We start from the raw sequence: 72,089 nt of genomic DNA, 5'->3' as shown, positions 1-72,089 counted from the left end.
GCGGACATTAACACATTTTGGTCCACTGACTGTCACAAAAAGCTACACATCACATGTTGTAAACTATGCTGCTCCCACAATACACAGGATGGTTGAAATAAAAGAAAAAATGTAGAAGACATCGCAACATATGGAAACTGGAAGAATTTGGGGTATTGACAACTGTTTCCAAACAGCTGAGTGAAGGTGATGATCTCTACATCTTTCGCAGTGATGGGGTAGCAAATGTCTAGGTAGTCTGAAGAGCCCCCCTCTGGACCTTTTCTGTATCATGCGTCAATCCTATCTGATTTGGATCGCACAATACACAGCAATACTCCAGAAGAGGGCAGACAAGTGTAGTGCAAGCAGTCTCTTTAGTAAACCTATTACATTTCCTAAGAATTCTGCCAATAAATCGCACTCTTTGGTTTGTTTTCCCTACAGAATTACCTATTCATTCCAGTGTAAGTTATTCGTAACTGTAATCCATTTAAATTTTCGTAATTTGTCATGTAACTGAAATTTAACGGATTCTTTTTAGTATTCATGTGAATGACTTCACACTTTTTATTATTTAGAATCAATTGCCACTTTTATCACGACACAGATCACTAGTACAATCGTTCTGCAATCTGTTTTGGTTATCTGATGACTTTATAAGATGGTAAATAACAACATCATCTACAAACAGTCTATGAGTGCTATTCAGATTGTCTCCTAATTCGTTTCTGTAGATCAGGAACAGCAGAGGGCCTGTAAGACTTCCTTCGGGAACTTCTGTTTTACTTGATGACTTTCCGTCAGTTGTTACGAACTGTAACCTTTCTGACAGGATATCACAAATCCAGTCAAACAACTGAGACGATACTCAACACACACGCGATTTAATTAGGAGTCGCTTATGACGAATGGTGTTAAAAGTCTCCTCCAGATATAAAAACAGGAATCAATTTGACTTCTGCTGTCAACAGCACTCTTTACTTCGTGAGAGTAAAGAGCTAGTTGTGTTTCACAAGAATGATATTTACTGAATCCGTGTTGTCTATGTGTCAATACATCGTTTTCTTCAAGGTGATTCATAATGTTGAAACATATCATATGTTCCAAAATCCTATTTCACATCGACGTTAGTGATACAGGTCTGTAATTCAACGGATAACTCCTGTTTCCTTTCTAGCGTATTGGTGTGACTTGTGCAATTTTCCAGTCTCTGGGTATGCATCTTTCTACGAACTATCGGTTGTATTTGATTGCTAAGTGTGGAGCTATTGTATCAGCATACTCTGAAAGTAACCTGACTGGTATACAATCTGGACTGGAAGCCCTGTATTTCTTAAGGGTTTTGAACTGCTTCGTTACACCAAGGATATCTACTTCTAAGTTATTCACGCTGGCATTTGTTCTTAGTTCGAATTCTAGAATAATTACTTCGTCTTCTTTTGCGAAGGAATTTCGGAAAACCGTATTTAGCAACTCTGCTTTAGTGGCGCTGTCATCAATAATATCACCACTGTTATCGCTCAATGTAGGTGTTATTGCGTCTTACCACTAGTGTACTTTACATTCGACCAGAATCTCTTTAGGCTTTTTGCCAGATTCTGAGACAGACTTTCGTTGTGGAAACTGTAAAAAGATATCTCACATTAAAGTTCGCGCTAAATTTCGAGCTTCTGTAAAAATTCGCCAATCTTGGAGATTTTGATTGTTTTGAATTTTGGAATGTTTTTTTTTTTTTTTTTTTTTTTTCTTCTGCAACAGTGTTCTGAGCTGTTTTGCGAACCACGGGGGATCAGTACCATTTCTTATTGATTTACTTGGTATCTCTGAATTGCTGGTGATGCTATTTGTTTGAATTTCTACTCTTACGTGGTTAGATTGGAAGGAGTGGAGACAGTCTCTTAGGAAGATTGCAAGCGAATTTTTATCTGCTTTTTTTCGATGTTACGGTTTTCAGCCTAGCTACAAAAACCTCGTGGTCACTAATCCCTGTATCTGTTGTGATATTTCTTGACTGGTCAGGACTACTTGTTGAGAGGACCTCAAGTACGTTTTAGCAACCATTTACACCTCGAGTGGACTCCTGAATTAGTTGTTCAAAATAACTTTCAGAGAAGGCGTTCAGTACAATTTCGGACGGCGTTTTATTGTTACCACCGAGTTCAAACATATATTTTCGCCAACGTATCGAGGATCGAGTGGAGTTACCACCAACTATAATTGTATAAGTGTGGTACCTATTTGAAACGACACTCAAGTTTTCTTTGAACTGTTCAGCAACTGCATCATCTGAGTCAGTGCTTCGGCAAAAGGAACCAATTATTAATTTATTCCGGTTGTTAAGTATAGACTCTACTCATAGTAACTCAAAAGAACTATCTGCTTCAATTTCACAACAGGGTAGACTACTTCTGACACCAACTATATTTAATATATCCTTCATTGAACACGGTTAGGACACTTGTAAAATCTTTGGCTGAACTTATTAACAGCTTTAGCCAGCTCTCTGTTCATGTAACGTGTTGAGACTCAGTGCTTTCTATTCGTGCTTGGAGCCTTGGTTCTTTCCCAGCACAGCTGCGACAGTTAAAAACTACAGTACTAATTGTTCCTATGTATTTTCTCTTCCTGTGTTCGTCCTGCAGTTTTCGAATCTGAATCTCTTTCTACACGTTCCCGAGACCCTCTAACCTAAAGAAAAAGCCCAGTCCCCTCCACACAGCCCGTCTACTCGTGTCGGTTCCTGCGTGTAGTGGACTCCTGAGCTTTTAGCGGAACCCAGAAACCCACCACCGTATGGCGTAAGTCGAGGAATCTGCAACCTACACGGTCGCAGAACCGCCTGAGCCTTTGATTCAGACCTTCCACCCAGCTCTGCACCAAACGACCACAGTCAGTTCTATCGACGATGCTACAGATCGTGAGCTGCGCCATCATCAAGTCTTACAGTCTTTATTACTGTCTTCAGCTAGCCGCCTGAAACCAGAGAGAAGCTATTGTGATCCAAAGCGACAGACATCGTTAGTACCAACATGAGCCACCAGCTGCATTTGGTTGCACCCTGTGCGCTTCGTGGCACCTGGAAACACCCGGAAGCATCTGGAATGACTCCTCCCGGTACACACAAAGAGTGTATATTTCATTCCTCTCCGTCCTTCGCAGTCATACCCGCAAGTGGCCCCATTACACGCCTAACGTCGGAGTTGCCACCAACTACCCTCTGTGAATGCTCAGACCTCGCAGGCCTAGAGGCTTTCTCTGGAACAGGGTAAGTGACTTCATCTGGGTCAGGGACTTTGTCAGCCACACACGGCGCCCGAAATCTGTTCGTCAGATGAACACTACTTCAAAAATTAAAATCGCAGGAGAAATTTCTGAAGGTGTTCAGCAGGGCGATGGGCTCTCAGTAATTCTCTTCAGTCTGATCTTAGACAAGGTCACTAGAGAGTGGGATAAAAAAACTAGAAGAGAAAAACATTGAAGGACTTTATGGACAAGGAAGATGAAGACAGGAGGTGAAATGTCTCGCTTTTGCTGCCGATATTGCAGTAATTTCTAAGGACAGCTAAAACTGGATTACAAATATCGTACGAGAAAACGGAATACGTTGAACATACTGAGAAAAAAATATACAGAAACAACACGGAAAACAGCTCGTAAGTTTACGTACTTGGGATAATGGATACAATCAAATGGGTTAGATAATATCACAAATAAAGAATGATCGAAGAAAATGGAATTAGCATACAAGCTTATTCAAAACCATATAATAGAAGATCACTATCACTCCAAGCAAAAATTAAAGACTACGCTACAACAACTAAACCGGAAGCACTTTACGGGTCTGAATGCCTAAAGAGGTGAACAAGAAGAACTGGAAAAGAAAGAAAGGAAAATACTCAGAAAAATTTTAGGACCACAAAAGAACAAAGATAGCAACTGGACGAACAGAAGAAACTAAGATCTACACAGAAACATAGAAACAGTCCGATTAAAGTTTTGCGGCCATATTTACAGAACGAATGACAATAAGCTAACTAAGAAAATTTTTAATTTCATTTCCAAATTAAAAAATACCATGGTGTAGTTGGAAGAGACAAGAAGGAAGTTGAGAAAACTTAACATCACAAAGAGACCATAAATGACAGGGAAAATTTCAGTCTGTTAATTAGTAAAGCAAAAAGACCTGTAAAAAAAAGAAGGAAGATATAAAGAGAAAGATTGTATTTTACTTAGTCTTAGGTTCAGAGCGGTCTATAAGTGGCCACATTCTATTATAAAAAAAAAAAAATTCTCTCTTTGGAAGTATTTTGAAGCCCTTGGCAGTAACACGCCAAATGAAGGCAGTATATCACTGTACAGACATACACACCGAATGCAACCCAGAAATTGATTATTTCCGCTAGTACTGATAAGAGTTTATGATAACTATGGTGCTACGTTGGAAAGTCTGACTGAGTAAGGAATGAAACGCAGGCAGGCAGATTCTTCGTTTTTGGGGTTACGTGTTTCAGTTCGTAACAATGGAACACTTGTTGTCCTTCCGTCTGTCTCTCCATCTGACTGTTAAGAACACTTTTTCTCAGAAACGTTGGACGTATCAAGCTGAAATTTACGTCACATACTAAGGTCTGCGGTCCCTTGGCAATGTAAAAAATTGAAACATTTGAGTTAGTGCAATCAAAAAATACAGCCAAATATGCCGAAAATTTTGATACTCAAAAACTCACTCATCATAACCTATAAGGTACTCCCCAATGAAGTAGAATTATGAAATTCGGCAAGATGCAAGATTTCACAGTACAAGTGAAGGAAAAAATCTGAAAATTGTTAATTTGTAATTATGTTACTCTAAAAGGAATTTTTTGTCCTTTTTTTATAGGTCTGTAAGACCCATTTTTTTCCCAGTAACGGGTTGTCGTATCACATCTAAATTAATGCAATCAAAAGATACGGCCATTTATGTCACAGATTTTTGTACTCAAAAACTTACTCGACAAAACTTACAATGTACTTCCCATTAACTCAGAATAATGAAATTGGAAAGAAGTAAAGTTTCACAGTACAGGTAAATGAAAAAATCTGGCGATTCTTAATTTGTAGTCATATCACACGAAAAAAAAAACGGCAAAACTTACAATGTACTTCCCATTAACTCAGAATAATGAAATTTGGAAAGAAGTAAAGTTTCACAGTACAGGTAAATGAAAAAATCTGGCGATTATTAATTTGTAATCATATCACACGAAAAACTGTCAGTTTTTATGGGTCTGCCTGTCTCTCAGTTCTTAAGACCCCTTTTCGTCAGTAACGGGTTGCCCTATCTAGTTCAAATTTAGGTCACATTTAACCTTGTAACTCAATGAATGAAAAGATACGCCAGTTTGTCACAGAGTTTTATACTCAAAAACTCACTCGTCAAAACCTATAGGGGGACCTAAAAACGACGGAGAGGGTTCGTCCTCGCCGTAGCCCTCAGTGGCACACAACCCCAAAACAAGCTACAGCAGTCCACTCACCCCACCGCCACCCCACTCCGAGCGCAGTGTTATTGTGCTGCTCGGTCCCCAGTGGACCCCCCCCCCCCCCCCCCCCTCCCTCCTGGGAACGTCTCATTCCAGACGAGTGTAATCCAGATGTTTGCGTGGTAGAGAAATTATTGTGTTCGCATACGTGGGTACAGTGTTTGCGCAGCAATCGTCGACATAGCGTAACTGAGACGGCATAATGAGGAAACACCCAGTATTCGCCGAGGCAGATGAAAACCGCCTTAGAAACAATCCACAGGCTGGCCGGCACACCGGACCTCGACACTAATGCGCCAGTCGGATTCGTGCCGGGGACCTGCACGCCTTCCCGCTCGGGAAGCAGTGCGTTAGATAGCACGGCTAGAAGGGCGGGCACCTATACGGTACTTCCCATAGACCTAGATTCACGAAATTTGGTAAGAATCAAGGCTTATAAGTGCAAGTAAAGGAAAAGAAACTCAGAAGTTTGTAAATTTTTAATTATTCACACACAAAAACATTCTGTTGTCATTTATTATTCGACTTCAAATAATTCTTGATAATCTTGGAATTCAAAGCACCGATTTAAACACTTCCGTCAGTCAACTGACGCGATTTACAGACGAAGTGGCTGAAGTTGAAGCAGAAGTGCAGAGTCATAAATTTAGCTCCGGTGAACTAGCCACAATGTGTTAAGTAGTCACCTGCCTTTATTGGTCGTCTGTAAGTCTGCGGATCATTTCTGTAGCTCTGATGAATCATTCCTGTCGACTGTAGAGTCCGTAATGCACAATGAACTTTGATCAGACTTAGGGCGAAGCACGCTCCATCTAGGCAGCGGCTGGCGAACTTCACGAGCGCTGCAAGTGCTCTGCAGCGTTGTTGGAGGGCAGCACCAGTTGCTACGTGATGGAGGCCAAGGCTCCAGGCACCGCAAGGGATTCACAAGTTATTACAGTTTGTTACTGTGATGTCACGGGCGACCGAGATCAAGGACGTAGTAAAACCACCGGTTCCCGCTACCTGTGAATGATACAAGGCCGATCGCTGAGCAATAGAGACAAGATGCGGGGAGTCACCAGCTCTATCGTCACGTTGCGCGAATAACAGTTACAAAATACGAAAGGTTTCGAGATGAAACGACGTACGATGCAAGTTTCATAGAACCTGCCCCTAATATTCGAGGTATCGAGCACATTGTGACGTAGCTCACCGGTTTCCGAGACAGGTACGTGAGCCACACACGTACTGAAATGGCGGTTTTCTTGCAAAGACAATGTCGCGCTTGTTTCCTATCTGATTCCCAGGAACACACACATATTTTAAATACCAGTTAACAAAAAAATAAAGTTTACGCAATTCGCAGGCCGAATTGTACACTTATTTTCTTATTTAGGATAATTAACGTTTGTTGAGGCAAAAAGTGCTTCGTGCTGAAAATAAAAATAAAAGTAATTGCCGTACTGTGAATGAACGAATGCTCGCCGTTTTCCACACACTGTCGCAATTAGACTAATGCTCAATGAAAACAAAAGTTCTAACCTGTACCGCTCTGAATGGCCAGATATTTCCCCGTTGCCTGCCAAGAGCGTACCAACATCCCAGATACTGGTGGGAGCGGGGGCAACAGCCCATATTAGTTTACTGTTAGTGGCGAAATAGAGATTTTGCCTGTCTTCAGCTGACACTGACTTGGCACGTTTGTCTCTCTTCAGGTGCTTGTCTTGAAATCAATTTCAGAAAACTGGGTGGTTGGGTCGGGGAGGGGGGGGGGGGGGGGGGAGGAACAGCTGCCTCTTGCTCCATTTTAACCCCACCCGCAGTGGGTGTGCCTATGCTTCCTCTATTTATACTGAAGACAACAGAGACCAATTTCTAATTTCTTCTGTGCGAGGTTGCAAAAGGCCAGTGATGTTTGCGGCAATCGGCGCCTCACCTGTTGCCTACCATGCAACAACAATATTGGCTGCTAATGGCAACAGGGAATGGGACTGGAAGTATCCAGTGGTGTGCACAGCACGAGGCTACAGAGCGTAGTTGAATTGCTGAGTTGAGAGTAACTTACATCACTGCTATAGCGCTAGTGGTGTTGATACAGAGGAGAGCAATAGCAACGACAAACAAAGCGATCATTGCATTATATCTTCAACAACAGTTGCCGAAGTTGACATATCGACAGAAAGGAACCCATCAAAATGGTTCAAATGTCTCTGAGCACTATGGGACTTAACTTCTGAGGTCATCAGTCCCCTAGAACTACTTAAACCTAACTAACCTAAGGACATCACACACATCCATGCCCGAGGCAGGATTCGAACCTGCGACCGTAGCAGTCGCGTGGTTCCGGATTGAAGTGCCTAGAACCTCTCGGCCACACCGGCCATCTATAACAAGTGATTGGGCAACCAAATAAAGGCAAGATCACGCCACTTGAATAAGCGCTTACTGGAATGCAGGAAATAGTACGACAGATTAGCCTCACCTTGTTCGGACACCAAACAACCGTTTGCAGTTCTGTCGTTGAACACTGAGTAGACTCTGCCATGGGTCAGGCGGTAGTGTCAACCTGCTGATTCTGTCATTACTGTAAACTGCGCTCAAGGGTTAGTAGAGCATCTGAGGTGACCAAATGAATTATGGGGTTATTGTCAGACACAGATAAAGATGGAAGTGGGAACGGAAACATCTTAGACACAGTACTGTTTACTTGGACAAAGATGAGGGAGGAATTCGGCTGGAGACGCACTGAAGGTACTACCTCAGAAATCAGATTGAGCTGACAGCCGCACAGCAAATGCTGCTAGTTCTGTTAAGTCGTGATACGAGGTGTTCAGAAAGTCTCTCCGCAGTACCGTATGATAGCCGAAATAGAAGTTATTAATTTATTGAATATTCATTTTTACTTACAAATTTTAACATTAAATGTTGAAAGTGTCCACCCTGTTGTTGAATACACAATCCAATTTGTCTAATCATATTTCCAAACACAAGCTGCAACATTTCTTCTGTAACAGAAGCAGTGAAAGTGGAAATTGCTGTTTTCAATTCATCAATGGATTTTGGACGGTTTTCATAAACAGTTGCTTTCGCTGCACCAAAAACATGAGCAAGTAATGACATTGAAACGCGAGTTGCATGCGCGGTTGCACCATCTCGTTGAAAATAACCATTCACTTAACACAAGTTCTCCTATGTATGGGTACAGAATATCACTGCAGTATCGTTGTGCGTTTATTGTTCCGTTGAAAAATATGGGACCCACAATCCGACGTCTAGAAATTGCAATCCAAACTCCTATTTTCACAGTATGAAGTGGTTCCTCATGAATACGCAATGGATTTGCAGTATTCCACATATGAGAATTTTGCGAGTTCATGTACGCGGATACGTGAAACCACGTCTCATCAATGAAAAACGTTTAGTTAAGAATATCCCTTCCATTCTGTTGAACGAAATTGTTGAACCATTGACAATAATGCAGTCTCTTGCCATGATCAGTATTTTTCAGTTCTTGCACGACTGTCACTTTGTATGGGAAAAGTTCTAACTTTTTCCTTACAGCTGTGTGGGCCGTTCCGACACTAACATCGACTTCCCGGGCGAGTTTTCTTACTGACTTTTTCGGACTTATGGACATTTTTTCGGAAATATCTAGTAGTTTATTCTCAGACAAAACGCTACGATGTCTACTTCTCGGTGCATCTGTCACTGAACCTGTACTTCGAAATTTGTTAATCAAATCTCGCATAGTATCGCAATGTGGGAGTGTTGTCTCCGGGAAAACAGAATTAAATGTTTGACGAACTGGAACTGTGTATTTACCGCCAGCTTTGAACACTTGTTCGACCAAAAACACACGTTCTTCAATGGTTAGCATTTTAACAGTGACAAAAGCGAAACAAACGAACGAAGGAAGAGACCCGCCGGCATAAAAGGAGGCTGGGAGTTACTGTGTTGTAAGCAGAGAAGCACAAACAGTATAGCAGAAGCTCAGTGACTTCGAACGTGAACTAGTCATCGGACATCGAGTAACAGATCCGTCAACGACGTCCCAACCATTCGAAAGCTGCCCAAGTCGACTGCCGGTGATGTAACTGTGAAGTGGAAACATGAAGGAATAACCACAGCTGCACCAAGAGCGGGCATACCTCATGTACTGGCGGAGAGGGATCGTCGAGCATTGCGGAAAATGGTTCTAAAGAATCTCATTAAATCAGCTGAAGGAACCAGTCATGAATTCCAAAGTACTACCAGCATTCTAGTTAGCACAATGATTGTGTGATTGTGCGTAGCTCCTCACAAGTTACACGTATATCTAATCAATGTCAATTCCAGGCGACGCTTGTTGTGATGAAAAGAGCGACATCACTGCAGAATGGATGACTGCAAACGAGTGTTTTGGAGTAATGAATCACGCTATACCCCTTTTGTAATCCGACGCAAGTGTTTGAGATCTGCGAATCCCGAAGAAAGTTACGTGTCATCATGTGTAGTGCTTACAGTGAAATATGGAGGAGGTGGTCTTACAATAGAGGGATGTTTTTCTCGGTTAGGGTTGGTCACCTTAGGTAAACATTAAATGCAGAAGGATACGAACACATTTTACGCTATCGTGTACTGCGTACAGTAGGGTAACAATTCGGAGACGGTGACGGTTTGTATCAGCATGACAGTGAGCCCTGTCATAAAACAGCATCTGCGAGGCGAGGATTTCCTGAAATGGACTGGTCTACGGAGAGGCCCGATCTGAACTCTGTGGAACACCTTTGGGATGAGTTACACCGTCGACTTCACTCACGACCCCAACACTGCTGTCATCTCTTGTTTCGACTCTTGAGGAAGAATGGGCTGCTGTTCCTACACAGACATCCATAAACCTCAACGAAAGTGTTTCCTGCCGAGTTCAAGCCGTCATAATGGTTAAATGTGGGCACGCCCCACGTTAATGTCCAGTAATTGGTGTCCGTGCACTTGTGATCAGAAAGCTTATCTTGCCGCAATCAGAAGCGCTTACGATAAGAATCTATCACATCCGGCGCTCGACTGTAACGCCAACGGCTAGTTCATTGTCGGAAGACGTCCCAGTCCCGAGACGAGCCCACCTATTCCAGTCGCCGTTTCTTTATCTCCAACATAGCAGCTATCTCATACTCACTTGCTCCTGAGCGTATGAAGATACCTACGTCCCGTTCATTTTACATTAATTTATTCGCATTTCGAGGATCCCACTGGCAGTGGACTCCGGGATGTGCTAAGAAATCAAAGTTATTCATTTATTTTTATTTAAGTGGAGTGTTGTGAAATGACATAGTGTCTGTTGGCCGATGTTGGCCGAAGTTCCCGAGACAGAAGCCTCTCATCAAGTGATCAAGAAACCCTCGAAAATTTTGTGTTGTGAAACGACATTATATTGCTCTTTTTCAGTGCTAATTATAATAATAAACTAACCTAAAACGTTAAATTTGAGAGATTCTGTCGAGGTACTCTTCAGTCGAATAGAAAGAGTTCTCCAACAGCAAGATACTGAATTTAATCTTAAACTTCAGCACATTGCCTGCAGCACTTTTAATGTGCTCTGGTAGGTTGTTCAGTACATGTGTACCCTTGTATCGGCTCCTCTCGGCACTGTTTCGTTCATAATTTTCACTATTTTTTGTTAAAATACCTACTATATTGAAGAGGACTCTGCAGGATGTTCTAGAATTAACACCATATGTGATTCCTATAACATGATTCTTTATTTTGAAAATAGTATGCCTTCATCGATACGCAAATCACTCAGATTGTCGTCACCCGGAAAGCATCTCGGAGGCCAGAAGTTCCCCAGGTGGAGACTACAAACGATCAATAGCATACGATTATTTTTTTCACCTGAATTTCGCTAGGAAAGGATTACGTAGCTCATTAATGAGTGGCTATATGAAAAATAACTAGTCTCTTCTTTTTTAAATCGACTTTAGCAGTAATCCATACGTACTGCAAACATGGCTGAATCATGGCGCTTTATTAACTTTAGGTATTGAGTTTTGCAGTTTAGTTTGCCATACACCTGTGGCCCAAATAACGTAGCACATTCTACTTCTTGTATTTCGTTGTTTAAGAAACTTATTTTTATAGCTTGTGCACTCCTGTGATAACCCAGTTGGGCTGAACCATCCGTTGATGTTTTCGATTATTTCATTAGCTGCCTTTTGAGTAAGGGTACTGGTACTGGTACTGCAAAATTTAAATCTTCCACAGTTATTAGAAGATCATTTATGTGTAGCAGAAGCAATATAGTCCCCAAAATGGAACCTTGTGGTACACCACGCCAGATTGTATCGAACTGTGAGTGGCTATCGTTATGCAATTGACATGGAACTGATACATATTGAGTCCGTTATTCAGATAAGGTAAAAATGATAAGCTTGCTGTGTCTACTATGACATGGTATTTTAATGTTTCTAACGAGCGAGATGGTGCAGTGGGTCGCGCACTGGACACGCGTTCGTGAAGACGGCAGTTCCAACCCGTGTCCGGCGGCCATCCATCCTGATTTTCGTTTTCCGCGATTCCTCTCTAATGCTGGGATGGCCAGTTTCCTCCGCCGACTTGAATCAATCCAAGCTTGTGCTCCGTTTCTAATGACCTCGATGTCGACAGGACGTTAAATGCCAATCTTCCTCCCTTTAATGTTTCTATTAGGATATCAGGATTCACACAGTCAAAAGATCAGTCTGATGGCATTAGCTGGACTTCTGCCGATCCAACTATTCCCTTAGCTTATCAAGTTCTTGTCGGGTTTCCAGCCGGATCAAACTGCCATCTGAAACAATATTTCACCGGTCCACCTGGCCGCGGTCATCAGGTGAGAAGGAAAATTTACACTGGCTACACTCATCGTACCGTCAACGATAGATGTATTGAACATCATCGCCATATGCGATTATTACAACCAGATAAATCTGCGGTGGCTGAGCATTGCCTTACAGAGGGACACGGGATGCTATACAATGAGACGCAAGTAGTAGTTACAAATGCTTCGCGGTACTGGGATTGTGTTTTAAAAGAATCTGTTGAAAATCAGACTAGCACATAATATCATAAATCGTGATAATGGATACCCGCTAAGTGGAATCCTGTTTTATCAGATATGAAGAAACAACGGCATCTTAATCGGCCCACTATGAATAATCATTTGCAATGATATATCGTTTTCAACAGTATTCACCACCGGAGGCGTTGCAACTCTTTTTGCCCCATGGGGCAGCAGGAATGATTGAGCGCGTTCGCACCGTATTAAGCGCATGCGCTGTTGTACTTTCGATGTATATAATGGTACAGTCATTTGAAAATGGAATCAGTTATCGGCGAGAGCAGCGTAGCTTTTCTCACCTGATGATGGCGGCCAGTGGACCGCAGAAATATTGTGTTCAGATGACAGTTTGATCCAGCTGGAAACCGGACAAGAATCTGATATACTAATACGCCGGGAAAGCCTACATAGTCATTCCCTTAATTTCTTTCTTTGGCAATCGACTTATGATGGAGTCAAAGTAAATGAATTTGGCTATCTGTTTTAAATGGTTTTCTGTACATTTTGATGTTACATCTTTCTTCCCATCATGGCCTTAGTTTTTCCAGCATCGCCTCAATTCAGTGGCGTAAATAATGTAACTGGCTCCTAGGGCAAAGATCGCCTTTATGCCTCCCCCTGTGCCAAGAACCCATCCGATCTGCTTCCCTTTGTTTCCGCATGAAGACAGTCCAGCGTTCCTTTGTTCGCTTTTTCCATTTCTTGCTCAGCCATCTCTGTAAACCTCCCAAACACTGGCTTTTCTTCGTCTGACGCCCCTCGCGACGCCGTCACCCTACGGAAAGATTCATTCAAATTTTATTGTAATGCCTTCAGTTATTTGTCCACATACGTGACAGCTTGCGAAATCTGCTCACGAAGCACCTGGTCCAGAGTCAAACCGAACAAAACTCCGCATTATTTTGCTGATTGAACTCGAAGGTACAATGAATGCTATTACATCAATGTATTCCTTTTGAACAAGCGGAATAGCTAAGGTTGATTTTCCACGTGGGTGAGACGTTCTTTCGTGACAGGACTGAATTGGCAAGTAGGAATAGCTAAGGTTGATTTTCCACGTGGGTGAGACGTTCTTTCGTGACAGGGCTGAATTGGCAAGTAGCTTCAATAGGCCAAGATAGTCCGCTGCCTTAAAAGTGTCGTATTATCATTCAAGTCGCTCACTACGACTGCGAGAGCTGATGTACAGCATGATTCAGCTGCTCCAACCAATGTCGTTTTATGCAACCTGCAATATTGTACCTGACCTTCAAAAACCACAAGCGAGATTTTCATATTCTCTCGCTCGCTACGCGCAAACTACTAGTCCTACAGAAAAAATTAACAGGACTTTGTAACATTACGTGATTGCCCTACCATTTTAAATCATTCACTAACCGAGCAGACACTCAGCATCAGCTACAGTTAGCAAATAACGTCCTGTGACGTGACCTGATTGTAGTGGAATCGCCGTCAGAGATGCTGTGAGCTATTTTTCGAATCTGAACAACATAAAATAAAGTTACAACGTCGTTTTCATCTGATATTCTGCCTACAACACTAAAGTGCACGTAAGGTTAAAGTTCGGATAGAATTTCAACGTAATTAGTTTTAGCGTAAAGTGTACCAAAGTTGTTTTGTCTTTTATTACCGTCACTAGCAAGTTTGAATTAATAAGTTAACGAAATAGGCGACTATGCTGGTGGTGTAATAGCGCAATAAACAGAGACCGAAAAAGGTCGAATATCGGGAGTAGTTCATGTAGTTAGAAATTTTTGTGCAATGGTAGAAGGTATGGAAATTCTGACTGGCGTGGGATAAGTGGGGAAGAAGGGGGAGGGGGGGGGGGGGGGGCGGATGGAGGTTGCCGAAATGCGGACAAAAGAAGAACATTTTTACTCATTATTTTGATGTACGAGATATTCTCGATGAACAGTTACTCATTCTTCTGTCTCACGTAATTTGTGTCGGACGCGCATGTCTTGCCACCGCATTATTATTGTTTAAAAATATTATTTTAGTTTAATGTGGAAGTGCCATACTGCATAGCAGTAGATTTATGTGAGAAGCTATAGTGCGCGACGTATATCTGGAAATATTAAAAGATGTAAGTTCGTTATATATCGACTACCATAAATTGAAAGTTAAATGGAACTTGTGTATGGACTAATTATTTAGTATAGAACATATGTCTCACTACTTCATGACCATATGTATTTAATTTTCTTTTATGTTTCTGCAAATTTTGATGGTTCACACTCACAGATTGTTTCGTCGAAATCGGACGGAAGTTGCATACGGCGAAATAGTTTCTCCGCACCTTATTCTACTGGTAAATGCATAATAAACTTCGGTCCCTTATGAAATTCGCGTTGAGCTATCCAAAAACAATTATATTTTCAATAGTCATTTAGCCCTGACCAGTAAAGGTATTCAAAAGCACTACAATAACTAGTTATGTCTATTGGCCTAAAATACAATATATATCATTATGCGCTTTTTTCTGCAAATATATTTCCACCGCAAATTACAGTTGTATGTTAACGCACAAAATAAATATATTGTTATAACTTTTTGGAGAAAATTTAATGTATTTAAATTTTGTTCTGGGATGCGTTTTCGCTAGAGGCGTAGTTTTCGAGTTATTCAAGAAAGATACCTTCAAACGCACCCCCACTCCCACACTCAGCTCCCACCGGTCATGATTTGTAGTATATTGTCCATTGCACTCTCTTCTAACACTGTACGAAAATTGGTGACTACGCGAATTATTTCCCACATTCGACCTTTTTCGCTCTTCGTTGACTGGCCCTATTACACCACCGGTTTAGTCGAGGACTTACTAATTGTAAAACTGACGTTTTTGTAAGTTTTACCTAACAATTTTTCGAATCTGAACAACATAAAATAAACAGTTACAACGTCGTTTTCATCTGATATTCTGCCTACAACACTATAGTGCTCGTAAGTTTGAAGTTCGGATAGAATTTCAACGTAATTAGTTTTAGCGTAAAGTGTACCAAAGTTGTTTTGTCTTTTATTACCGTCACTAGCAAGTTTAAATTAATAAGTTAACGAAATAGGCGACTATGCTGGTGGTGTAATAGCGCAATCAACAGAAACCGAGGGGTCCGCAGCTCGTGGTCGTGCGGTAGCGTTCTCGCTTCCCACGCCCGGGTTCCCGGGTTCGGTTCCTGGAGGGATCAGGGATTTTCTCTGCCTCGTGATGACTGGGTGTCGTGTGCTGTCCTTAGGTTAGTTAGGTTTAAGTAGTTCTAAGTTCTAGGGGACTGATGACCATAGATGTTAAGTCCCATAGTGCTCAGAGCCATTTGAACCATTTGAAGAGAGACCGAAAAAGGTCGAATATCGGGAGTAGTTCATGTAGTTAGAAATTTTTGTGCAATGGTAGAAGGTATGGAAATTCTGACTGGCGAGGAATAAGTGGGGAAGAAGGGGGAGGGGGGGGGGGGGCGGATGGAGGTGCGTATGAAGTTCACTTTTGTATGTTTTTCTGGAGTAATTCGAAAACTACGGCCTCGTATCCCAGTACTACAGTAAATTTGCTACAAAAAGATCTTGTTCATTATTTCAGTAGGACTAATAGTTTGCGCTTAGCAAGCGGGAGGATACGAAAATCTCGCGCGTGGATGAAAATCTCGCGCGTGCATTTTGAAGGCCGGATATAACGTTGCGGGTTGCATAAAACGACATCGGTTTGGTTCAAATGGTTCAAATGGCTCTGAGCACTATGGGACTCAACATCTTAGGTCATAAGTCCCCTAGAACTTAGAACTACTTAAACCTAACTAACCTAAGGACATCACACACACCCATGCCCGAGGCAGGATTCGAACCTGCGACCGTAGCAGTCCCGCGGTTCCGGACTGCAGCGCCAGAACCTCACGGCCACCGCGGCCGGCGCCATCGGTTTAGCAGCTGAATTACCCAGTATACATTATATAGCAAATGACCCTTTCTAAGATGTTGGCCAACACGTCTTCGATCTCTTTCTGAAGGTCTCTGTCAGTCAGTCCTTTTTTTCAACAATATTTCTCTCAAACTCTTTCCATTTTGTGTAGCACACGCCTCTTCTCTGTGGATGGGTTTGCCTCGGCGTTTTCCGCTGTGCGGTCTGATTCTGCTGCAGCCACGAGGCGAGACAGCCGTGCTAAACGATCGTCGATGCACCGCCTGTTTATTCTTCTATGAAAGCAACATCGCTTTACAATAAAGAAAAAGGTACATCGTTTTTTTTGATCCTGTCGATTGATTGTTTCAGGTCCAGGAAAACGTTATGGAGCGCAGGATTGTGAATATGGGGCACTGAATGCCTCTATTCAGTGACAGTCAGTGTCCTTCTTCTAAGTTGAAAGAAATTGTCATTTCCAGTTTGGCTTTTAAATTCCTTCAGAACGGCCTTTTAATCACTTTCATTACAGTAATGCCCCTGTGAGTTCTAGATTCTTAAACACACGAATGTTTTACTGCGACTTTCGTGTCTATAAAGTTATGTGTCAACCTTGATGGTAAACAGCAAATCTTCGTGTTTCTGCTTTATATTTTGAATCATCTATGACGTAACATTATCCTAATCTTCAGATTTACCCTCTCTAAGCTATCTCCTAGCTATCTCCTTTCCGGCTGATTCCAGATCTCCTCAGCCTTTCCCCCTTCTTCTTTTAACCTATTATCCACTATTATCAACACACAACTTTTATCCGATTTTATTGGAAATATTTTCTCCATTATTACAATCTGTATTAAGATATTTTCGTTTCTTGTTTTTTTTTTGTGAGTTTCAAAGGGCATTTCTTTTCTATCTTCGTGTTTTTAGTACCTTATAGAATAACTTCCAGTTTTTCTTGTATTCCTTTTTATATCTTCACATTATTCCCGTGACTTAATTTTTTTGTCTCCTTAATAATATTTTTGCCTTTTTTTTCTTTGTTGCTTTTATCACTCATATGTTAATGACCAGTGGTCTTATCCTCAAATTTATCTTTCCTTCTCCTTCCTCGCATCCTGGATATTATCATTATACCCACTCCCAAACCCCCAGCACAGTTATTTCACACTTCCATACTCCATTTGTCCCTACCAGAATTATCGTCATAAATGTGTTCCATTTCTTCTCCAAGTCCGGTTCACTTATATTCTGTTTTTTTTCCGAACACATTTACTCTATAGCTTGCGAAACCCTTCTTCCATTTTCTGGTCCTCTCTGAGTTATGTTACTTCAGTTTTCCCGTCTTTATTCTTCCTTGGGTCTCTCTTGCCCTCCTTTTAGTTTATTTTGGTTGTACTTATCAATAGATAATGATAACACCCCATTTAAAAGCCTGAACAATCCATCATAAGCTTAAATGGTACTTCTCACGACTGTTTAGGTTGTTAACGCTGTTTGTTCCTGACTGGGTTTCTCCCTACTGTATTGATAAGGTCTCTTGAATGTAAACGTATTTGCTGCTGCTAGGCTGTCTACTTCACAGAAGTCAAGAATCCTCTCACCATTGTTCTTAACTGTATTCTCTCTTTATCTCCCACTTGTCAACCCTCTCCATTTACTGATGTCTGACTAGCATTAAAGACTCAAACATTATACTTTCTGCAGCAGTGACATTCATTCCATTCTTAAGCTCCACATACAACATACCCTTATACTGTTTCCTTTCGTAATAGATAATTCTGTGTTCCACAACCTACAATATTTGTTCTACATCTAGATCCACACATACGTGTTAAGTCAGCTCTTCAGTTCCATCTCTAATATTCGTGTAAACCGCCAGCATTTCTGTTTGAGAATTAGTACAGAGGCTATGATCTTTATTTTCTTGTGGAAGTGTATCGCATCGTAGCAACTGAACTCATATTAGGGAAGAGCAGGATTAAAGTTCTGATGTGGTCATCCCGCTTTATGTATCCCGTGGTTCGTCTAAATCATTTCCGGCGAATTTCGGGATGGTTGTTTTAAATACCGCTTCCCTTCTAGCCCCCTCGATGCCGATGGGATGCGGTAAACTCTAATATTCGTCCTTTCTTCCTTCGGTATTGCTTCCTCTTTGGTTTCTGGATGATGTAATATAATGAAATTAATTTTTTATTTGAAACCCGAAGTGAAAATTATGCCAAAAATGAGTAGTAACACAACTTAAGAATAAATAGATTAGTATAGTATTGTGGAAATTAATTGGAACAAGCTTATGTTTTACAAGTAACTGAAGTTGGTTAACTGTAGCCAGTTTGGATTCGAGGCGGACTTGACAAGTGTAGGTCCCCTTCAGTTCAGTTGCGTGCTGCACGTGCAGCAACGGCATGTGTGATTTCTGTACTCTCGACAGCAAAAATTTGTGTCACCTACGATACCTGTAAAAATAGTTGATCTTCATGGACACAGCATCTATGACTATAAATCTGGTGTTTCACGACTTAGTAGGGTATATAGGGTTACTGTATCATTGTCTCCATAAACAAAAGGCAAATATGGACGAAAACGGAAAACCATCCACAGGACTGACAAGACTCAACTTACAAGCAGTAAAATTCATCCTCACAAGACAAGGGAGGACCTTCAGAGATATTTATTGGCTACTGGGGTTCAAATTGACTCTGCAAGTTTCTTGATTGTGGGCGAAAGACACGAAAGATAGGTTGGCATGGGACAAAATATATAAATCTTGGGCCTTCAATGACTGGAAACGTGTAATTTTCACCGATGACTTAAATTTTGTTGTTCAAGTTTACTCAGAAAGGATTTTAAGGAGAGACACTAAAGAAGCAGTGAGAGCAGAGAATCTCGAACAGGTTACAAAATACCCTTCCAAGAAATGTTTTGGGGTTTCTTCGCTGCAATGGCTCTGGGGCGCTAGTTCCAGTTGATGACATGATGAAGTCAAGCAAATACATTGAACTCGCTAGGCACACGGTTGTGCCATTCCTACAGAGCTTTTCAGATGGTAGATGAACATTTCTACATGATTTGGCCCTGTGTCACATTTCTAGAGCAGTCAAGACGATCTTGGATGTCGGCCGCTGTGGCCGAGCGGTTCTAGGCGCTTCAGTACCGAACGACGCTACTGCTACGGTCGCAGATTCGAATCCTGCCTCGGGCATGGATGTGTGTGGTACCCTTAGGTTAGTTAGGTTTAAGTAGTTCTAAGTCTAGCTGACTGATGACCACAGATGTTTAAAGTCCCATAGGGCTTAGAGCCATTTGAACCATTTGATCTTGGATGAAAAATTAAATGTGTGAAATCTTATAGGACTCAACTGCTAAGGTCATCAGTCCCTAAGCTTACACACTACTTAACTTTAACTACCCTAAGGACAAACACACACACCCATGCTCGAGGGAAGACTCGAAACTTTTGGATGAAAACAACATTAATGCACTTCAGAGGCCTGGTAATTCGACTTAAACCCCATCGAAAATTATTTGTGGATTATCTTGAAAAGGCGTCTTGGTAAAATGAATTGCTCAACAAAAGAACGCATGTTAGTAACAGTGCTAAAAGAATGGTTTCATGACAACGAACAACGAAACACTTGTCCTAGCCTGGTCGAATCTATGCCACAACGTGTTCGGAAGCTCGTTAAAGTTAGTTTTGTGAATACCGTGCACACTTAAATTGTCCCAGTTAATTTTCATACTTCTTTAGTTCGGGTGTTGGAGCAGTAAATGTAATCCGTAAACAGTTCTAGTAACTAATTTTCTGCCCCTTCCCGTCGTATCGAAAGGAACCGGTACAGTTGGATTGGTCTGAAGCAGCTGCAACATTACTTATGTTGCTCTCCATGTCCTGCTTGGGCTAAATGTTCATCATTACGTATTATGCAGCCTTCCCGACGTTCTGCCACATTAAAGTCGTACCTCTCTGGTTCAAAACTTTGTAAGTTTTATTTGTGGACAGAGACGAAGGTGTTGTACCGTCAGCATTTGTACGCTCCATCACACGAAGTTCCTGAAAATTCTCTCCTAAGTTTATTAAATGTTTTTCATTTGGCCTATAGAAGATGACACGACAGTTGTCATTAGTTCTTGTGTGGTGAAGTCTTGATATTTTGATGTTGACTTCTTACAGAGTAGGAAAGTCTAACTCAAAATGGTTCAAATGGCTCTGAGCACTATGGGACTTAACTTCTGAGGTCATCAGTCCCCTAGAACTTAGAACTACTTAAACCTAACTAACCTAAGGACATCACACACATCCATGCCCGAGGCAGGATTCGAACCTGCGACCGTAGCAGTCGCGCGGTTCCGGACTGAGCGCCTTAACCGCGAGACCACCGCGGCCGGCTGGAAAGTCTAACTGCTGTGCGTGTTTGTACTTCTCTTGGAGCTGGATATCTGTGATTATTATAATATTTCTTATGTAGTATTATCTTATCATCGCCCTCAACTGTTGGTACATTCGTCAACTACTTTTTTACGTATGCAGTTTTCTATCGTCTTTAGCGATTTTGTTATTGCTGAAGTTATTAACGTAGAGCAGTCCTTATATCTCGCAAAAAGAGTCCTCATCTATCTAGCGCACAGAAACCTGCTGCGAAAATAGGAAGTTACGCTGTTCCCGAGCAACTGAAATAGTTTGCGAGTATTATAACTCTTAACTGCCGACTGAGCACTGGAGAAAACATAGTGTCCTTACAGATAGACGTGCCCTGTGTTTTAGATTACGAAGGAACTAGAGCATCGTTATATCTTTCCTGTATGTGCTAGTATGTGAGAAAGGTGAGCACTCCTGTACGCTACAGACGGGCTAGTAATTTATTTCATTATTTTCATTTTTCTGGGTGATTAGTTAACCAGAAGTAGCTGTTGTACTAATTTTGATGCATGTCCGATAATGTTTTGCATTTTTTTAAATAATTGGTTTATAATATCACGTTGAGCCAATGCTAAGAATAACTGTACACTGTTATCTTCGTGTGTTTTTAGAAGTTTAATGTTCCTTATGCCTAGTGTCTAAAACCGTCACCACATTCGCATCAGGGACTGAAATTATTTCTTTTGATATTGTTCTTTTTATCAAACGACGGCAATCTGCAGTACTATATTGTGTCAATTGCCTGTAGTAACATCGTGTATTCCATTAATTTGTTAATTGGTGATATTGTCATTAGGACGAGTCCATGTTCAGCTTTTCGCATATAATGTATGATAGCTGTTTATTTCCCTAAAATGGGTGCACATTACAGTAGAGTCGACTTCCGTTGGTATGTTGTAGGAAATGATTCACATTAATCGTATCAAATGGAGAAGAAACAGTTACAGCCTTTTGTTATAATTAAGGTTTTTTATTAACAAAATTTAATACTGATTTCATTAAGCACAACAAACGGAGGCCTTGAAGGGCCTCGACTTCATTTGATGTGTATATTTCTTAAACATATAAATATCTATGAAATACATAGGTAACAAATGACAACGAAATAAATAGCTACTCTTCTTCGCAGTAACAACATTTTCCTCGCCATCAGGTGTTTCGTTTAACATAAAGTTCTCTTGGCAAAGACACTAGTTGAAGCAGAGTAGGTGAAAGACGAAGTGCGAAGTATGCGAGTATTTTACTGTGGAAAATGTTGTACTGCTACACAAATGAAAAAACAAATATCACTTAATAAATACTGGCCTGTTTTTCGCCAATACTGTTTGCATCTAGATTTAACATTAGAGAGTGCTGCAGAAAGCACTCTCTGGTAGTATTTCCGACTAGACTGCCAAAAGCGATCTTTTACGAGAGGTTAGAGTGGTCAGGTGGTTAACAGGCGACCAACAAGGCGGTACGAATCCGCGATATGGCTGTCGCAGCGAACGGTGGCAAAACGATCCAGCAAGCGCAGCGCTTGCCTGAACGTTGCGTCAGCCAGTGTTCTCAGACCTGTCGGGAGCAGACGCGCCCATTTCTCTCCGAGTCGTAGCTGGTGACGTTAATGGAGAGTGTCGTTTGACCTCGAACCAATGCGCGGACTAAAGAAGGAACAGCACAACAGTTTCACAGCCTGTTTTCCACAAGGAATTGACTTATATTGCTATAAAAGTATGAATGAAAGACACTTATTCGACTTTTTCCCCTCAAAAGCATGTCGATCTTGCGGTTAAGAGACTGTCAAGATACGTCGGCGGTTAGTGCGACGTCATAGCCTGCGGTATCTCGAATGCTGAAGCGAAGGTCGTTTCGACGCATTATCAGTCGACGTCGAGGTTCGTGTAGCGGCGTCCCCGGCCGCAGGTCGTTGCCACGGAAACCGCTAACAGCTGGCCGGCGTGGACGAGGCGTCGACGCGCACCTCCGCGAGTCGACCGTCGCTGGGAGGGGCGGGGTGGGTCTCGGTCGCCTCCGACGCTGCCACTGTGGCGGCCTCCGTGTTCTCGAAGGCGGGATTGTCCTGCGGTTTGCCGGCCGCTTGCCCCAGCGTCGAAGGCGGTTGGATGCTAGACAGCACGGAAGCCGGCGGCGTCGCCGTGCCGGGCGACGCGGCGTTGGCCGGCGAGGGCTTGCTGTCTGTAAAGGTGCGACGGCAACTCGTAAGCTAAAGCGCAACAGTCCAGCTGTTCAGTATCTGTGTGTGTCTACTCCACTGAAGAATTTATCGCCAAAAACATTGCTTATTAAAGTTAACCCCGGGCGTTAATACTGTTAAAGCACCATATTCAAGTAGCATAGAACATTTCTTCGACAATAGCTAGGAATTTATCAGTAAGAGCTTCAGTAAATCTCTCCCCTGCTTTGTATAACTGCTTGCACCCAGTTTGACTAATTCAGTTTTTGGTAATTTCCAAGAATGATTGCCTATCGAAGTGGCGGGGTCCAAACGGTACATATCGAACTTGCGATTGTAAATCGATCATGCGACTGTGCTGTCAACGTTATGGTCAATTATTTGTGATCGTCACTTTTATCTATTTTCCGTCGTTCCCTCTTAGTTGCTCTAAGTTACATACCTCCGCGAATTGGGAATTGTTCCCGTAACGTACACATCACATGGCCTTTCACATGACGACGAGTAAGGTAAGTCATCTCCTTTGTAATTACAAATATTTTTGTAACGGATCACGCAACTTTTTTGGCGGGCGTTATGAGTATGTTCACGATGGTACTGTAGCAATGACAAAAGAAGACCGTTACAAAAATACTTGTAACTAAAAAGGAGATGACTTACCTTACTCGTCGTCGGTGTTGTCGTCATGTGAAAGGCCATATGATGTGTACGTTACGGGAACAGTTCCCTTTTTTCTATTAATTCGCGGAGGTATGTAACTTGGAGCAACTAAGAGGGAACGATGGGTAACAGATACAAATGACGATCACAAATAATTGATCACAACGCCGACAGCAGAGTCGCATGATCGATTTACAATCGCACGTTCGAGATGTATCGTTAGGACGCCGCCACTTCGATAGGCAATCATTCTTGGAAATTACCCAGTTTTTTATGGAAATTGAACGGGAATGGAAGGAAAGGACAGGAAACGAAAGGGAAGGAACTAACGATATCATCAGCCTCGGGACTTTGAGTGGAATCAGCGGCGACGACTGAAAACGTGTGCCGGACAGGGACACGAACCACGGATTTCCTGCCTACTAGGCAGGAAACGATATCAGTGATACGATGCTGATGACATTGCTATCCTCAGTCAAAGTGAAGAGGAATTACATGATTTGTCGAACGGAATGAACAGTCTAATGAGCGCAGAATATAGATTGAGAGTAAATCGAAGAAAGACGACAGTAATGAGAAGTGGCACAAATGAGAACATCGCGAACCTTAACATCAGGATTGATGGTTACGAAGTAGTTAAGGAATTCTGCTACCTAGGCAGTAAAATAACGAGCGACGGACAGAGCAAGGAGGACACCAAAAGCCGACTAGTACTGACGAAAGGGGTGTTCCTGGCCAACAGACGTCTTCTAATATCAAACATAGGCCGTAATTTGAGGAAGAAATTACTGAGAATATACGTCTGGAGCATAGCATTCTATGATAGTGAAACATGGACTGTGGGAAAACCGGTATAGAAGAGAATCGAAGCATTTGAGACTTAGTGCTTCAACTGAATAATGAAAATTAGATAGACTAATAGGTACGTAATGAGGAGGTTCTGTGCTGAATCGGAGAGGAAAAAGACATGGAAAACACTGACAAGGAGAAGGGTTAGGATGATAGGACATCTATTAAGACGTCAGGGAATGGCTTCCATGGTTCTAGATGGAGCTGTGGAGGCCAAAAACAGTAGAGGAAGACAGAGATTGGAAAACATTTAGCAAATAGTTGAGGACGTAGGTTTCAGGTGCTACTCTGAGATGAAGAGGTTGGCACAGGAGAGGAATTCGTGGCGGGCCACATCAAACCAGTCAGAAGACAGATGATACTAAAAAAAAAAAAAAATACTCGAACCATCTCGACGCGCTCCCTGATCATCATCCACACTGAAGGTTGTGGATACATTGCCCATCGAGACGAATCATTGATATGGATACGTGGTGTCTGTTCTTTGAGGCACACTTCCCTCCAATACTAAACTGGTGATCCGTTTATGGCGCAAAATGTGCCATACCAACCGATCCCTTCTTTTGGTCAAGCTGTGCCACAAATTTCTCGCCTCTCCATTTCTGTTCAGTGCCTCCTCTTTAGTTGCGCGATGTACTGATCTAATCCTCAACATTCTTCTGTAGCACCACATTTCAAAAGTCTCTATTCTCTTCTTGTTTTATCTGTTTATATCCATGGTTTACTTCCATAGATGGCTACACTCCAGCAAAATACCTTCAGGAAAGATCTCCTAACACTTTTCTCTATAGTCAATGTTAACAAATTTCTCTTCTTCAGAAACTCTTCCCTTAGCAGTAGCTATATCCTATTTCGACCATCATCATTTATTTTGCTGCCCAAATAGCAGCACTCATCTAACACTTTTAGTGTCTCCTTTCCTAATCTAATTTCCTCAGCATCACCTTATTTAATTCGACTGTTATTATACAACGCAATTTTTAACATTTATCAAACATAGCCCACACAAAATATAAAGACAGGAAAGAGCAGTTGGAACTAAATGTGTGAATTAGAAGTACAATAAGTGTAATATTGAAAGAAACTAGATTGCAGAGTGGTAAGTATGAGTAAGTTTTGTTACAGTGTAAAGGTTGTAAATTTTGAATATGTGGCCAAAATGGAGATGTGAAAAGGGTTCATGGATGGGAGCATGTAGACAGAGAGAGAGAGAGAGAGTAGGGGGAGAGAGGCAGAGAGAGAGAGAGAGAGAGAGAGAGAGAGAGAGAGAGAGAGAGAGAGAGAACAAACGTAGTTGGTGAAAGACACATACCAGGTTTTAGCCAAGCCTTGTCCAGGTTGAGAACGGGCAGCTCAAAAGTGAGGGCGAACACTGTGGATAACGTGAGCACAATGGCGACGTCACCCAGTGCGATGTGTACCTGCAAACAGAACAGACGGTCACTGCTAAGACAAAGTACAAGAGGTGGCACGTCTGAAAAGTCTCAAAAAATGTGTGTGAAATCTTAAGGGACTTAACTGCTAAGGTCATCAGTCCCTAAGCTTATACACTACTTAACCTAAACTATCCTAAGGACAAACACACACATCCATGCCCGAGGGAGGACTCGAACCTCCGCCGGGACCAGCCGTACAGTCCATGACTGCAGCGCCCCAGACCGCTCGGCTAATCCCGCGCGGCAGTGTAAAGTCTATGGTTATCAAAAAACGCACGGGACGAAAAATCTCTTTTTCACGTTCTTTGAGTATATCATTAAGGGTGCAGTTATCATCAAGTATGCACCATAGTAAGTGCGCCAAGCCACAGCACGTTTATATGAAGTCAGTTAAGACAGAGTGTTATGAAAATTATATGTCTTCTATATTTGGTTGGCACGTATATGACGAAAATGTATGTTTGATCCACTGATATACATTGTTTTTCTCCTGCGGATATGATTGTAATAATCTAAAACGGTAGAGAATAAACATACAATGATACGGCTGACGACGCAAACATGCTTTTCTCAACTTGTCTAACAGTTGTAGACAGCCACCTCTATTACGATCTTCAACCCCAATTCATTACATGGCAGTCACCGACTTAAGAACGAGCTTTAGGAGTAGGAATACTAACACTACAACTAATTTTCACCATGACCATGCAAGTGCTGTGATTGCATACTTACCACCGAGAAGTGATCGTAGCTGATCGGAGCCCTGAGGGCGCCTAGCTCGTAGTAGAAGACGAGGAAGTGGATGAGGTAGGCGCTGTAGCACAGCTTGGCCAGGGGCTGGAATCCCCACCAGCTCAGCAGTCTGCGGACGGGACCTGCCGCAGGACAATACCGCTACAGACTCGTCAACAACTCCAAACACATCGCTATAGAGATGAAATCTCACATAATAAACATAGAAGCGTGGCATTAATGTCCCTTCGACGACCAGGTCATTAGAGATCTAAATCTCGGGCTGGGAAGAAAGTCGCCGTGTCCCATCGTGGAATCTTTCCGGCATTTACCTTGGGCGGTTTTGGGAAAACACCGGGAACCTGAATCCGGATGGCCGGAGGAAAATTTAAATCACCGTCCTTCCGAAAACGAGTCTGATGTATTTCTGCTGCGCCACCTAGATCGGTACACGAAATTTAAGTAGTAAAATCAATTTTCAAATTTTAGGCAGCCATCTAGTATTTTCAGACAAAAGAGACGATTCATCCTCGTGCGAATTAGTGACGAGACGAGGAGGACGAAGGGAAAAGAGAGCTCTGCTCGAATTCAGGAACTGTTGCAGCATTCATATGAATTGATTTAATCCGTCCGAGCAGGCATCGGAAGGCCCACCGTTACCGACAGACCATCGTGTTATCCTCAGGCGATAGGCATGGTAGGCATGAAGGGGCCGTTGTTGGTTTTCGTGACGAGAACTGCTACTTCTCAACCAGATAGCTCCTCAGATGGCCTCGCAGGTTCGAATCCTGCCTCGGGCATGGATGTGTGTGATGTCCTTAGGTTAGTTAGGTTTAACTAGTTCTAAGTTCTAGGGGACTAAACCTCAGCAGTTGAGTCCCATAGTTCTCAGAGCCATTTGAACCATTAGATCCGGACGGTCAGCCATCCAAGGGCTAGCCAGGTCCAACGACGTTTAACTTCGGTGTTCTGACGGGAACCGTTTGAACTGATTTAGGGGGACGGTAATTCAAGAAGGCTGGGTTGGTGTATGAACCAAGTAAGTTGATGTGAAAACAAAACAAAAAAGCTTTCGTGTAAATTGGAGTGATTTTACCTAGGAGCAAACTGGTACCGCAGGATACCGTTGGGTAACCAAATGTGGACATATGTCATTCAATTGATGTAGAAGTATTAGGTTTTTCAGACGCAGCTGATGATAGAACGTATATTCCATAATCGATCATGAATAATCAGCATCAATGAGTACAGCCTAAGAAAGTGTCTAACACTTCACAACAAAATACATTGCGACTACAAGCCTCTGAGATGATATCTTTAATATCCCCACAAACGGCGGATACCATTAGCAGCTCAGAGGTGTTGCTTATTGAGATTGACTATCTCCGATAGGAGCCGTATGCAGTGCACCTCGTGGGTCTATCCACCGTCATGGGAAAGAGGACACGCAGACAGCCACTACTTTAAGTCTTGCAGAGTACATCACATGTGTTACTACCGGTCACGCCTTCCTACTACACAGATTACGATCCTGCTTTGAACGTGGACTTTCTGGCTCCCACTAGCGGTTTCTATTCAATGCGCTGCTCATGACGGCTTTGGCTTTGACATTTTCGTATCGGGAACGGGCAGAATACCGTTGTCAGCAACGACGGAGTGATTAGAAAACCAAAAATGTGAGACTAGGACTCGCGCTCTTTCTTACGTGCGTAGATAATGATAATAACTGCGTGTGGCTCAATGACCTGTTGCAAGTCTTGCTATTGGATACCACTTATCCTATTTACAAGTCGTTAACGTACCCCAGTTACGCAACCGGGGAAAGGCAACCTACATTTTAACGTGGAATCCGATCCACGTGTTGTTTCTGGCGATTCCTCACATCACTGGAATTTGCAGGCACGCGTTTTCTAGTAAGCCACCAAACCCTATAAGTGTACAGGTAGTTCATCTATAGGTTTTGAGGACTGGATTTGTGAGCATCGAAATATGTGACACATATGGCCCTATCAACTGATTGCATTGATTTATAAGTTTAAATTTCTTAAGCTGATTAGGGTCGTAAAATTCAGTATTTGACATAAATTTCACGTTGATACCTCTAACTGTTCCTGGCAAAAAGTGGTTTCAAGAGACGGACAGACAGATAGAAGGACAGAGAATGCTACAAATAAAAAAATGATGTAATTGCAAACTAACAACTTTCGTATTTTTTTCCGTTACTTGTAGTCTGGATCGTTGCTTCTTACCAGGTTTCATGATTCTAGGTCAATGGGCAGTACACTACAATTTTTTATGGGTGAGATTTCGAGTGTCAAAATATGTGATATACACTACTGGCCATTAAAATTGCTACACCAAGAAGAAATGCAGATGATAAACGGGTATTCATTGGACAAATATATTATACTATAACTAACATGTAATTACATTTTCACGCAATTTGCGTGCATACATCTTGAGAAATCAGTACCTAGAACAACTACCTCTGGCCGTAATAACGGCCTTGATACGCCTGAGCATTGAGACAAACAGAGCTTGGATGGCATGTACAGGTACAGCTGCCCGTGCAGCTTCAACACGATAGCTTCATCAAGAGTAGTGAATGGCTTATTGTGATGAGCCAGTTGCTCGGCCACCATTGACCAGACGTTTTCAATTGGTGAGAGATCTGGAGAATGTGCTGGCCAGGGCAGCAGTCTAACATTTTCTGTATCCAGAAAGGCCCGTACAGGACCTACAACATGCGGTCGTGCATTATCCTGCTGAAATGTAGGGTTTCACAGGGATCGAATGAAAGGTAGAGTCACGGGTCGTAACACATCTGAAATGTAACGTCCACTGTTCAGAGTGCCTTCAATGCGAACAAGAGGTGACCGAGATGTGTAACCAATGGCACCCCATACCATCACGCCGGGTGATAGGCCAGTATGGCGATGACGAACACACGCTTCCAACGTGCTAGTGATACGAGGCCGTTGGGATCCTGCACGGCGTTCCGTATTCCCCTCCTGAACCCACCGATTCCATATTCTGCTTACAGTCATTGGATCTCGACCAACGCGACCAGGAATATCGCGATACGATAAACCGCAATCGCGATAGGCTACAATCCGACCTTTATCAAAGTCGGAAACATGATGGTACGCATTTCTCCTCCTTACACGACGCATAAAAACAACGTTTCGCCAGGCATCGCCGGTCAACTGCTGTATGTGTATGAGAAATCGGTTGGAACTTTCCTCATGTCAACACGTTGTAGGTGTCGCCAGCGGCGCCAACCTTGTGTGAATGCCCTGAAAAGCTAATCATTTGCATATCAAAGCATCTTCTTCCTGTTGGTTAAATTTCGCGTCTGTAGCACGTTATCCTCGTGGTGTAGCAATTTTAATGGCCAGTAGTGTAAATGGTCATATCTTTTAATTACTCTGACTTAGAAGCGTCAGCTTTTACAGCGCCAACAAAAACAAAACTTCAACTTCGTGCCTCAGCTGGTTCCTAAGAAAAATTCGTCTCAACAATCCGACAGACAGACAGGCGGACAATAAAGTTATCGTGTAAGAGTTTCGTTTTTATCGATTGAGGTACGGATCCATAAAAATGGTGTCCAATGTTTCGAATCCATAGCTATCCCATATAAAAAAAGTACCTGTGTTGTTTCGGGCAAAAATCCATTACAGACACCTTTAGTGTAAAAGGAGTAACTCGTCTGGAGCGTGAATGAATATTGTATTGTAGGAACAACAAGGCGTTTGAGTAATAAAAGTTACTTATACACTCTTTTCTTGAACCTCTATCACAGTTTCAGTATCCCTTTGGGAAACGGAATGTTGGTACATCTCTTGTCGGTGGAATTGTACAGCCACCTCAAGACAGTAGGTGCATTAGTGTGCCAGTTGATGGACGTGGCCTCTGGCAAGGAAGCGACGCCTGCGGTATCAGAGGAGGAGGCAGGCTAGGGGTCTGGCAGGTGCCTACCTGCGTATCCTCGCTCGCAGGCGAAGATGGTCCAGGCGACGACGAGGGCCCAGGCCAGCGGGTGCAGCGCGCTGAAGAAGGCGGCCTCCAGGGGGTTGTACGGCTTGACGTAGTAGGCGTGCAGCGAGTACACCACGGCCAGGGCGCACGCCGTCGACGCCGCCCAGCACACGCACACCGTCGCCTGCGGGGACAGAGCAACGGCGCTGCATAACAGACTCGGCGCACACACGAAGCTACAGTGTTGCCTCACATTACTCTTCCACTTCTTCTCCGAGACTCGACGTTTCGAACTTCTATTGGGATATATCCCTCAGGAGTCTTCTAACTGTCAAACACTGTAAAATGCCAGTGTCGCATTTGCTTACAACATGCAGTTTTCCCGCACTTTTTGTTTAAACCGATGAATGACGAATTTTACCCATTACTCCACTTCCTAAGAAAAAAAAAAAATCTTCTGAAGAAGGTTCCTGTAGAGGAGTCGACACGTCGAGTTTGCAAAAGAAGGGAGTATGATGCAGACTAACGACCCAGAAGATTTTATCTACAGTGGCAACAGTCACGAAAGAATGCAGACTGACACTGTTAACGTGCTGGGTCTACGGACGTGGACACACTTATCTCATCAGCACCCTCTTCTACGCCTTAGGGATAAATTTATAGACCAGACGAGTCTGAGTTGATTTGCGTGAGGTTTAAGAAATGCAGCTGTATGAAAAAGAGCCGTGAAAACAACTGTTACCAACAAATGAAGTCATTTTATAAATTCTTCCTCGGCCTTTTTTTTATTTTATTTTATTTTTTTGCTGCATGGGCGTGGACGATCATTTGAAACACACATATTTTCTGATTATCTAGTCTGTATACCGGTAGCTCCAAGTATTTAAATTCTACCAAATCAGAGAGTGTCAACTTCGTGTAACAGAGTCGGTTATACCTAAACTGCCCAGAAAAATCAGGTGCATCCACTTCTCCAGGAAATTTGCATCGGGATGCTTCTGTTCCGTTATTTATCACCTCAACTGTCATTTCAAGCTTTTATCAAACATCCAGAGGAATTTTTATTACTATTCGACAGATAGATATTACTTTGCGTGTTGGCATATGCAATTTTCTCTTCTTTAAAAAAAACTTTCGCTCGATGTGGTATCACCATTTTCATAACCTTTTTCAGTTTGAATAGACATAAACTCCAATGTGAACAATGACGCTAGATACAGCTATTAGCTCAATGAAGGGCTTATTTCAATAGTGGTACATGTCCTTTTTTGTTCATATCAAGATACAGAGTCCTAAAGTTAAATGAGCGCTGAAAAATCTGCAGTTGAGATACGAGAAATATTCAAGCATATGGCTTCTTGCTAGAGATTAACCTTTACTTCTGTTTGTTTGGCTCATTAATTTCAGAAGCGTTATCGACAGAAAGGTGGAAGTAATGGACTTGTACCACTATTGAAATAAGCACTTCAAATAATGCCGAGGAAAGATTTTTATACTCAATCTAACTCGAGTGATGTTTCTGTAGGAAAACGAAGACAGGCTTATCACAAATGAAAACTATATTTCCGTAGTTAATACTTTGTTTTGTTGTTCATATAATTATGTAATGCGGTTTTTTATTGTCTCTTGCGCTATTTCCTTTTGTTACTGTGTTCAGTGTTCTACTCCAAGTTGATAACTGTACACCGAGCTCTCCGTTACGCGCCATTATATTATTGCGTTGATTACCTTGATGTGGAATTCGATTTCTGTTTGCATACAACTGGAGCCATTTGTGTATTTCTTACCATCGACGTGGCACCAGATCAGGCATTTCTCGGCTTGCAACTTCCGTGGTGAAGTCCCGCTTCCCCATCTGCCGGCTTGTACCATTTGTGAACGTGATTCGTATCAGTTTGAACTTTACTCCGAGCTCCGAGTAGCGAAACTCGCCTGTTGTGTACATAGAGAACTATTTGCGTTTGTATTCAGCAGGGCACAAATCTAACAGTTGAAGCGACTGCTCGTGATAAGCAGAAAGTTCGTGTCAGGTCCCGGTCTGCCACAAATTTCCAGCTGTGTCGACATAATCATTATGAGCCCCTACTTTAATTGTTGCACACAAGAGTAGTCGCAAAGTGGAAGAGCACGGTGGTGGTACTTACGATAGAGAGGTGCGTTTTGCGGCCCTTGGTGTGGAAGAGCAGCCAGCCCAGTCCCAGGCCCACGAGGAAGGGGCTGGCCCGCGTGTAGGTGGCCGCGTACACTCCTGGGAAGAAGGCGTCTCGCACCGTGTCCCTGCAACACGAGGGCTCCAGTATAGACACAAGGTGCCGCGGATCCTGTGAGCATTCTGCACCCGCAGACAACCGTGCCTGCACCTGGCTATCATGGCAACAGTTCTTCCATTAACAAGGCACTCTCTGGTCAAAAAGCGTAACTGCGAGGCAAAATATCGTTCTACAAACAAGTACAAGGCGGAAAGGTAAAAATTACGTAAGTGACTTAAGGTTGGGTGCGAGAAACAGCAACTCCTGGACTATTTTACTGTCTCGCAAATTAGGATTGACATCCTAGGGGAAAACACTGCTACGAACAGGGGAAGATTACAGAAATAACTACAATACTTCCAATATATAACCCAAGGGTTGGCACCACAGTGCTGAACTAGTGGTGGCCGCATTGGAGATGGTATGCACTCGTATGAGCTTTCATTTGACTTAGAAACCAGTTATAGGGGAACCTACGGTTTACTGTGTATTTCAAGTCACAGTGAAACTTAGGTATTTCTTGTAGTAGCAATTATTGTAAGCGATGAAACAAGCGATATGTGACATGAAAAATTCTAGGACAATCTACTGATTGAACTCTAACTACTTTCACATTTTTACTCTATCACCCAGTTACCCATCGAGCCACTGTCGGATGGCGGGGCAGGGTGGAAGGAGGGGGGGGGGGGGGAGGCCATGGATGAGAAAAATGAGAAGTGATAAGAGAGTGGGAGTAATGGAGGTGGAGAGTGGCCAGAAAGAATGAGAGAGGCTTGCTGAGAGAAAGGTAGTGAAGTCAGGACTGAGAGAGAATGGGGGGTGGGGAGAGAAAGAAGATTAAGAGAGGGGGCGGGGAAATAAAAGAGAGAAAGAAAGGAATGTTAGTGTAATATCTCTTTACCTTCTGTTAATTATCGCTGCACAGTTCTATGAGTGAATTACGTTTCCTACTTGACCATCTATATACTCGCAGAATCGATGCGCAAAGCAGTACTACTCCATGAGCGTATAATTACTCTTTGTAATATTCTCTCTGGTGTGTTGTGAGGACTTCTAGGTTCTTCTCCGTGCCGAATAGCCGCATTGAATAATTGTAATTTTGCTATCGAGATTACTGGAAGAAAGAGATGGAAAATATATTGTATGCTACTCAAGGAAATATATACTCAGCATTTACATCAAAGGTGTGTAAGGAATTTCATTATATATGTATTCTCTAATTGGAAATTTGCGCGGAAGTGTCGTTTCGTTGGTAGTCAGAAGGGAACTTCCGATGAATTGGAAACTAACCTGCAATTATTAGATCCAAGAGCTCCATTATTTCATCGGATAAGTAAACTCTATCAAAGCAGACTTTCCGCTTGATCTGAGATTTCCCGACTGACTACGCAACGCAAGAAAACCAAGACATTTTATTTACACAGGACTGCAGATCGCTTCGAATCATCGAGACTGCGGACAAAGAGAGTCATCGTCGGATTCTGATTAAACAAGTAAAGCTTAATTATAACTTTCTTGAGCGACTGGGATGACTGTGATATGGCTGCTTATGAACGAGATCATTAATAAAATACTAATAACTAACTTTCCTCCTCACCAGCAACCAGTATAAACACAATATTAATTAAAATTATATGAGGAATTCGGGAGAGAGAAAGGAGAGACCAGTACAGTGCGTCGTCACCGTCCACAAATAGGAACGAACGAAAACAAAAAGGGAAATAGCCGATACGAGCTAAGAATAAGTCTGTACACGATGTAATTTTCTGCTTCTCTCTTAGCCGATATCTGTATATAAATAGTCTGTTTCCCCACTACGTAAGTCAGTTCCCGGTGTAGGAGTCACTGCATTTAAGACCTAAAGCTGTAATGGTTGAATAATCTTCCGTCTGTGAGATTCGTATTCCTCGAAAGCGTTCGTATAGCTGTTACATCTGCCCAACATTGAAGTTGATCTTCGACAAAAGAGGATAGTAAGTTAATGAGCGAGAGTTGAGTGAGGGAGGGTATACTCACTCGAGACTGCGGACGTCAGCCCAGGGGAACTTGAGGATGTAGGTGAGGCAGAAGGCGACGATGATGGGCACGAGCAGCAGACCTCCGAGCAGGCCACGCGCGACGCGCGGCCACCGGAACATGGGGTACAGCACCAGCGGGCTCAGCCAGTAGAGCTGCGTGTCCGCCGACAGGTACCACGACTGCACCACGCACTGCAGCACAGAGGAAGATCCAAACCAATGGGAGACATCGTCTTGCCAGGACAAAAACACAACTTTTATTGGGGTTTTCTACACATAGGAAGGTCTAGATCCATTTACTGCTATCCTTACAGGAGTCGTGGTGCAAGTCTGCAATTTTCCAGTATCCATACCCTCTCGAAATACATCTAATACATTTACTTCGGTATTTCCTTCAGACAAGTTTTACTCGTTAAAACTCAAACGCTACTGTCACAGAGTACATTTGACAGTACCGTACTATTGTACAGTCGAAGCACAGAACTCTGTGTAGGGCTGCGACGAAACTTGTAGGGCAACCACTGGCTCTAAATGGCCGTTGAAATGGTGTGAGGCGCTGCAACAGCTGATGATAGCACTGGCAGCTGTAATTGCTCTGCATATAGTAGAATCAGCGAAAGAAGATCCCTGACAGCTGGCAGCGTCGTCGCCAGTTACCAGCAGCGAAGCTCACACGGCTGCAGGTGAATACAATAGCCATCTATAGATCTGTGGCAACACTGAAGCGTTGCCGTGGATACGTTTACAAAAGCGCGTTACCCGATAGGTTGTAGCAGGCATGCAAAGCTGTCAGGGATCAACTTAAACGCTGATTGACTACAGCGGCCGAGGCCCAGATCTACGCTCTCTGGCAGGCTTTCAGAGTAGCCAGGCTGTAATACCAAAATTACAAGAAGGGGAACTATGTCCGAGTGTTTCTGAAATTCGTTCATATCGCCCAACGATGATATTTTCCTGTACGCACCAGAATTGTCAGTGACAAAATGATTCTGATCTTGTCTTATAAGTTGTTTATGTATACTGAAAACATTACAAGCGCTGTTACGCTTCCTTGGGACACACGTGGTGTTACTTTTGTTTCTGTTGAGCACTCACCATCCATTGTAACATACATTCCTCGAGCCAGTCAAGTACTTGTGAAGATACTCTGTATGATTGTATCTCAGCTAATAATTGACCATGTGGTACAGTGACAAATGACTTACAGGAATCGAGGGAGACAGAATCTACATGTTCGTCTTCATACGTTGTTACGATAAATTTCTGCAGACGCCTCTGGCTGCCTCAAGATATTACACTTGGGTTATAGTTGATATTGAGATGTAAAATGTGCAGAGTAATATAGCACATTCCGTCAATAGCTACTGTACTGGGTGGTTAAACTACAGCTACTTACAGAGTTCCAGTGCGGGCTATAATTATACTGTATGGCAGCGAATCTAATGCGTTAATGGCGAACCGATTTACACTGGAAGAAAATTAGTTACAATTTTGGCCACCAGGTGCAAATTTGTTGCTGTACAGCAACTTGTCGACAACGCTGGTGATCATGCTGGTGAAATAGGGTTAGCGGCGGTTAGTAATTATATCAGCGGTACTCCTTTCTCACTGATTTACTTTTTACGTTCACGTCCCGTTCCTAATGCATTACATAGGGAAACATTTCTGTACGTCTTTCTTGCATTCACAGTGCCAAGTTTGCACCTGGTGGCCAAGATTGGAACAATTGTTTTTCAACGAAGATCTTTGCCGGATTACAGCATTAGACTATGTAACAAGTTTCGCTGCGACGGGCTAATTACAATCCATACTGGATCTCTGTGAGTAGCTGAACTTCAGTTATGACAATTGGGTACTATGCGTGTTTTAGCTCTGAAGATGGCCTACTTCGGCTGAAACTGACCGTATAAATACCGGGTGATCCAAAAGTCAGTATAAATTTGAAAACTTAATAAACCACGGAATAATGTAGATAGAGAGGTAAAAATTGACACTCATGCTTGGAATGACATGGGGTTTTATTAGAACAAAAAAAAAGTATTGCTAGACGCGTGAAAGATCTCTTGCGAGAGTCGTTTGGTGATGACCGTATGCTCAGCCGCCACTTTCGTCATGCTTGGCCTCCCAGGTCCCCAGACCTCAGTCCGTGCGATTATTGGCTTTGGGGTTACCTGAAGTCGCAAGTGTATCGTGATCGACCGACATCTCTAGGATGCTGAAAGACAACATCCGACGCCAATGCCTCACCATGACTCCGGACATGCTTTACAGTGCTGTTCACAACATTATTCCTCGACTACAGCTATTGTTGAGGAATGATGGTGGACATATTGAGCATTTCCTGTAAAGAACATCATCTTTGCTTTGTCTTACTTTGTTATGCTAATTATTGCTATTCTGATCAGGTGAAGCGCCATCTGTCGGACAGGTTTTGAACTTTTGTATTTTTTTTGGTTCTAATAAAACCCCATTTTATTCCAAGCATGTGTGTCAATTTGTATCTCTCTATCTACATAATCTGTATATTGAGCAAGCAGTAAAGGAAACAAAAGAAAAATTCGGAGTAGGTATTAAAATTCATGGAGAAGAAATAAAAACTTTGAGGTTCGCCGATGACATTGTAATTCTGTCAGAGACAGCAAAGGACTTGGAAGAGCAGTTGAATGGAATGGACAGTGTCTTGAAAGGAGGATGTAAGATGAACATCAACAAAAGCAAAACAAGGATAATGGAATGTAGTCTAATTAAGTCGGGTGATGCTGAGGGAATTAGATTAGGAAATGAGGCACTTAAAGTAGTAAAGGAGTTTTGCTATTTGGGGAGCAAAATAACTGATGATGGTCGAAGTAGAGAGGATATAAAATGTAGGCTGGCAATGGCAAGGAAAGCGTTTCTGAAGAAGAGAAATATGTTAACATCCAGTATTGAATTCAGATTCGGAAGGATGTAGGTTGCAGTAGGTACTGGGAGATGAAAAAGCTTGCACAGGATAGAGTAGCATGGAGAGCTGCATCAAACCAGTCTCAGGACTGAAGACCACAACAACAACAACATCTACATTATTCCGTGATTTATTCAGTTTTCAAATTTATACTGACTTTTTGATCTCCCGGTAAATACGTGATCTAGACTGTGCTTTGTTTGGACACTGGCAGACTGACTGCTGTGAGAGGTACGAGGTGTGGCCAGGAAGCGGAGCGGGGACTCACCACCTCGCCGGGCGGCTGGTAGTTGTTGATGTAGAGCAGGTTGCGCCACCAGGAGGCGCGGCAGCGGCGCGTCTGGTCGGCCATGACGCCGCTCCACAGCGGGCCGGAGCCCAGGTGGCGCGACAGCGTCGCGTACAGCCAGATGACGACGGCGTAGACGGGCGTCAGCCGGACGTAGCGGTACACGTAGAAGTTGATCAGGCCGAAGGGCCGGCCCTGCGAGCGGTCGCGCAGGAACACGAACGACAGCAGCATGCCGCTCACCACGAAGAACGTGTTCACCGCCAGGCTGCCGCCGTTAGACACCGGCATCTGCGTCCAGTCGTACTTGAGCTGCAACACGACGACGCTCATTAGAGCACGCTCGCTGCACTACGAGCCGTCGTAAAACTGGACTATCACTGCGGTCGATATTGAGTCCGTCCAACTGAGCGAGTGTTCCGTGGCTTAGAGTCAGGTGACAGTGAATGTGGGCATAAGTCACTCCTAATACAGTATATTCAGTTCCGCACATCTACAGGTACAACACTAATTGTTGTGGATTGGCAAGACAGCCAACCCACTATGAGAGGAAGCCGAAAGGCACGCGTTTTAGCTCACGCAGGCTGGCGTGAGGTCTGGAACAGGTCAAGGAAATGAGACTAACAAAAAAAGTACGTAGCTGCTGGAATACTTAACTTTAATCCATAATTGGTGAACATCGCTCTTGACGGTACATGTTTTACAGCATCAATAGTAACCGGTAATGGCGCCTTGCTAGGTCGTAGCAAATGACGTAGCTGAAGGCTATGCTAACTATCGTCTCGGCACATGAGAGCGTATTTTGTCAGTGAACCATCGCTAGCAAAGTCGGCTGTACAACTGGGGCGAGTGCTAGGAAGTCTTTCTAGACCTGCCGTGTGACGGCGCTCGGTCTGCAATCACTGATAGTGGCGACACGCGGGTCCGACGTATACTAATGGACCGCGGCCGATTTAAGGGCTACCACCTAGCAAGTGTGGTGTCTGGCGGTGACACCACACTAATAAAAATTTTTAAAGAATTTAAACAGGAAAAAACACATCTTTCAACACATAAAACAACTCAGTTAGCCATATTTGCACTTCCAACCATCGGAAATCTTGGAGAGAAACAAACCAGTAAGTTAAAATATTTCACATATTTTTATTCAGTAATGATGCACGGGATAATGTCCTGGGGTAATTTATCTTTAGCAAAGAAAGTTTCCATATTTCAAGAACGTGCTGTAAGAATAATATGTCGTGCTCATCCACGACCACCTTGACGGTATCTGTTTCAGGAGTTAGGCTTCACAGTGCATTTATTCCTTCATGAAGTTGTTCAAATGTGTGTGAAATCTTATGGGACTTAACTGCTAAGGTCATCAGTCCCTAAGCTCACACACTATTTAACCTAAATTATCCTAAGGACAAACACGCACTCCCATGCCCGAGGGAGGACTCGAACCTACGCCGGGACCAGCCGCACAGTCCACGACTGCAGCGCCCTAGACCTCTCGGCTAATCCCGCGCGGCTTCATGAAGTTCTTGTGAATATAGTTCTAAAAAAACAATGACGAAGGGATTTACAATGCCGGAGGAAAAATGACATCCATTATCCCACATTAAGTTTGTCTTTAGCCCTAAAACGGGTGCACAATTCTGCCACCAAAAATTTTAATCACTTGTCCACTGTTTCACAATGTCTCCCAGACGTAAAGTTAAGTCTGAAAACAACCTGAAAAAGTTTTTCCTTAACAACTCTTTCTTTTCAGTAGAAGAATTTCTACCTATGTGATACGTAAATGTTAGTGGACAGGAATTGTGAACTCACATCAATATTTTAAAAAAAGTAAATGTTGAGCATGTAGCCATTTTATACATGAATGTGTAACGTGAATGTAAAGTGACTCTTTTGACATCGTTATGATTCGTACATTTTCATGTATTGGAGCTGCGCAACTCTAAGTATTTGAAAAAATGTCATGTTACAACCTTGAGATGCCGATAAAATTATTTAGACAACCATTTTTGGTAGACTGACCAACATCAGATTCATAAAAGTATTCACAGCATCATATTAGCCGAAATATAAAATCACTAACATCAGGTGATAAAACCATGAATTAGACACTATTACTATATCATAGTACAAATTACATCGTCAATCTATAAAAACTACAACAGGTAGTACACTCATTCATGTTATGTACTTTATATTACTATATAATAACTGTGGCAACGGCCTTGCCGCAGTGGATACTCCGGTTCCCGTGAGATCACCGAAGTTAAGCGCTGTCGGGCGTGACCGGCACTTGGATGGGTGACCATCCAGCCGCCATGCGCTGTTGCCGTTTTTCGGGGAGCACTCAACCTCGTGATGCCAATTGAGGAGCTACTCAACCCAATAGAAGCGGCTTCGGTCGAGAATCCCATCATAACGACTGGGAGAGCGGTGTGCTGACCCCACGCCCCTCCAATCCGCAACCTCACCGAGGATGACACGGCGGTCGGATGGTCGCGGTAGGCCACTCGTGGTCTGAGAGTGCTTTTTTAACATATTAACTTTGTCTGATGTATGGTTTTATCATCTGCCGTTAATGAATTTATTTTTCGCCTAATTCCTCCCCGCCTGGGCGCGGCTGTTAATGAGTCACGCCTGCCCAAGTGAACAGCAACGAAAGAATGTTCCGAGGGGGAAAAGACGTTGCGGGCACGCACACCTACTGACGCTTCGTAGAATGGCTGCAATACGGAACTCTGATGCACCACGTTACAGTGAGAAGACACGAAACGTATTGATTTGTTTAAAGTTATTGATATTTTAACAGCAAGAAGGAAGCTTCCTAATAAAATTTGATACAATAATGAAGTGTGCTTTCAAACTCTATGTACTGTGTAGACTCTTAAAATGAACGCCCTTCTCATATAAATAACCAGGTTCCAGCATATTTCTTTCCATTCCCCCAATTAGTATATTTCCGGCTGATCATTTGGGTTATTGTCACGTTTTGGTTAGAAATTTTTGTAGGCGTCGACAGTCATCGGTCGTATCACTTCACTCAGGAAACGAGGTAGTGAAATTCAAAGTACATCTTTTAGTCAGTCAGCGGTTCTGCACGGAAAATAGCGGCCTTGTAAGTCCTCCGCATACGAAATTAATTTCTTAAGCACTGCGATACCAGGCAGAGTCAGTCTCATAAAGATATATCACACTGCCCTCTCCCGACGTCGTCGCGTGCTGCGAAGGATACGTCTCCGTGTCTCACTACTTGGCGCTTTAATTTTATTTAAAATGCTCTTCAAGAATCAAGTTGTGCTTGTGAGGGAAAGTGGAGACAGAGAATGAAGTCTGTGTTTGTCTGATTAAGCTGAACATTAGCCAGAAAAATAATTACATCTAAACTCTAAACCTCAAGACCAGCTTTCACATGCACAGTGGGAATATCGCCGCTGGCAGGTTGTGGGCGTAGCACGCGTTTTGAACGTGAAGTAATACTGGCATGTGACTATTTGATCAGAGAGCAAAAGGCTGAAGAGTCTCTTTTGTTTTGGCGATTTGTGACGACTTACCCCGTCCTCGACGATATCGCTGTTGATGGTCGGTGTGTCGGCCATGACGGCGTACTTGTGGAAGAGCACCACCCAGGCCATGCTGAGGAACTTGATGCCGTGCACGCTGGTCAGTCCTGAGTTGCTGACGTGGGTCAGGGAGCGCCAGTTCTTGCGCACCGAGAACGCCAACCACGCGCTGTCTGCAAAGACAAGGGAGCGCCAGGTTAGCGGTGAAAAGCAAGCGAGCGGCCACTAGGTTTGTCAGACTGTAATGATTGCCTGTGAGGCACTGCAAAAGTTCAGTAGTGGGGAAAATACGAAAAAAAAGAAATTTGACCTCTATGTCCAACACTTTTCATACAGTTAGCAAATCACTTGAAACTTCAAGTACGAATTCACTTTTGTTGCCACTTCGTGCGATCAATGACGCATCACACGTTCCATTCGTTGGTGATTCTGGTACACTGCCTGTGTGTGATTTATGATATTGTGTACGGAAGTGGACTTCGACGGCATCAAATATTCAACACGTTGTGCTGTGCCAAAAATTATGAAATCACTAACAGATCTCTGGGGTGTTCAAATCAACCTTCGGCTTCAGGATAGTTTTAATTCATCCTTACAGTCACCAGACGAAAATGTTCTTGTTTCACAACTCCACTTATATTGTCTTCTAAACTCGGTAGTCACAAAATACCGTCTTTAGTCAAAAATTTTGCAATTTGCGTCAAGAATTGTAGCATTTTACATTGTAATCAACCAATCTAGATCTGAAAATGGCCGGTAACGACAGAAACCGGTCATAACAACTTGTATGATCGCGCAGGCTGGACTGAAATAAAATAACCGATTACTACTAAAACCGTTTCATCATCGTTACTTTCAATTTAAACTAACACGTAAGTCTCTCATTCTTTATGGTGTTCTCGTTTCATAACTCAGTATTTTCGGCATCTGTAAACATCCGATGTACTATTAATGCTGAAATCCTGGATGATACTACGTTAAAGTTTTCTGTTTTTACAAGAATTCTGACTTTGACATTCATGCAGTGTAATTATATGCGGCATTTGAAATACTCAGTGCCATTACTGCAATACAAGTAGTTTATTGTTCCATGAGTCGTGCGAGCCTTACCTTTCTTAATGTCCACTTTCTCGGAAAAGAACACATCGAAGACAGTGGAGCCCACTAAGGCCACTCCAAACATGACCATCAGCGCCCTGTAACAAAGAATAAATTTCAAGTTTAGAGACAGTAAATCAGAGCCAGCGCGAGGTATATTACTTTCATTGTGACAATAGGTGAACGTTAAAATCGGATGATGCTGGATACTGCTGGAGACCAAGATGAGTGTGATGTACCATCGGAAGACCATCGCTACTGTTGGTGCTTGTTACAGTCCCAGATTCTGTTGAGGCAAGGACACTGGCAGTGGCCGGGCACCAATCACTCTAATGATTTCCGTATACTATCTTTGTTTAGGCCACGTTGAAAATATCGCTGGTTGTTCGATGCTGTACTCTATCTGAGTCAGATCAATGGAAATCATCTCCAGCGTCGACGTCGATTTGATTTGAGGGTGTTCAAATTAAAGGAATCTGCTGTTAAAATGAAACAAATTAACCCTTTCACAGCCTAATACGCTGGATTTTTGAATATGCCTAACACACCTAATGTTGCTTGACTTACCGGCCTCTCTCACACACACACGGATGTATTGATTATAAAACGTTTAAGTAGCTAATTCTCTTCCATAGTTTGTAGAATGCACGGAGGGGGAGGGGGAGGGGTGCGGGAGGTCAGGTAACTGGGTTTGGGGTTGAGAATGCAGGTCGGAGAGGCTTGGTCTCGGTTTAAGGTGAGAATATTATAAGGCAGATGAAATTATGAGAGGTATGTTTGTACCTGGGGTCCGCCGTTCGTGGTCTCGCGGTAGCGTTCTTGCTTCCCGAGCACGGGGTCCTGGTTTCGATTACCGGAGGGGTCAGGAATTTTCACCTGCCCCGAGATGAGTGGGTGTTGCTGCGTCATCATTCATCCCCATTACGGTCGAAGGAAGTCAACGGCAAACCACCTCAATTAGGACCCTGCCTAGTACGGCGGTGTGGGTCTCCCGCATCGTTCCCCTACGCTCTGTCAAGAACCATGGGACTTCATTTCCATTTCAAAGTTTGTATTTCCTTCGCGAGCGCTTCGTTAGATACCAGTGATGATTTTCACGGAGATGTGCAGTCTGTAAGGCATAGTACGCGAAGTGCCCAGCCCGCCACACGTAGCTGTAATGTTTGCCATGCAAGCAGTATTCATCGTCTGGTTCCAACAACTGTGATGTTGTGATTGTGTGAGGCGCCGTCCTGCTGATGAGATCCACTATCATTCATTTCGAATTCCAAATGGCGTTTTATTCTCGACATAAGTATGGATATTCGGTGGTATCACCAATTAGACAATGCACGCAGAGCGAGCACTGTGCAAATTTGGCTCCGTCCAGCTTCTCACTTACAAGCACACTGTTGATTACCGCTTCATACCATATTGCCAGCTATGGGTGGCTGTGGTGATAAGATCGAAATGTTTTGCACTCTCGAAAATCTTCTAAACATAAAAGGCCATTTTTTCGCACAACAACGCGACTAGTGCAGAGAGAGAGAGAGAGAGAGAGAGAGAGAGAGAGAGCGAGAGAGAGAGAGAGAGAGTGAGTGAGAGCTACATCTACATACATACTCCGCAATCCACCATACGGTGCGTGGCGGAGGGTACCTCGTACCACAACTAGCATCTTCTCTCCCTGTTCCACTCCCAAACAGAACGAGGGAAAAATGACTGCCTATATGCCTGTGTACGAGCCCTAGTCTCTCTTATCTTATCTTTGTGGTCTTTCCGCGAAATATAAGTTGGCGGCAGTAAAATTGTACTGCAGTCAGCCTCAAATGCTGGTTCTCTAAATTTCCTCAGTAGCGATTCACGAAAAGAACGCCTCCTTTCCTCCAGAGACTCCCACCCGAGTTTCTGAAGCATTTCCGTAACACTCGCGTGATGATCAAACCTACCAGTAACAAATCTAGCAGCCCGCCCCTGAATTGCTTCTACGTCCTCCCTCAATCCGACCTTATAGGGATCCCAAACGCTCGAGCAGTACTCAATAATAGGTCGTATTAGTGTTTTATAAGCGGTCTCCTTTACAGATGAAACACATCTGCCCAAAATTCTATCAATGAACCGAAGACGACTATCCGCCTTCCCCACTACTGTCATTACATGCTTGTCCCACTTCATATCGCTCTGCAATGTTACGCCCAAATATTTAATCGACGTGACTGTGTCAAGCGCTACACTACTAATGGAGTATTCAAACATTACGGGATTCTTTTTCCTATTCATCTGCATTAATTTACATTTATCTATATTTAGAGTTAGCTACCATTCTTTACACCAATCACAAATCCTGTCCAAGTCATCTTGTATCCTCCTACAGTCACTCAACGACGATACCTTCCCGTACACCACAGCATCATCAGAAAACAGCCGCACATTGCTATCCACCCTATCCAAAAGATCATTTATGTAGATAGAAAACAACAGCGGACCTACCACACTTTCCTGGGGCACTCCAGATGATACCCTCACCTCCGATGAACACTCACCATCGAGGAAAACGTACTGGGTTCTATTACTTAAGAAGTCTTCGAGCCACTCACATACTTGGGAACCAATCCCATATGCTCTACCTTAGTTAGGAGTCTGCAGTGGGGCACCGAGTCAAACGCTTTCCGGAAGTCAAGGAATATGCCATCCGTCTGATACCCTTCATCCATGGTTCGCAAGATATCATGTGAAAAAAGGGCGAGTTGCCTTTTTCTAAAGCTGTGCTGATGCATGGACAGCAACTTCTCTGTCTCAAGGAAATTCATTATATTTGAACTGAGAATACGTTCGAGAATCCTGCAACAAACCGATGTTAAGGATATTGGTCTGTAATTTTGAGGATCCGTCCTTCTACCCTTCTTATATACAGGCGTCACCTGCGCTTTTTTCCAGTCGCTCAGGACTTTACGTTGGGCAAGAGATTCGCGATAAATGCAAGCTAAGTAAGGAGCCAATGCAGTAGAGTACTCTCTGTAAAGCCGAATTGGAACCCATCGGGACCTGGCGATTTATTTATTTCAACCCATTCAGCTGCTTCACAACCCCAGGGACATCACTATGTCCTCCATACGGGAATCTGTACGAGACTCAAACGGCAGTATGTTTGTACGATCCTCCTGCGTGAAAGATTTCTCAAATGCTAAATTTAAAATTTCAGCTTTCGTTTTGCTGTCTCCCGTTGCCAGGCCAGACTGATCAGTGAGTGACTGCTAACTAGATTGAAGGAAGTTCTTTTATTTGACACAGACGCTGAGGAAGTAGAAGAAGAACAGGTGATGGTGGGGGTACTCACACGAAGCACCAGTCTGCGGGCTCCAAGGGCATGCCGTCGGCGGTGGCGCAGTCATCCGGCGAGATGTGGACGCTAGCGTCCTGGCCCAGTGCAGCGGGCAAAGCCACCATCAGCTGTGCGGACACGTCGCTCGCCGAGCAAGTCGCTGGCACGCACGTACCCCAACGCAAGCGCCGCCCGTCAGCCGCACCCTGCAACACGTAGACCGCGCTCCAGTCCGAGCACACTGCTAGCAGCAACAGTTCTCATCGATACCTTCAACACTAGGCTCACTACCCTCAGCCGTTCATCGAGAGCACTCTCTACCTCGGAATAAACAATCCGATGTAACGAGGAAGTCGCCACTAGATATAACGATAATCGGAGCTGCCAATGTGAAAGGAGGCGGGGACTACTGCGTTGTCAGTAGAGAAGCAGTAACAGAAGAATTGATGGGTCAGGAGAGCTCATGGACTTCGAACGTGGGTCTAAATAACAGCTAAACTAAGACTAGGCAGGCCTCGTGTACTGACGGACGGGCAGTGGCGAACATGGCGGATGGTGGCTGTGAAGATCGCATGAAATCATTGGAAGGAATTACTCGTGAGCTCAAAGTGCCACGAGCGATCCATCTAACTCAATGGCTGTGCGTGATGGTCAGTCAGTGTAAAGTGACGCTTCAGGCGGTGTAAAGAGCGGCGCCAGTGAACAATGTATGACTGGAAACAAGTGATTTGGAGTGATGCATCACAATATTGCGTATGACAATCCAGTGGAAGGGTATGGGCTTCGTGAATGCCTCACATCAGGTGCAGTGCCAACAGTGAGACACGGAGGAGAGGTGTTACGGGGCAGGGACGTTTTTCTTGCTTAGGATTTGATCCATTTATTGCGCTTAAGGAATAACTGGATTAGGAACCATGCGAAGACATTTTACAGCATGGTGTACTGTGTATAGTAGAGGAAAAGTTTGGAAGTGACGACTGTATCATCATGACTATGCACTCTGTCTAAAGCAGCATCTTTGAGGGAATGGTTTGTGGACAATAATATTACTGAAATGGACTGGTCTGCCGGTAGTCTCTACCTGAATCAGTGGAACACCTTCGTGGCTGGTAAGAATGTCGATATCGCTCCAGATACCAGCGTCCAGCATTGCTACCTTCGGTGGTTTCGGCTTTTGAGTAATAATGGATTGCCATTCCTTCACAGGTTTTCAGACAGTTGACTGAAAGTGTCCCCAGCAGGATTCAGGCTGTTGTAAAGGCGAAGGCCGGACACTCGCCATACTGACGTCCACTAATAAGTGTCTGGATACTTATGTTCAGATACTGTACTTTTAATTTATTATACTGGTGATTGGTATCCGAAGTTGTGGATTAAAGAACTTGAAAAATTGCAACAACTGACGACTTCCTCTATATCCTTATTAACGGTAATATGCGTTTTGGGTCTTTACTCATCTTCTAATGGCGTAATGCGGTTGTGTCTCACTTATATCGAAGTGCAAGTCTTAGAAAGCTGTGTGGCCATCGAGCATGTGAATGCTGACTCACTTCCCTTATCAGGTTTCCAAGTTAACGCCTCTAAAATACAAACAGACTTAGTTGCACAGAAAAGACTTATAAACCTCAGTTCAGGGAATGTAGATGGGTAGGTCACATAACTAATGAGGAGGAAGTACTGAACAGAATTGGGGAGAAGAGAAATTTGTGGCACAATTTGACTAGAAGAAGGAATCAGTTGGTAGGACATGTTCTGAGGCATCACGGAATCACCAATTTAGTATTGGAGGGCAGCGTGGAGGGTAAAAATCGAAGAGGGAGACAAAGAGATGAATACACTAAACAGATTCAGAAGGATGTAGGTTGCAGTAGGTACTGGGAGATGAAGAAGCTTGTACAGAATAGAGTAGCATGGAGAGCTGCATCAAACCAGTCTCTGGGCTGAAGACCATAACAACAACGATTACAGTATTGGTGAAAAATCAGTGGAAACACTAACCACTGTCAAGTACCTAGGTGTAACCATCCACAACACCCTAGAGTGGAATGACCACACAAAACAAATTATACGAGAGCTATTTGGAAAGTAAGGTCCGATTGGTCACGAAATGGGAAAAAACGACAGTGAAAGTCCGACCAAGCTTTGCACAAACGTACTGGGCAGTATCTCTAATAAGCCTGTCCATCGCGTCACATCGCTCTTTTCAGTTCTGAGCACACAGTGAACACGTAAAGAGGTCTAAAACAATAAGCGTATCCCACAAAGTCTGAGTGCAGGCTGAGAGGTTTTGCCTGATATCATGCAACCCCAAATAACGCAACTGTCTGGCATTTCCTACCAACTCTCGGCCTCACACTGTAGGGGCACTGAGGGCGTGCCTGCAGCGTTTTCAGTGGCAGGTGTTTGATCGCCCCCCGTACAACCCGGACTCGCCTCCCTCTGAAGTTCATCTCTGCTTACATGAACCATTGGCGCAGAGACGTGTCGGAAAGCACAGACGGCTGTCTTCTATAAGGACGATATTGATAAAGTTGTATAACGCTACGACAAATGTCTAAGCAGGCGCAGGTACGATGCAGAGAAGTAGATGGAAGATGTCGCAAACAAAACATTTTTTATTTTCACTGTGGTTTCCATTTCACGACCGATCGGACTTTACTTTCCGAATAGTCCTTGTAGGAAAAGGAGATACCAGGCTGTGATTCATCAAAAAAACGTTAAAATGCAATTCATTGACGAAAGAAGTGGCATGCTAAACACTTTGTTCTGATGATTCTTAGGTACTGCTCATCGGTGTGGGACCGTCACCGGGATGGAGTGAGAGAAGAGATAGACAACATCCAATGAAGAGTGACGCGTTTCGTTATGGGATCGTTTCGTCGGCGCGAGAGCTTTACAGACATGACCAACAAATTCCAGTATCAGACGCTACTAGAAAGGCGTTGCTTATCACGGAGAGGTTTACTATTGAAATTACGAGGGAGTACGTCATGGGAAAAGTCGGGCAACATAGTGCTGCACTACTTCCCACATACGTGTCGCGTCGCGAAATGACGGCTTCGAGAAAATCTCAGAAATTAGAGTTAATATGAAGCATTACCAAAAGTAATTCGTCACTCGCGTTATTAGAGAGTGTAATACGAAAGGGTGGGGGGGGGGGGGGGGCGGGAGATAGTGGCACCAGAAGAACACTCCACCACTCAGGTGGCGCAGAGTGTAGATAAATGTAGAGATAAGTGACTCACCCCTGAGAGGTGCACCGTGGCGAGGCAGTAGCGGGCCTTGAAGGCGGGTCCCCTGGTCTGCACGCACTGGTCGTAGGCGCCCAGCAGGTCTGTGTTGCCGGAGAGCACCCCTGGCGCCAGCCGCCGGTTGGACGCGTCCACCACTGCAACACCCGCCACCTCTATGTCAGACTATGTCCAGCAGCATACGAGCCACGACGTGCAGCGGCGTCACATCTGGCGCTTTCCACGCATACCACTTCCTAGTAGCTTTGGTCAGTTAATGTCGTGACCGCGTTGCCTGTATGTCGTGTGTGTTGCATACCTATCTGTCGTTACATCATAACAATAACTTTTTTTACGTTTGCGATCGGTGTCTTACTAAATGTCCCTAAAAAGTGGAAGCAGTGAAACGTCTAGAAATTAAGTCAGGGTTTATAAAGGGCCACGTAAGCTGTGGAAAATTTTTGTTCTACATCATTATTCTTTTGTTTGATACTTAAAAATGAACTGTATTTACAGTGAAACTGAAATTGTCAATGTTTAATTCAGGCTTTATTCGAAAATTGTTGATTTTGGTACATGAAACAGAGGGATATTGTAGTAGTAATAAAGAAAACAATGTAGATTTATCATACAGCGCTAGAAAACACAATTTCCTTGGTAAAAATGTAAAATAAAAAAAATTCAAAATGAAAATATATCAGATATCGCTTCAATACTTCGTTGAAACTATATAAAAGTGTTTCAGTTTTTAAATAACATTTGCATTTATCAATAACAACAGGAAACTCCTGCTTTTGATCATGGTGAACATTCGATTGAGTAAAATATATCCTTACGGAATATAAATTATAATTTATAAGTAATAACAATTATTTGATCGCATAGCGTCCACGCTTTTATGAAACCAAAGCAATTACTTTTGATGTCAGTACAGGTTACATTCTATTGGCTGCAAAATAACTTATATATCGGGTGATCAAGAAGTCAATATAAATTTGAAAACTTAATAAACCACGGAATAAAGTAGATAGGTAAAAATTGACACATATGCTTCGAATGAATGGGTTTTTATTAGAAAAGAAAACAAAACAAAGTTCACAAAATGTCCGACAGATGGCGCTGGACAGCAAAACGTCAGTGACTGCTACCTTGACGGGTGAGAGGTACGCCGATATGTACAGAATCGCATCATCCCCAGCCTGCTGGAACGTACGATGTGTATGCAGGATGGCGCTCCACCCCATATTGCTAGACGCGTGAAAGATCTCTTGCGCGCGTCGTTTGGTGATGATCGTGTGCTCAGCCGCCACTTTCGTCATGTTTGGCCTCCCAGATCCCCAGACCTCAGTCCGTGAGATTATTGGCTTTGGAGTTACCTGAAGTCGCAAGTGTATCGTGATCGACCGACATCTCTAGGGATGCTGCAAGACAACATCCGACGCCAATGCCTCACCATAACTCCAGAGATGCTTTACGGTGCTGTTCACAACATTATTCCTCGACTACAGCTATTGTTGTGGAATGATGGTGGACATATTGAGCATTTCCTGTAAAGAACATCAACTTTGCTTTGTCTTACTTTGTTATGCTAATAATTGCTATTCTGATCAGGTGAAGCGCCATCTGTCGGACAGTTTTTGAACTTTTGTATTTTTTTGGTTCTAATAAAATCTCATGTGTGTGAGTTTGTACCTCTCTATCTACATTATTCCGTGATTTATTCAGTTTTCAAATTTACACTGACTTTTTGATCACCCGGTATATTCTACCAATCCTACCGACAATCCTATCATTTACTCCGTCATTTAAGTAGTGTACCAAAACTACCGAACTGTAGTTTCGGTAGAGCACAACTCTAGTTTTAGCCAGACGCCAACGTTGTAAGATCTCAGTGCTTTAGTGAAATAGCGCTGCTGAGAACACATCATCTGACGGGGAAGAAGTCTGTTACTCCACACAATAGTGTAGTTTGTGAAACATTGAAATTTACATCTTTTCAAAGTATAATATGTGCCAATTAAATTCATTCGGAAGACCAAACGAAAACATTTAGCAAATTATTCATCAGATTTTTAAAATTTATCGTATTCTGCATCCACTAGTATACCGAGTATCTAGTTCGCCCTTTACGTGCATCGTTTCTCGTTTTAATAACTTAATTTTCTACTCAATGTTGAAGGTTCCACGGGAATGTGAGAACGATACGCTTCATCAGCGGAATGTAGCGGATTTAGCTGCAACAATAAAATATATTAAAATAATATGAGGGACGCATGGTACAATATTTCAAGAAACTCTTTTCCCTTTACTGTAACCACAGAGGTCTCTGACGAGAGTCAAACTGGTGAATGCAGAACTTGCGAGAATGACACGAAAGACCAACTAGTCTGCGTCTATCCCTGCTGCATTCGAAAGGTTTCCCTTTAACAATCACAGATGTAAGTGGGTTGCCATTTACGTCACTACGAAGAAAGACCTAGAAAATAAATGTCAAAGTAACAGGGGAACGGCAGCATACGATTCGCTATGACCATTTCACATAACATCCCTACAAATTGTTAAAGACAGGTATGTCAAAACTGAGTGATTCAAATTGTGACTCGCTGATGTTGTAGTCAAATGACACTAGATTTTCTCGTTTCGTGAAGTGCAAAAACTTGGCACCACTTTTAAATCTTATCAAGATGTGATTTGACATTCGTGCAGCTTTTTTTCTTATTATAGATAACTGCAACATCTGCAAAAAGTCAGAGTTTACTATTAATGTCATCTGACAACCCATTGATGTACAAATTGAACAGCTAGGATCCCAACACTTCCCTGGGGCACGAATGAATTTACTTCTGCACCTGTTGCGGACTCGCGGACGCACGTTCTCGCCACAAAGAATTTCTCAGTCCAGACACAAATTTCGTTTCACGGCCCCACATGCTCGTACTTTTAATTACAAGCATTGGTGTATCACCGAGTCAAATGCTTTTCGAAAGTCAGGAAATACTGCATCTACCTGATTGCTTTGATCCGTGGCTTTCAGAATGTCATACGAGAATAGCGTGAATTGGATATTCATGACCGACGTTTACGAAATTTATGCTAGTGCAGCTCAGAATACGTTCTAAGATTCAGTACAGATAAACAAGGTGTTTCAAATGTCATGTCCTATAGGACAAAGTCTACATTAGTGATTCAGTTGTCTTCTCCCATAGGACAAAGTTGTATTCAAGGATATGACAGGAAGGGCCATTCGAAGCAAAAAAGTCTAGTAAATATGGGCATTAAAATGCACACTTTAAGATCTCTGAGCTCTTCTTCGTCTTCGATACTGTGAAACAAATCTTTTCTACTGCAAGCTCATTGCTTTCCATATTATGAAAAATTGTAGTATGGACCAACACAAGAAGAAAAAGAAAAGTGCATGGGCTCTGAAGTGCATACCTTAAAAGCCATGACCGCTTCTTCAACTTCTGCTGTGAAACACACCTCTCCTCCTTGAAAAGTGCTCATAGGTCTCGAGGTATGCACCTTAGAGCCCATTTTAACTAAACAGTTTTTACTTGTTTTGGTCTTTACTACCTCGTTCCAAAATATGGGAAGCAAAGAGTTTGCGGTAGAAGAGATCCGTTTTACAATATCGGATATGAGTAAGTGCTCGTAACTCTTAAGGTATGCATTTTGGAACCTATGTTTAGTAGAGTTTTTTGCTCCGAATAGTCATTCCTGCCATATCCCTGAATACGACTGGGGCCAAGACTTTTGAATCACATTGTGATGATATTCTATAATATGATAAGAATTCCATCGAGTCCCGGTTCCTTGTTCAGCTTTAGTGATTTCAGCTGTTTCTCGACGCCATTGACATTAATACCTAGTCGTATATCACTCCTCTTTGCAGTGATGCGGGAATTAAACTGGGAGAGTTGTGATCCAATCCTGACCTTCATTTCTAAGGGAACATTTGAAATAGGTGGTAAATTTACATGTAAGAGATACATGCCTCTACACTGACCATAAATTACACGTTTAAAACGACTGAACAGGTTATGAATTCTGCCACCAACCTACAGGATACTCGGAGTGCGCCGGTTAATGGATGTTTGACTGCCTAAAGTGAATCCTAAACATGTGTACATAAAATTTTTTAATCAGTTATTTTCGTAATTGCCAGTACACTGTTTTGTGACTTATGAGTCGTTCAAACAAAAAAGCGTGGAGTTCCTTTCGAGCCGGACGCGTGAATCGTCTCAACAAGGTCACGTAACTACTGCTATTCGCTACAGCGAGGCGACGTCTCTTCACCACATCTAAAAATCCGATCTGCGGGTGGCTCGGGGAAGTAGTACCATCAAGTGGTCACCCATAAAGCCAGATATCAGCTTCATAAATGTATGCTTACGTCTTAAAGTAAGCGTAATGGTCGATTCTGTTTCGTACTGCAGTCCGTGTAATGAAACTGCAGTCTTAAGCTCAGAAATGTTCTGAGCGCTATCAAAGGGATGTGAAGCTTAGAGTTCGACATGCTTTCTATGTCGATGTCACCAGAGGCACAGCACTAGCTCATTAGCTGGGTCTGGTTGATGACAGGAACGACCATTAACTGAAAACTTGGTGAAGGGACGAGCAGAGAGTTTACTTCAAATGATTTACGAAATTTTAAGCACTGCGCCAACCGCAACTGTGCTATGTGCTTTGAGAAACACTGTGGCGAAAGATTCCTTCCAGTATGAGTAATACGGTAAACACCACTAACGGACTGACAAACTGCTGCGTGCAACAAGCGCCCTATAACCGTGGGACATGTGATCCTCATGACGCCAATCCCTCCAGCCGTTATTGCCAGTAGATCAATCCTGATGGCGCTGCTGCTTCTTTATTCATGCATATCGTCATTTTTCCTAAGATGGCTGAGTGAACACTGTTCCGGACCTTCCTATCTTTCAAAAACCCGAGGAAAGCCGGGAACCGAACCAGAGTCCTTTCGCACCGAATTCAGCGACGCCAACTATTCGGCTAGAGAGACGGTCGTTTATGCTTTAATCGACATGGATAAATGGAGCCTGAGGATGTCTGAAATCTTTCACATGGCATAATATTTTGACAGTGTATATAGTCCTAGTGGAATCATGTATCACATTCTCAGCACCGGTGAAACCAAGAGCAAAGAAAATAATCACCTTAATTAAAAACAAAACAAAATTTACGTACTTTCAATACTGTGTTGGTATCAATATCAGCAAATCACTATATTTGTAATTAATTAATTAAGATTTCCATCAGAGTTGTAAATAATATCTTAGTTAGTGACTAATTTCGTGCTTCATTCTCAAACCATTTCCTATACTAGAGGATACAATGATCTTAGCAAAACGTGAAATACAATATTTTCATCTTTATTGCATCTTTATTGCATTGCTGTAATTTGTGCACGCAGAATGTTTGAAAATGAACGAAAAGTTCGAAACTAGTCACTAATAAAAATATTCTTTGCAACTCTGACGGAAACTTAATTCATAAATTACAATAAAATTTTGCAAAGAACACAATTTGCTGCTTCATTCACCTTTAACAGCAATATTTACTGCAACAGACGAGTTTCGGCAGCATTTTGCTATCATCGAGCACACATTTATCAATTAAACACTATTTTGTATGCCTTCATACGCTAGATGTATGATGTTTTTGCTGTATGTGCCGATGAAAAAAAAGCTAGCTGATCGAGTTCTGCAGTGAAATTTACACGTGGGTTACGCTCCAACATTTTTTTTTTTTACTTATATGAGGTATAAATTGACTGTGTACTATTACTTGCTTATGGAATGAATGTATATTCCAATTTTATTTAGTGATCTATGTCCCAGAAATTGGAATGTATATGCAGTCCACATGTAAGTAATTAGTTCTTTCAATAAACATACTGGCCGAGCGGTTCTAGGCGCTCAGCCCGGAACCGCGCGACTGCTACGGTCGCAGGTTCGAATCCTGCCTCGGGCATGGATGTGTGTGATGTCTTTAGGTTAGCTAGATTTAAGTAGTTGTAAGTTCTGGGGGACTGATGACCACAGATGTTAAGTTCCATAGTGTTCAGAGCCATTTGAACCATTTTGAACCAATAACCATACGACTGTGAAATTTTTGTAGATCAGAGGATTTAAAATAGGGCCTCTACGGAGGATCTCTTTCGTTTCCAAAGACGCATCTCTGGAAACGAATTGAGGTGCTCTGTAGATGCGTTAGTTTAAAATATGGTCAGCTTTGGAAGCAAACTAATATACTCTGCAGATGCACTGCTTTAAAATGTTTGATTCAGCAAAAATTTCGCATTCACACATATTTATCATGTGTTGTGAAAGAAAATAATAAATATTCTAGAATATTACACCGGTGACGTGTGTGTTCCCATTTGTAGTGTATAAAATATTCTACCAAGAACCGATTGACCTATAATACATTTTTTAAAGGAAGTTTTGCCATGTAACTGTCAATTGTTCATTTATTTTACACGTTCATGATTTCGACTTTGTATTCATTCTCAAGTGCATGTTAAAAAGTTAAAATATGTCTGAACTGTCTGTGATATGTCATCGGCGACAGACATATTTCAACTTTTCAACATGTACTTGAGAATGCCTACAAGGCAGAAATCGGGATTGTGAATAATAAATGAACCAGTGACAGTCAAATGTCGGGAATTTCTTAAAAAAATCTCTATGACTATGGTCTCCCACGAAGGAAACAGTAGTAGGTCTAGTTTATTACGAGGCCTGCTGTACATCTGGGAAAAGATTTAAATTGAGAAGTAGACCACCCACATTACTGACATTTCCTAGTACTATTGGGTCACGGAAGCAGGTTAATTCACCGAGTATATAGAATACAGGATAACAGTGATATATGTATATATATATATACTGGGTGATTAAAAAGTCAGTATAAATTTGAAAACTTAATAAACCACGGAATAATGTAGATAGAGAGGTAACAATTGACACGCATGCTTGGAATGACGTAGGGTTTTATTAGAACAAAAAAAAAAAAAAAAAAGAAACAGAGTATTGCTAGACGCGTGGAAGATCCCTTGCGCGGATCATTTCGTCATGATCGTGTGCTCAGCCGTCACTTTCGCCATGCTTGGCCCCCCAGGTCCCCAGACCTCAGTCCGTGCGATTATTGGCTTTGGGGTTACCTGAAATCGCAAGTGTATCGTGATCGACCGACATCTCTAGGGATGCTGAAAGACAATATCCGACGCCAATGCCTCACCATAACTCCGGACATGCTTTACAGTGGTGTTCGCAACATTACTCCTCGATTACAGCTATTAATGAGGAATGATGGTGGACATATTGAGCATTTCCTGTAAAGAAGATCATCTTTGTTTTGTCTTACTTTGTTATGCTAATTATTGCTATTCTGATCAGATGAAGCGCCATCTGTCGCACATCTTTTGAACGTTTGTATTTTTTTGGTTCTAATAAAACCCCATGTCATTCCAAGCATGTATGTGAATTTGTAGTCTCTATCTACATTATTCCGTGATTTATTCTTCAAATTTATTCTTCAAATTTTTTGATCACCCGGTATATATATCGATCCTATAACAGACTTTGGCACGGAAGCAACCCTATAAATGAAGGACAGTAGGACTTACTGGAGAGGGCCCACGTGGAGCGGTTGCGGGCTGCTTCCGCCAATAGAGTGGTATCTCTGCGGCAGGCGTCGCCGACCTCCGGCGCGCTTGGCAGCAGCGGCCGCAGCTGCGGCGGCAAGTCCTCCACCTCTGCCTCGGCAGGCGCCGGCAACCTGCGCCCCGAGGGGGGCGCCGGGCCCAGCGGCTCTGCCGCAGCCACCGCCAGCAGAACTGCGAGCCTCCACACGGTTGCCATGGCGACGCTTCTGCGGTACGCTGCCGGTGGGTGGATGGTGGCCGCCGACGACTGTGCGCCGGTCGGCGCGCGGCGCACCTTTTGTGCACAGCGCGACGCGACGCTACCCCCTCCCCGCCAGCCATCCACCCGCTGTGACGTCAGGCTTCACGTGCGGCGCTCCTGGCCCGATCGGGGCGACTTCCGTTCCGGGAACGTCACTGCCCGGGCCTCGGCGAGCGCTACTGCTACGCAGAACCGGACCGCATTCCTCTCTCCGTGTTGACGCGGACAGCAGGGATGCCCCACGGACTGTGGACCCCTTATCTCGCGACCTGCCTTCACCTCGCCGTCCAGTAGCTGCGCTGCGTCAGGTTGTCCTCTGTTGGCCCTCCGGCACTAGGAAAAGCTGATGGACCCTCCAACTCAGTGGTCGTCAAACTGCGGCTCGCGGCCCGCGTGCAGTCCGAATGTAGTATTCCCGAGACTCGCTGTTCTCAGTTGTACATTATAATAATATGCATCTAATAATTAACAACCGAATCTAAAATCGACAACTAACATTAACAGCCTCTTAAGGGTGTCGTATTCGTATTCAGTGAGAAACAAAAACGTGAGACCTTAGTTTTTCCCGGCGTATGCAATGTAAGTAAGTTACGAGAATGAAGCGATATGACGTCGTCCACTACCGCCGATATTTCGACAGAAACATGAAAAAAAAAAACAATTGGTTCAAATGGCGCTGAGCATTATGGGACTTAACTTCTGAAGTCATCAGTTCCCTAGAACTTAACACTACTTAAACCTAACTAACCTAAGGACATCACACACATCCATGCCCAAGGCAGGATTCGAACCTACACTGTTAACACTAGCGCCATCACAAACCAAAGATGACTGACGTCAGAAGTTACTGTTAGCAAAATTAATAGTCAACGCGCGAGCTATCACAAGCTCTGTCCCTCTGCTTTTTGACAAGTGAGAGAGCACGATTCCATGCAGAATCTAAACAATGACCACCATCTCTATTTATAAGGTTACTTGCTAATTTAATTTAAACAGCTTCCTTAATAACTCCATAGCAATAGCTGGAATTTCATGCCAGAATCTCCATCGAGCGAGGTGTCGTAATGGTTAGGACACTGGCCTCGCATTCGGGAGGACGACGGTTCAAACCCGCGTCCGGTCATCCTGATTTAGGTTTTACACTACGTGATCAAGGGTATCCGGGCAACTGGCTGAATACAACTTACACGTTCGTGGCGCCCTACATCAGTAATGTTGGAATTCAAAATGGTGTTGGCCCACCCTTAGCCTTGAGGACAGCTTCCACACCCGCAGACATACGTTCAATCAGGTGCTGGAAGGTTTCTTGGGGAATGGCAGCACATTCTCCACGGAGTGCTACACTGAGGAGAGGTGTCGATGTCGGTCGGTGAGGTTCTGGCACGAAGTCGCGTTCCGAAACATCCCATAGGATTTAGCTCAGGACTCTGTGCAGGCCAGCCCATTACAGGGATGTTATTGTCGTGTAACCACTCCGCGACAGTCCGTGCATTATGATCGTGTTGAAAGATGCAATCGCCATCCCCAAATTGCTCTTCAACAGTGGGGAGCAAGAAGGTGCTTAAAACATCAATGTAGGCCTATGCTGTGATAGTGCCACGCAAAACAACAATGGGTTGTAAGCCCCCTCCATGAAAAACACGACCACACTATAACACGACCGCCTCCGAATTTTACAGTTGGAACTACACACGTTGGCAGATGACGATCACCGGGCATTCGCCAGTTCCACACTCTGCCATCGGATCGCCACGCTGTGTACCGTTATTCGTCCTCCACACAATGTTTTTCCACTGTTGAATCGTCCAATGTTTACGCTTCTTAGAGCAAACGAGGCGTCGTTTGGCATTTACTGGCGTGGTGTGTGGCTTATGAGCAGCCGCTCAACCGTGAAATTCAAATTTTCTCACCTCCCTCCTGGATTCATGTCTCCTATTACACTTTACGGCCCTCTTCAACTGTCGGCGGTCTCTGTCATCAACAGACGAAGTCCGCATGTACGCTTTTGTACTGTACGTGTCCCTCCGCGTTTCCACTTCACTATCACATCGGGAACAGTGGACCTAGGGATGTTTAGGAGTGTGGAAATCTCATGTACAGACGTATGATACAAGTGACACCCAGTCACCTGACCACGTTCGAAGCCCGTGAGTGCCGCGGAGCGCCCATTCTGCTCTCTCACGAGGCTCTCGGCTCTGAGCACTATGGGACTTAACATCTATGGTCATCAGTCCCCTAGAACTTAGAACTACTTAAACCTAACTAACCTAAGGACATCACACAACACCCAGCCATCACGAGGCAGAGAAAATCCCTGACCCCGCCGGGAATCGAACCCGGGAACCCGGGCGTGGGAAGCGAGAACGCTACCGCACGACCACGAGATGCGGGCTGCTGCTCTCTCACGATGTCTAATGACTACTGAGTTTGCTGATATGCAGTACATGGCAGTGGGTGGCAGCACAATGCACCTAATATGAAAAGCGTATGTTTTTGGGAGTGTCCGGATACTTTTGATCACACAGTGTACGTGATTTCCCCAAATTACTCCAGCCAAACGCCGGGATGCTTCCTTTGAAAGGGCACGGTCGATTTCCTTCCCCATCCTTCCGTAATCCGATGGGACCGATGACCTCCCTGTTCGGTCCCCTCCTCCAAAACAATCAACCATCCAGAATCTCCATGTCGTTATATTCCATCGGATGGCCGGATTTGCTCGGGTGTTGTAAGCGTGCGTGCCGCATATACTCAGTACACCGGTCCTCCACGATCCTGACACTCTGGCCAATGTATGACATGCCACAACTGCAAGGAGCACGGTAGACACCAAACGAAGATTTACGGAACGTAGAAGGCACGGAACCTAGAAGGACCCACGATCTTAGATGGTGGTCTAAAAACACATTTGTCATCATACTTTCGCAAACTACGACCAGCCCGGTTCTAAATACTCCCTGTGTAAGGAAAAAGGCCGTAGACTTTGGTGCCACCTTGGTATTGTCATCACTTACCCCGTGCATAGTTGGTCGTTAGCGCACTTCTGACGTCGGTCGTCTTTGGTTTGTGATGACGGTAGTGTTTACAGTGTGTGTGTGTGTGTGTGTGTGGGCGCTAGAGATTATAGTTTGTGTGTGTGTGTGTGTGTGTGTGTGTGTGTGTGTTTGTGTGGGCGCTAGAGTTTATAGTGTGTGTGTGTGTGTGTGTGTGTGTGTGTGTGTGTGTGTGTGCGTGCGTGCTTGTGTGTGTTCGTGTGGTGTGTGTGTGTGTGTGTGTGTGTGTGTGTGTGTGTGTGTGCTTGTGTGTGTTTGTGTGTGGTATCTTTACGGAGTTTATCTAGAAACTGAGGTTTTAAATTCGCTTGCACAGCGCTTATTTGCTGCAGTTTTGCCTTGAAAACGGCATGGTGTGCTCCTGTCGAAGTATCGGCGGTTGTCGACGACGTCACCCGGCTGCATTCTCGTAAGTTATCAAATGGCTCTGAGCACTATGGGACTTAACAGCTGTGGTCATCAGTCCCCTAGAACTTAGAACTACTGAAACTTAACTAACCTAAGGACATCACACACATCCATGCCCGAGGCAGGATACGAACCTGCGACCGTAGCAGTCGCACGGTTCCGGACTGCGCGCCTAGAACCGCGAGACCACCGCGGCCGGCGTAAGTTATCAGAACAGAAACAAAAAGACTGACAGGGACAGTGAGATTTTATTAAGTGCTTAATTTTCAATTGACGTTGGCAAATACAGACGTGAAGTGAGTGAAGTTTCTCGCTTGTCTCAGGGACAGAGCACAAGTAGCGCGGCCGCTGCAGGGTTAGATGGTGTGAGAGGGGGATATGTTTTATTATTTGTCTTCCAATACTGATACGTCACAAGCCTGTAACAATCACCTCCTATGGTATACGGAAGTAACATGGATTCATGATTGCCCATTATGGAGACTGGTCATCTTAAAACGCCGTGCGCACTTCTAGCAAAGAATATGAAATTAAATTAAGGCTGTTGTGTACAACGCAAAGCACGGAAGGAGAATGACATTCAAATCAGTTAGTACACATTTGTAATCACGTCTCATACTGCGCAATGCAGAACAGTTACTATTATTAATCTTCAACTCACACCGACATCACAACTAAACTTCGTTAGGCAATTTCAGTGTCGCAGTTTTGATGTCGCTGGCAGAAGAGGGTAGATACTACCAAAAAAGGTGGTATACCCACATAGAAAGGATGCCACCTAAACGCCTGCCATTGCAAGAATTACGTTTAGACCAATCATGATGTAGGACGGCCAGAGAATACAATAGTTTTGTTGGTTTCGAGACGCACCAACAGCCAGCCGTTGAAATACGAGAGGGAGAAGAGGAACACCCGACAGGAAGTGTTCCGAACGGTGCCGACTTCCGTCCGGCGACTGACTTACCGCGCCATTATTACTGATATTCTACTGAGGATTCGTAACGTACTAATTTATGTAAGTTACCAACTAATAGTAAGATAGGTGCATATGGGGCCAGAGGTGCCCCTCCCCCTCCGAAAGTGTCAAGTTGGCTCTTGGGCAAAAACGTTTGACGACCACAGCTCCAACGTTCCGTCTCGGTGAGACTTTGAGAAGCAGTTTCGGACCTGTTTCAGATATCAACCTACCAAACTGGTGGGTTATCTTCCGACTTGTAGCATTGCCGATTCAATTGAAATTCAACTTCATCCATCATTAATCAGTTACATCTACACTCCTGGAAATTGAAATAAGAACACCGTGAATTCATTGTCCCAGGAAGGGGAAACTTTATTGACACATTCCTGGGGTCAGATACATCACATGATCACACTGACAGAACCACAGGCACATAGACACAGGCAACAGAGCATGCACAATGTCGGCACTAGTACAGTGTATATCCACCTTTCGCAGCAATGCAGGCTGCTATTCTCCCATGGAGACGATCGTAGAGATGCTGGATGTAGTCCTGTGGAACGGCTTGCCATGCCATTTCCACCTGGCGCCTCAGTTGGACCAGCGTTCGTGCTGGACGTGCAGACCGCGTGAGACGACGCTTCATCCAGTCCCAAACATGCTCAATGAGGGACAGATCCGGAGATCTTGCTGGCCAGGGTAGTTGACTTACACCTTCTAGAGCACGTTGGGTGGCACGGGATACATGCGGACGTGCATTGTCCTGTTGGAACAGCAAGTTCCCTTGCCGGTCTAGGAATGGTAGAACGATGGGTTCGATGACGGTTTGGATGTACCGTGCACTATTCAGTGTCCCCTCGACGATCACCAGTGGTGTACGGCCAGTGTAGGAGATCGCTCCCCACACCATGATGCCGGGTGTTGGCCCTGTGTGCCTCGGTCGTATGCAGTCCTGATTGTGGCGCTCACCTGCACGGCGCCAAACACGCATACGACCATCATTGGCACCAAGGCAGAAGCGACTCTCATCGCTGAAGACGACACGTCTCCATTCGTCCCTCCATTCACGCCTGTCGCGACACCACTGGAGGCGGGCTGCACGATGTTGGGGCGTGAGCGGAAGACGGCCTAACGGTGTGCGGGACCGTAGCCCAGCTTCATGGAGACGGTTGCGAATGGTCCTCGCCGATACCCCAGGAGCAACAGTGTCCCCAATTTTCTGGGAAGTGGCGGTGCGGTCCCCTACGGCACTGCGTAGGATCCTACGGTCTTGGCGTGCATCCGTGCGTCGCTGCGGTCCGGTCCCAGGTCGACGGGCACGTGCACCTTCCGCCGACCACTGGCGACAACATCGATGTACTGTGGAGACCTCACGCCCCACGTGTTGAGCAATTCGGCGGTACGTCCACCCGGCCTCCCGCATGCCCACTATACGCCCTCGCTCAAAGTCCGTCAACTGCACATACGGTTCACGTCCACGCTGTCGCGGCATGCTACCAGTGTTAAAGACTGCGATGGAGCTCCGTATGCCACGGCAAACTGGCTGACACTGACGGCGGCGGTGCACAAATGCTGCGCAGCTAGCGCCATTCGACGGCCAACACCGCGGTTCCTGGTGTGTCCGCTGTGCCGTGCGTGTGATCATTGCTTGTACAGCCCTCTCGCAGTGTCCGGAGCAAGTATGGTGGGTCTGACACACCGGTGTCAATGTGTTCTTTTTTCCATTTCCAGGAGTGTACATGCATAACATGTATTCCACTTTACGAAGATTGGGCATGAAGTTTCAATTAGCACCACGAAAAAAATTAGTTAAGAAATTATTTTTGTGTTTGTTTGCAGCTGCGTGCCTGGAGACATGGTACACATTGAAATTCCCCCTAAGTAATGTATCAAGCCGCTAAAAGAGACAAAACATGAGTGTAACATAAATTAGTGTCAGTGATATTGGAGAAAGAGTTGTAATGCCTGAAACTGATGAAAGCTCCACGGCACGATGGAATTCTTATCAGATTTCGCACCGAATTTATGGCTGATTTAGCCCGTCTTTCAACCAAAATCTATCGCAGATCCCTCGAACTAAAATATCGTGTATGGTAATTGGATGACATCACTGGTCATACCCGTCTACAAGAAAGGTAACAGAAGGGGCCCACAAAACTGTCGTCCAGTTTTCTTGGCATCCATTTGTTGTTGAATCTTAGTATATTAGTCTGAGCTCAAATGTAATGCGGTGCCTCGAACACATTAACTTCTTTCACGCCAACCAGTATGGATACCGAAAGCATCGATCATCTGAAATCCAACTCCCACTTTTCTCACATGGCATGCTGAAAACCACATGGATCAAGGTGGTCAGGTACATGCAGTACTTCTCAATTCCCGAAAAACGTTTGACGCAGTGCCAGACCTAAACTTATTATCAAAAGTACGGTCGTATCGTGTATCAAGCCAAATTTGTCACTAGATTGAAGATTTTTTTGTAGGGAAGACTGAGTACGTTGGCCGGCCGATGTGGCCGAGCGGTTCTAGGCCCTACAGTCTCGAACCGCGCGACCGCTACGGTTGCAGGTTCAAATCCTGCCTCGGGCATGGATGTGTGTGATGTCCTTAGGTTAGTTAGGTTTAAGTAGTTCTAAGTTCTAGGGGACTGATGACCACTGCAGTTAAGTCTCATAGTGCTCAGAGCCATTTGCACCATTTGAACTGAGCACGTTATTTTGGCTGGAGAGTCGTCGACAGATGAAGAAGTAACTTCAGGTGTGCCCCAGGGAAGTATGTTGCAACCATAGCCGTTCATTTTGTATACTAATGATTCTTGCAAACGATATCAATAGTAATCTCACACTTTTCGCAGGTGATGCAGTTAACCATAATGAAGTACTGTTTGGAAAATATAGATCATTTCGATCATGATAAGATTTCGGAATGATCCAGAGATTGGAAACTTGCTTGAGATGTTCACAAACGTACAATTGTGCACTGTACATAACTAAATACCATAGTATCTTATGACTAAAGTATCAAGAACTCACAATCAGAATCTGTTAACTTCTACACACACCTGGGTGTAGCTCTTTGTAGGCGTCAGAAATGAGACGATTAAATAGACTCAGTTGCACGTAGAGAAGATAGTACACTTCGTTTCATTGGTAGAATACTAAGGAAATGTTATCAGTATACAAAAGAGGTTGCCTACAAATCACTTGTGCGATCCATCCTAGAGTATTGCTCAAGAGAGTTGGACCTCTATCAACCAGGACTAGCAGTGGATACTGAAATAATACAGAGATGGGCAGCACCAATAGTCACAGGTTTGTTTGACCCATAGGAGAGTATCACGGCGATGCTGAGTAAATCGAACTGAGAAACACTTGAAGATAGCAGGAAACTATCAAGAAAAAGCCTACTTACAAAAATTCTGCAATCAGCTTTAAATGACGAGTATAGGAATACGCTACAGTTTCCTACGTATCACTCTCAAAGGGATCGTGAGGGACATATCAAGTTAATTACAGCGTTCACAGAGGCATTTAAATAGTTATTATTCCCGCGCTCCGTACGCGAATGGAACGGGAAGACACCCTAACAACTCGTACATGGGGTAGTACCCTCTGTGATTCACTTAACAGTAGTTTGCAGACTATGGATAAGTCTGTAGATGCAATAGACCCACAGGGACTGTCAGCAGAACCTGAACGTAAATAAATTTAAGATACTGTGTGTTAATAGGCACAGAGATCCCCTACTGTGGTTCTTCAGTTTCTCCCCGCATTTTTATAACAATGTAATCCAAGGTGGACACTACCGGTTATCGGTGTCCAAAGATCACAAAATAATGCGATCTGTCCTGTGTCTGTCGCCATACCGATCACGAGGTGGCCTCGTGAGCTGACGGCAGAAACTTTGTGTTTCCGGGATCTACGCAATAAAAAACGTGTGAAGCGATAAAAAACAGACACAGGGAATAATATGCGTTTTTAACACATCTAAAATAATGAGAAACAAGAGTACAGTATCAGAAACAACGAGAAAGTGTATGATGTATGCAGTCCGTCTTCAGGCCACAAGTGGCACATCGGGACCATCCGACCGCTGTGTCATTCTCAACTGAGGATGCGGATAGGAGGGGCGTGTGGTCAGCACACCGCTCTCACGGTCGTTACGATGGTTTTCTTTGACCGGATCCACTACTATTCGGTCAAGTAGCTCCTCAATTGGCATCACGAGGCTGAGTGTACCCCGAAAAATGGCAACAGCGCATGGCGGCCCGGACGGTCACCTATCCAAGTGCCGGCCACGCCCGACAGCGCTTAAATTCGGTGATCTGACGGGAACCCGTGTTTCCACTGCAGCAATGCCGTTGCCCCGTATGATGTACAGCACATATAAATTTACCAGCATTATACATGGGCTTGGACAAATATACGGAAGAACCGCGAGTAATGCATGCTTGAACGTAAATGCTGATGCTAGCCAAACCTGGAAGTTGCGCTGTTTGACAACAACGGCACCAGTGAAATGCCATCAATACGTTGCAAGTGTCCGTCGTGGTCAAAAGAGTGTTACATTAGTTACAGGTGCATTATATCGGAGCTAAGTGAATTCGAACATGGGCAAATCGTTGGTGCTCGTACGGTGGGCGTTTCCGTAACCAAGGCAGTGTAAATGCTTCGCCTTTCAAGAGGCACCGTTTCGAAGATTTATACCACATACAGCGAAAGTGGGAAAACGTCATCGCGTGAGTCAGAGTGCAGGAGGAATCGCGTACTGACTGATCGTGAATAATGTCATTGAAGAGGATTGCGACGAAAAACGGGAAGAAGACAGCCGCAATAGCCACTGCAGAACTGAATGTCGCACTCGCAAATCCTGTCAGTCGCTTCAGTCGTGGACTGTGCGGCTGGTCCCGGGGGAGGTTCGAGTCCTCCCTCAGGCATGAGTGTGTGTGTTTGTCCTTAGGATAATTTAGGTTAAGTAGTGTGTAAGCTTAGGCACTGATGACCCTAGCAGTTAAGTCCCATAAGATTTCACACACATTTGAACAATCCTGTCAGTATCGAAACAACACGAAGGGAGCTCCGTAAGCAGGGAATTGAAAGGCTAGCTGGAATTCCAAACGCACCCATCAGTGACGCACATACTCTTAAACAGGAAACGTGTTGCCGAAGCCATAAAACCTGGACTCTGGAGCAATGGAAAAAATAATTTGGTGGGATGACTCTTGTTTCACACTGTCTCCAACTTCTGGTCGCGTTACGTCGAAAGAGTGAAACATCGCGAGAATTCGATGATAATCTGGGCAGCCATACTATGATATTCCTTTAGCCCCATGGTTATTCTGCAAGGTCGCATTACTGCCAATGATTATGTGAGCATTTTGGGCTCATCACGTCCATCCGATGGTACAATGTTTGTTCCCTTATGACGATACTGTGCTCCAAGACGGCAGGGACGACAGAGACTGCCAAAGATTATTATGTGACCATTTTGGCTGGTGAGGTCCATCTCATGAAACAAGGTAAGTTCCCCAATGGTGAAGCTATGTTCCAAGACGACAAGGATCCCGTTCACACATCACGCAGCGTCCAGGACTGTTCATGTGAACACGAGGATGAATCGGCACATCTCCCCTGACTACGACCGCCACCAAATCTCAGTGTTATTGGGCCTTTGTGGCCTACTTTCGAGAGAAGGGTGCGTGGTCGCTATCCACCACTATAAATGGTTCAAATAGCTCTGAGCACTATGGGACTAAACATCTGAGGTCATCAGTCCCCTAGAACTTAGAACTACTTAAACCTAACTAACCTAAGGACATCACAAACATCCATGCCCGAGGCAGGATTCGAACCTGCGACCGTATCGGTCGCGTGGTTCCAGACTGAAGCGCCTTTAACCGCTTGGCCACGCCGGCCGGCTATCCACCACTATAATCGTTACCTGATTTTGTGGTGGTAAGTTCCTATGTGACCAAACTGCTGAGGTCATCGGTCCCAAGGCTTCCACACTACTTAATATAACTTAAACTAACTTACGCTAAGGACAGCATACACGCCCATACCCCAGGAAGGACTCGAACCTTCGATGGGGGCAGCCGCCCGAACCGGTGGCAAGGCGCCTAGACCGCGTGGCTACCCCGCGCCGCAACGTTACCTAAACTCGCCACTATTTTGAGGGAAGAATGGTACAAGATTCCGTTGAAAACCCTACGTGACTAGTGTTTATACGTTACTGGCCATTAAAATTGCTACACCACGAAGATGACGTGCTACAGGCGTGAAATTTAACCGACAGGAAGAAGATGCTGTGATATGCAAATGATTAGCTTTTCACAGCATTCACACAAAGTTGGCTCCGGTGGCGACACCTACAACGTGCTGACATGAGGAAAGTTTCCAACCGATTTCTCATACACAAACAGCAGTCGACCGGCGTTGCCTGGTGAAACGTTGTTGTGATGCCTCGTGTAAGGAGGAGAAATGCGTACCATCACGTTTCCGACTTTGATAAAAGTCAGATTGTAGCCTATCGCGATTGCGGTTTATCGTATCGCGATATTCCTCGTCGCGTTGGTCGAGATCCAATGACTTTTAGCAGAATATGGAATCTGTGGGTTCAGGCGGGTAATATGGAACGCCGTGCTGGATCCCAACGGCCTCGTATCACTAGCACTCGAGATAACAGGCATCTTATCCGCATGGCTGTAACGGATCGTGCAGCCTCGTCTCGATCCCTGAGTCAACACATGGGGACGTTTGCAAGACAAGAACCATCTGCACGAACAGTTCGACGACGTTTGCAGCAGCGTGGACTATCAGCTCGGAGACCAAGGTTGCGGTTACCCTTGACGCTGCATCACAGACAGGAGCGCTTGCGATGGTGTACTCAACGACGAACCTGGGTGCACGAATGGCAAAACGTCATTTTTTCGGATGAATCCAGCTTCTGCTTACAGCATCATGATGGTCGCATCCATATTTGGCGATATCGCGGTGAACGCACATTGGAAGCGTGTATTCGTCATCGCCATACTGGCGTATCACCTGGTGTGATGGTACGGGGTGCCATTGGTTACACGTCTCGGTCACCTCTTGTTCGCACTGACGGCACTTTGAACAGTGGACGTTACATTTCAGATGTGTTACGACCCGTGGCTCTATCCTTCATTTGATCCCTGCGAAACCCTTCATTTCAGCAGGATAATGCACGGCCGCATGTTGCAGGTCCTGTACGGGCCTTTCTGGATACAGAAAATGTTCGACTGCTGCCCTGGCCAGCACATTCTCCAGACCTCTCACCATTTGAAAACGTCTGGTCAATGGTGGCCGAGCAACTGGCTCGTCACAATACGCCAGTCACTACTCTTGATGAACTGTGTATCGTGTTGAAGCTGGATGGGCAGCTGTACCTGTACACGCCATCCAAGCTCTGTTTGACTCCATGCCCTAGCATATCAAGGTCGTTATTACGGCCAGAGGTGATTGTGCTGGGAACTGATTTCTCAGGATCCATGCACCCAATTTGCATGAAAATGTAATCACATGTGAGTTCTAGTATAATATATTTGTCCAATGAATACCCGTTTATCATCTGCATTTCTTGTTAGTGTAGCAATTTTAATGGCCAGTAGTGCACATTCCGAGACAGTTGGAAGTTGTTTTGAATGCCAACGGCCTTCCTACACCGTATTAGGTGGGTCATGTGTTGTGTTTTCTAGTGTTTTCATATTTTTATTGAGGCCCTGTGACAGATGGAATTATGTGAGACAGAATAACAGACGAAAAAGGCATTGAAGATGGCACGGAAAGTGCTGACATATACGTATATAAAGGAAAAATTAACAAAGTCTGTCTGGCATAAGGCGGAGTTTCTCTTCAACGTTGCAGAGATGCTAAACAAATTCCAGTGGCAGACGCTACAGGGAAGGCGTTTTGCGTCAAGGTGCGGTTTACTCAACTGCAACACTCTCCGTGCGTTTCTGAGACCGTACGTTCCAAGAAGATTCGAGTAACGTATTGCTTCCTCCTACATACAGCCTGCGAGGTGACCGCAACAAGAAAATCATAGGAAATGGAGCCCATGTGGAAGTTCACCGACAGCCGTTCTTACCATGCGTCATTCGCTAAAGGAACAGAAAAAGCGGGAAAATGACACTGATTCCAGATGTACCCTCCGCAAAACACCGTAAATCTTGCGGAGTATAAACGTAAATGTCGATGTTCAGGGATGATACTATTTACTTGGTTATTTCGTTCATTTTTGGAAGTATTACAGCTTCAAAATTGTTTCAAAAGCATCGGTAAGTATAGGTTCAGCTTACACATCCACTGAGATCGCGAACCAAATATTAAGGCTCATAATTAGTGAATTTCATATAAAGAAAGTGAAAGAAACAGAGTCTTACGTTCCGTCAATGACGAGAACATTGAAGCGCTCAAGAAACTTAGTCGAACAAGGACGCGAGAGACTATCGGCGAGTTGTAATCGTGATGAACTCGTCTACATTTATTTAGTACAACTACCAGAAATCTTATATGATGAAAGACAGACGGGGATCTTAGCCAGCTCCCTACGTATAGGAATCCCATGTGATGGTGTCTACGCCATCGCGTACTGTAGACAATTCGCTTTCAGACAGCTACGCCTCAATCCCTCATAAACGGCGCTTAAAAACTGTTTCATCCGTACTAGACAACAAATAGTAATGTTACATTAACTTTCAACACAAGGGGCTTACTATAATGAAGTGCGCTGTTTCTGATACACAGCATCCCCCCGACCTTGATCTCGACCCCTCCCCCGTTTCCTTTGCCACCTATCTCTCATATATTTCATAAAGTTGTGCACAAACTGAAGAAGCTGGTACAAGAGTCGAAGTACACAAAATTTGAAATCAGAACTTACGGTCTGGGAAGAACACCTTCCATCCAAAATGTTCCGAGACTGATTTCATTACTGGTGTATAAGTAACATTACCGCCGTAACTGACGATGTCAGCTTGAATCAATAACGCTGAACAATATATGTACATTCAATCAGTTATTTGTGAGCAGGCAGTGTTAAGTAGAGGACGGGCTACTGTAATGTGTCAACAGTGTGTCACAAATCGCAATGGAGCAACACCTCTAAAAAAATGGTTCAAATGGCTCTAAGCACTGTGGGGTTTAACATCTGAGGTCATCAGTTCCCTAAACTAAGAACTACTTAAACCTAACTAACTTAAGGACATCACACACAGCCGTGCCCGAGGCAGGACTCGAACCTGCGACCGTAGCAGCAGCGCGGTTCCGAACTGAAGCGCCTAGAACCGCTCGGCCACAAGCGGGCGGCGACATCTCTAAATGAAGTCGTGTGACTAGGGCCACCCGTCGGGTAGACCGTTCGCCCAGTGCAAGTCTTTCGATTTGACGCCAGTTCGGCGACTTGTGCGTCGATTCTATATGAAGTGTTCAAGACATTCTCCAGAATGATTGAAATGCAAAACGAAGACAATTCTTTTCTGGAAAAAATCTTCACGAGATGTTATCAATACGAACCTAACGGATATTGAAGCCAATGTGACGCGCGAGCTAAACAACATCCCATAAAAGAACTTTCGTGATAGTTTCAAAAAAAAAATGGTTCAAATGGCTCTGAGCACTATGGGACTTAACATCTGAGGTCATCAGTCCCCTAGAACTTAGAACTACTTAAACCTAACTAACCTAAAGACATCACACACATCCATGGCCGAAGTAGGATTCGAACCTGCGACCGTAGCACTCTCACGGTTCCGGACTGAAGCGCCTAGAACCGCACGGCCACCGCGCCGGCTGTGATAGTTTCACATTGTTGTATGAATGATCTGTGAGTGAAGGGAAACTATGTAGAACACCTGGAGCATTGAAACCACCATCTAAACGTTTCTCTACTTTTTGTTTATCCAGTCTCGATGCTTTTTGGGCTGACGGGGTTTCCCTGAGCTAGAAAAACCTTGGACTGTCAGGAACAACAAGAACAATCAATGCACAGCCCCTGAAGTTCAGCGCAGGTAATGTACCATTTTTGCATTACTTTTTTAAAAATTCTTTTTCGTAACAATGTTGATGATACATCAATAACCCGTTACCTAACTAATGAGTAGCTCCTACGAATTTCCAATAGTATTAAGATGCAGCTAATGTCTGGTAGTGTTAATATAGTTAATTCTAATGGGAAAGCTACTGTTGTAGTATTTACGCTACTAAGAACTGCAATTGAACTACTTTCCCACTGCACTACACTACCTGCAGCATTACAGGGGTGCCCAGCGAGCTGACTCCAGTGGGCGTGCCCCTGGCACTGGCTGACCCTAAGAAATGGACTGTCGCTGCAGAATACTAACT

General features: G+C 43.9%; 1 protein-coding gene across 1 annotated transcript; it reads right to left on the bottom strand.

Moving 5' to 3' along the window:
- Positions 1-21,827: 21,827 nt before the first annotated feature.
- LOC124622358 (O-acyltransferase like protein-like) lies at positions 21,828-57,305 on the bottom strand. Its single transcript, XM_047148037.1, has 12 exons — positions 57,030-57,305; positions 49,400-49,542; positions 46,170-46,360; positions 42,866-42,951; positions 41,747-41,928; positions 38,175-38,507; positions 34,964-35,157; positions 32,843-32,975; positions 30,699-30,882; positions 26,721-26,863; positions 25,865-25,973; positions 21,828-23,045 (listed from the first exon to the last, which is right to left on the bottom strand). The coding sequence occupies exons 1-12, from the start codon at positions 57,262-57,264 to the stop codon at positions 22,792-22,794; spliced, it is 2,187 nt and encodes a 728-aa protein (XP_047003993.1). The 5' UTR covers positions 57,265-57,305; the 3' UTR covers positions 21,828-22,791.
- Between the last annotated feature and the right edge of the window lie 14,784 nt (positions 57,306-72,089).

This window comes from Schistocerca americana, chromosome 7 (genome assembly GCF_021461395.2).
Source record: "Schistocerca americana isolate TAMUIC-IGC-003095 chromosome 7, iqSchAmer2.1, whole genome shotgun sequence".
Lineage (NCBI taxonomy): Eukaryota > Metazoa > Arthropoda > Insecta > Orthoptera > Acrididae > Schistocerca > Schistocerca americana.
The sequence above is the reverse complement of the archived record's forward strand: the minus strand, read 5'-3'. Positions and strand labels throughout refer to the sequence as shown.

Bases quoted from the DNA above. Each gene is read 5' to 3' on its own strand.
- LOC124622358 (XM_047148037.1), bottom strand. From the start codon at position 57,264: ATGGCAACCGTGTGGAGGCTCGCAGTTCTGCTGGCGGTGGCTGCGGCA. The intron at 46,361-49,399 runs GTGAGTCACTTA...TACGTGTTGCAG, and splicing joins CCACGGTGCACCTCTCAGGG to GGTGCGGCTGACGGGCGGCG. The intron at 23,046-25,864 runs GTATGTGTCTTT...GCACCTTTACAG, and splicing joins CAAGGCTTGGCTAAAACCTG to ACAGCAAGCCCTCGCCGGCC.